The 71,837-nt window shown below is 35.9% G+C and overlaps 5 protein-coding genes across 6 annotated transcripts; 3 read left to right on the top strand and 2 right to left on the bottom strand.

Annotated features, from left to right (window-relative positions):
* The first annotated feature begins 26,337 nt into the window (after positions 1 to 26,337).
* On the top strand, positions 26,338 to 33,830 carry LOC137807084 (uncharacterized). 2 transcript variants are annotated; one of them, XM_068607531.1, is made up of 17 exons: positions 26,338 to 26,852; positions 27,333 to 27,433; positions 28,163 to 28,282; positions 28,704 to 28,793; positions 28,890 to 29,005; positions 29,298 to 29,397; positions 29,819 to 29,890; positions 29,978 to 30,025; positions 30,112 to 30,189; positions 30,267 to 30,386; positions 30,560 to 30,665; positions 31,653 to 31,816; positions 32,052 to 32,186; positions 32,661 to 32,791; positions 33,182 to 33,244; positions 33,327 to 33,405; positions 33,488 to 33,830. In XM_068607531.1, exons 1-17 carry the CDS (start codon positions 26,555 to 26,557, stop codon positions 33,548 to 33,550), a joined length of 1,884 nt encoding a protein of 627 aa, XP_068463632.1. In that variant the 5' UTR covers positions 26,338 to 26,554; the 3' UTR covers positions 33,551 to 33,830. The 2 variants fall into 2 exon arrangements, with proteins under 2 accessions (XP_068463632.1, XP_068463633.1); XM_068607532.1 differs by having other exon boundaries at positions 26,349 to 26,852; positions 27,333 to 27,430.
* Positions 33,831 to 34,462: 632 nt separating this feature from the next.
* Positions 34,463 to 36,685, bottom strand: LOC137807085 (uncharacterized). Its single transcript, XM_068607534.1, has 6 exons — positions 36,557 to 36,685; positions 36,359 to 36,461; positions 35,590 to 35,729; positions 35,142 to 35,504; positions 34,956 to 35,018; positions 34,463 to 34,850 (listed from the first exon to the last, which is right to left on the bottom strand). The coding sequence occupies exons 1-6, from the start codon at positions 36,614 to 36,616 to the stop codon at positions 34,611 to 34,613; spliced, it is 969 nt and encodes a 322-aa protein (XP_068463635.1). The 5' UTR covers positions 36,617 to 36,685; the 3' UTR covers positions 34,463 to 34,610.
* A 12,129-nt stretch (positions 36,686 to 48,814) lies between these two features.
* Positions 48,815 to 53,803, top strand: LOC137807083 (uncharacterized). Its single transcript, XM_068607530.1, has 4 exons — positions 48,815 to 48,998; positions 49,488 to 49,840; positions 50,075 to 51,987; positions 53,281 to 53,803. Exons 2-3 carry the CDS (start codon positions 49,491 to 49,493, stop codon positions 51,966 to 51,968), a joined length of 2,244 nt encoding a protein of 747 aa, XP_068463631.1. The 5' UTR covers positions 48,815 to 48,998; positions 49,488 to 49,490; the 3' UTR covers positions 51,969 to 51,987; positions 53,281 to 53,803.
* A 1,321-nt stretch (positions 53,804 to 55,124) lies between these two features.
* LOC137807081 (glycine cleavage system H protein 2, mitochondrial-like) lies at positions 55,125 to 56,684 on the bottom strand. Its single transcript, XM_068607529.1, has 3 exons — positions 56,580 to 56,684; positions 55,648 to 55,928; positions 55,125 to 55,506 (listed from the first exon to the last, which is right to left on the bottom strand). The coding sequence occupies exons 1-3, from the start codon at positions 56,656 to 56,658 to the stop codon at positions 55,381 to 55,383; spliced, it is 486 nt and encodes a 161-aa protein (XP_068463630.1). The 5' UTR covers positions 56,659 to 56,684; the 3' UTR covers positions 55,125 to 55,380.
* A 10,000-nt stretch (positions 56,685 to 66,684) lies between these two features.
* On the top strand, positions 66,685 to 68,549 carry LOC137807080 (late embryogenesis abundant protein D-29-like). Its single transcript, XM_068607528.1, has 2 exons — positions 66,685 to 67,922; positions 68,207 to 68,549. Exons 1-2 carry the CDS (start codon positions 66,926 to 66,928, stop codon positions 68,338 to 68,340), a joined length of 1,131 nt encoding a protein of 376 aa, XP_068463629.1. The 5' UTR covers positions 66,685 to 66,925; the 3' UTR covers positions 68,341 to 68,549.
* Positions 68,550 to 71,837: the final 3,288 nt, after the last annotated feature.

Genomic DNA, 71,837 nt, shown 5'->3' with positions numbered 1-71,837 from the left:
AGAGAAAAAGACAGAAAACGATGAGAAAGAAGAAAGAAGAAATAAAGGAATTTATATAAAAAAAATTAATTTGAAAAAGTTATATTTAAAATAAAAATAAATCATATATTAAATATTCAATAATAGCAGTGATTAGATACCCTTGGGACCAGGTAGGCTTGGACAAAGATTATTCTATACCCACTTTAAAGGATTTTATATAAAAGTAATATAAATAAAGAAATAAATTCCAGATATGCTTTACGTGATATCCAAACAATGACTTTAATTATTGATGAGCTGAGTTTTCAGCGTTACCCAATTCCCTGGCAAATATCTGGAAACATCATACGAATGATAAAGTTCTTTTAACCGTACAACTTTTTTTAAATAAAATATTATTTATGCTAAAATAATATTTTTTTAAAATATTAAGCGAATGAAACTAGTGTGTTAAAATATATTACTTACTTCTTTAATTAATAAATTATATTAGATGTCAGATCTATAATAATATTTTTTAATTTTTTCTTTATATCAATATAAGTAAGCCTATGTATTTAGCAAAAACCGGTTTTTTTTTCTGATTTTCTTCTCTTCCTTTCTTTTATCAACACTATTGAATTCTTTTCTAGATGTCCTAAAAAAAGTCAAACACTAACTATTGTTTGGTATAATTGTCTTTGTGTAAGAAATTAAATTTTTTTTTTTATTCTTCTTCGTTGGGCAGCCATAACCTACCCGACCCGACCCGACCCGAACCAGATGCCAATTACATTTACCCATAATTGAATGAAAAATCACATACTACATTTTTATTAAACGACAATATTTATAAGTTCAATGTAACATTTTTAAGAATTTTCTTCAGTGATACTACTTTTAAAATGTTTCTTAACTTTTTAAATCTACTTTTTATCTTCATTTTTAGATCAGTTTTTTTATATTTCCTAAAAGGTCACTAATAATACAAACTAATATTGTATAAAATATATATTAGTAACCATAACTATGTAAAATATAGCGTATATATGTTTACAAAATTTATATAATTTTATTATTTAATAATAATAATATTAATTATATTTATAATCCTTTAAAGAAAAATATGATTCCTGATCTTCAAATTTAAAATGTTTATTTTAGCCCCTTATATTTTTAGAAAACGTGATTTCTGTTCCAAAATATTAAATTTGAGTGACTGAAATAATTTCTTTCAAAATCGTTTTTAAGCCTTCAATTTTAATATTTTAGGGACTAAACAATAACTTTCTAAATTTAAGAAATTAAACCGAATTTATATTAAATTTCAAGAATTAAAAAAACTAATTAAACCTATTTAATTTTACATTAAACTTAATTCTATAGAATAAACACTTATCCTTTATATTGTATGAACTAAAATATTAGTATATTTTATAGGTACTGGTAACGAGTGATTTATTATTAAATACTGAAAGATAAAAACTGTTGTTAATATATAAATTTCGGTCAGTGATTTGTGATTTTGTTCCTGGTTATCCAATTCATATATGCTCATATGGCTAGGGACATTGATTTCTTAAAATTCATTTTATGCTATTTGATCAAGTTTGTAAAGAGAGTTCTAGTTTGGCAAAGATCTTTTAGATCAAGAGAGAGTGCTAATTTTCCATAACCTTTGGCAGAGACAAAAAAAAAAGACCAAAAAAAAAAACTAGTTAACATATTTACGAAGGAGCTTCAATAAAATTATGATTCCTGATTTGCTCGGTTGGATTGAAAATTGGAGATTTACCATATATTAATCTTCATTTTGATGGTTGGATCTTCCATTGGAAGTTTTAGGTTGGAGAAATCAGTTTTACACTTTTGTTCTATTTTAGATTTATTTTTTTTTTCTTCATTTGAAAACATTTATTACTTTAATATGTGTGACTAGTTATAATCACTTGTTTGTACATTTGATATGATACTCTTATATTTATATTTGATGTTAGTGAAGCTTGATTGACTATTTTGTGTCTTTAGATTTTTACTTCTGATAGAATTCTTTCTTCTACATTCAAAATATTGATGTCTTTTATTTTGTGATTGTTTTATTTTGTGATTGTTCTCATTTTCTAGCTCCTCAAAGATTTTTACAAGTTTAAAAAATTATTTTCATAGTATGTTTTAGTATTTTTAGTTGTTGTTTCATTGTTTTCCTTGTCAAAGGGTCTCCTATCACTCCAAAGATTATCTCATTGTTTAAGTATTTGTCGCTTGACTGTTCTAGCCCAACACTTAAACAACAACCACATATTAAAACATCATCTAAGAAGTTTGTGAGGACTTAACCACGGGATGTTTGAACACCCAATACACATATCACACGTTGGCACATGTTACAACACGTGTTCAAAACAACCAATAAATCTTGGCGCTTTAACATCTGTCTAATGTTTGAAACCATACTTTTTCAAATGAAAGAAAACTGTCCTAGCTTTTTGTCTCCTCAAACTACAAACCATTGCTTAATTTATACTCCACCTTGCTTAAATAACCAATAAATCACCTAATATAAGAAACAATTAATATAATGATTACACACAACTATGAACTCACCTAGACAATAACACGTTGTTTTAAGTGATATATAAATTCTTAGTAAAATGTGAATAATTGAAATTTTGATTTTGAAAAGATATACTTCATAGAATTGTTTTTTAGAATTAGTTTTGAAAAATACACTATGAATACTATTTTATATATACAAATTAATAAACTTAATTACATATTTTATGACTTAATTATTATTATTTTGTGAATTTTATCATTCAAATTTTTTATTTTTCCATATTTTAATTACAGCAAATTTTTTATCATTCCATATTTTTATCGCTTACCTGTCTCAAGTGTGATCAGTGGTCCTAAATCCAAGTAAATTATTCTGCACCAAATATGTATTGTCTGTCATAAGTAGTATCATTTTAAACAAAACAAATAATATTAAAAGCAGAATACTTATTATATATTTTTAAAATTTTCAACGAAATCACGGATATTAATTACTATTTCGAATAATTCCTTTATACACTATAAAAAAAAAAAGTGGGTGAAACAAATATAAACTACAATAAATATTAAGAATGCTACATCTTACTGTTACTTGAATTTCTTCGAGGATATAAAACAGTGATGTATTTTTAGATTTGGCAATACAAATTTAAGTAAGGAAAAATGGTTTCACACAAGTTAAAAAAACTATAACTCCTCACCTTAATGTTTAATAAATGTGTATCTATTCTAGGTCAACTTATTTATAAAAATATATCTAATTCCTAGATATTAATATAATTTTCTCAGTGAATTTTCTGACCTTTACATTTTTTTTTCTTCTAATCATCCTCTTAATTTTTATGTTTAATTAATGTTTACGGGTGATTTGATTGAAGGTTCTTAGTCCTAAATGTTACAAATTTAATTTATTTATTTTTTATAATCATTATATTGTATTAACAATTAGTAGTGGTAGAATCAATGACTAAAAAAGTTTAAAAGAAATTTTAAGTTTATCGTGACCAAAGATATAATCACTACAAGAAAAATTATTTTTAATGATGGTTATTTTTAACGTTTTCGACGGTTTTAATCCATTAAGTGTGTTACTCGGGGTTTGTTTTTCCTCTAGAACATCCAGCGGCGTTAACGAACTACCGACAGTTTTTAGTAACCCCTAAAAAGATAATTATTTTTTAACGGTTTTGTAAACCTCTGCCACTTCCAGGGGTTTTCCAAACTCTGTTACTACCAGGGTTTTCCAAAACCCCGTCACTTCCAAGGGTTTTCCAAACCCCCACTACTTCTAGGGATTTTCAAAATCCCCATCACTTCTAGGTTTTTTCAAACCCTCATTAAAGTCATTTTATGGATAAAAGAGTCATCCCATTCTTTTATGAATGGATCATCTGAAAGTGAGTATAAATCATAAGAGAATGAAAGATGATGATATTTGTATGAAAAAGAATGAAGATACATACATATATATCTATCATCTCACAACTGAGGTAGATCTATACAAGAATACCTCCAGCAACTAGCCGCCACCCATCAACAATATCTTCTTTATTTCAATATGTTCTTCCTCTTGATGTTTCCCCTTTAATACAACTTCACTGGGCATTAAATCAATTACATTAATTCAACATCCAATTTCACAATTATTTAGCATTTCAGTCAAGGTGGATGAATAAAATTCATAATTATCTACATGAGATACATATGAACCATTCATGAGAAGCAACTAAACCATTTCCACATGATTTTCTGCCATAACCATTTGGATTATTGTACGATGAACTTTGGAGTGAACGTTTAATCCTTGTTTTAAAAGATCTTTTATACTGCTAAGTCATTTTTTCGGCTATACATAGGAGATTACCTGTTGTGTTCGAGCAACAATATGGAAGAGAAGTCAAAATATGGAACAACAAACTTCCTTGATAATTGTATCTAAATAAAATGATTTTGATCTAAATAAAATGAATATGCGACAAAAACTTGTTAGGTAGATCAATTTTGCTAATATGTTTGAATTGAGATCAATTCTAACAAAATAATGTTAGAGTTAGTTATGTATCCTCTTAATATGAAAGATTAAATGACATCGTAATCCATTTTGCACACGTATTTAGTTCATAAAATAAAAACTAATTATTACAAATAAAACATCAAAATTCCAAAAACCAAACACTGCCTCAGATGTACAAAAATGTAACCAGCCAATGCATGACCAAAAATGTGTGCCTAAAATTGTGAGAAGATAAAATGCTAGTTATAGTTAAATACAATAAACACTACTTTAATAAAAACAATTATAACATTTTCTCTTCAAGAACAAGGGCATTGAAGATAAAATGCAGATATCCTCCTCAAATGCACACCAACACAACTTATAAAATTCTCCCTTTTGTAAGAACTGGGAAGTAGACGCTTCCTAAATTCAATTACACTTTAATCTTTATTTTGAATTTGTTCCTTGACAAGCTTGATCATATAATCAATTGTATGATAGTAATAACAGTTTCGGTGACAAACTGAAATAAATAGCCAAAAGTTTGATTAGGTAGTTATATAAGATGGAAATTTTTTACAACAACTGTTATATGTAATTAAATACATACTTGAATAATTTTGAATTTGCTCATTATTAGCTCAATGAGTCTAGCCTCCAAGTTGCTTTTGATTGTCTTATCAGCTTTAGTTAGCGCTAAATGGTGGTAGGCCCGTAATTTTGCAACTGATCCTGCCGGCAACTCGAGCGTGGAGGAATCGCTTCGTAGCACTCTCTGCCCTGTCTACGCGACTGCGTCTTCTGCAGAATCACCCTCAGAACCTTCTCTTGGATCTCCAAATGTGCCCTGCAAAACACACAGACGGCGCCTCTGGCGGCCGTTTGCACTCCGACGATCAAGTTAGTCCACAGAACCACCGAATGAGAAAACTAGTAGTGTGTGTGAAACTCTTGCTCTCTATTCTTTTTTTTTTCACTCTCCCCCTGATTCTCTCTTTTATGTCTCTTTCCCTGCTTCTGGGCATAACAAAATTCTGTTATGCTTTTCTGGCATATGTCAGAACCCTGTTATGCTTTTCAGAGAAAGCGTACCTTCAGAATCAGCAGTGGGAGCGTGAGAGTCTGTGCATGTTTGCGCGTCTCTGCGCTTGGCTGCGCCTGTCTGTACCTTTAGCGGTACGGAGTGCACTTTTGTCTGGACCGCACCCCTCTCAGATGATGACACGTGGAGGCCTGCAACTCACATCTAACCACACACGTGTCACTTACTGGAAGGGCTCTAGCGCTTCTCTTTGTGTGCCTAAGTTACACCCTTACGGAGTAACTTAGGATATTTCTCTCATCTGGATAAACCGCGTACTCTTAGGAGAGCGTCAGGTGTGGCTGGTCTAGGCACACTCACCAAACGCTGCTCCTTGCGTAAACGACTTACCCTTCATGCACGTAATGGGTTGGGGGAGTCACCAATCACTGATCGGTTTACTAGCTCCCTCAGGCCACTCTCGTGCGCGATTCCCTAAGACGTGCTCATGCGAGGTCCATGTATAACGCTCTCGCTAGGAACCTTAATCCTAGTTTAACTGCGTGTAACATGGGACCCCGATGACAATGCACCCGATGACTGATCAGTGTTTATTTGCTTCTCGCGTTCTGCCCCCAGGCGTTAGTCTGAGAACTGGTTTGTTGGTGGCCACTTGGCTACTGACCACCGATCATCGTTCTGGATGATCTGTCCCCCGACCTCTCTGCCGCCTGATCTGTCGGTGGTCACTTGGTTACGGACCCCCCGATCACCTCTCCTGGCGATCGTCTCCCTGATCTCTCTGCCACCTAGTCCACGTGTCGCCCTGCGGGTGGTCCACGTGGTCCTCTACTGCTGACGTCATCTACGACCGATGACCGATCGGATCACAAGCCCCCCAGTCTCGAGTCGTGAACTCGTTCTCGGCGAAGAGACTAAGTGGTCGTGCCCTTGGTCCACGTGGCAAGTGGGACCGCATCACGTGCCACCTCACGTGCTACTCTTTTAACGTTTGGGCTTCCTTCCTTAATCTCGCGACACGTGGCCCCATCGACGGCCAGCGTGGTGTGTCGCTAGCGCTTCTCTTATTCAAATTGGCGCGCTCTTTCACTATTCCTTCATCTTCTTCAATCGACTCTCAGACCTTCTGCGAGCTCTTTCTCTGCGCACCCAACTTTCTTCAAGTTTTCTACCTCCAAACCTCTCGCGATCATTCAAAGGTATGGTTTTTCTTCTTCCCGGGCTTATTTGGGTCATCTTTACCGATTGCATTTGTCTTTCTCGTTGTCATGCATTCATCTTCTCTATTTTTCCTCTCTCAACCCGCGCTAGGGTTTCTTCGCGTTCTCGCTCTGACTTCTGCTTCTTCTTCTTCCTCTTTTCACCTGGGCATCCCTTTCTCCTTCGCCCTCTCTGTTTTCACTGAAACATTCATCATTCCCTCTTCTTCCATTCATTCTGACTTTCGTTTTTCCTCCATTTGCAGCTATCTCGCGATGGCTCGCTTGAAACAAACTGCGCGTATAGTTGCCTCATCCTCTGGTGCACAGCCTTCCGCGAGTGCGCCAGCTCCACCACCGCCTGTTGCTACCTCCTTCCATGACAACGTCAGGGTCTACGAATGGGCCTCCCTGGCGCTGCTCGCTGAAACCTCCACTCTATTGCCCCAGGGCCACCTCACGTCCTTGCTGAGCCACAATCCTGATGAGCCTTCCTGCGCCATCGACAGGGAGAATGACTTCAATATCCAAATCCGCATTCCTCCTCGAGGAATGCCCATCTGCGCGGATGACAGGGCCACCAATGGGGTGCCCTTCGTCTTCATCTACTCCGCTATCTTCAAGAGGTTGAAGTTGCGCCTCCCTTTCACCTTCTTCGAAAAGGAGCTGATGATGGAGTTAAACGTCGCGCCTTGCCAACTCCATCCAAATGCCTGGGCCTTCATCCGGGCATTTCAGATCCTCTGCAGTTATTTCGGGCACAACGCCTCCGTGGACGTGTTCCTCTACTTCTTTGAGGCGAAGAACCCTGGGGACAGGTCCTGGGTTAGCCTGAACGGGGTTGCTGGGCGGGTGCTCCTGGGCCTGTACCAGCAATCCTTCAAAGACTGGAAGGGCAGATTTTACATGATATCTGCTACCCCTCAAAGTCCAAATCTGCTCGAGGGGTACCCCCTCTACTGGGTTCCTGGAGTTGAATTCAAGAAATCCAGGGACCTCGAAGCTATGGCCCCCTACGAGCGCGAGCTATGTGGGCTGCTCCTGGGGGCCAAGTACAACTCCGCTCGCCTCATCAAGGATGAATTTGATGTGGTGGCTCTGAAAAAATATATAGGTAGCTCTTCTTGCACCTCTTAGGATACTTGTCTCTTCTCATGCATGTTTTTATGTGTTTTCTGACTTACTTGCATAACTTGGCCAACTAACCCTTCCTTTTCTCGTCTATGCAGACTCAATGACGGGGAAAGACAGGAGGCTGGCCTTGCTAGAGCTTGCCAAGCGTCGGGGAACCAAGGGCACTGGCTCCTCCTCTTCTACAACTGAGCCCATTGCAGCCCCTCCACTCTCGGTCGCGCCAGCTGAAGGCCCCGAGCAAGGAAAGAAAAGGAAGAGGCTGGTGAAGGCTTCCACTTCACTTGCTGCTGCTGCCACTGCTGCCTCAACTGAAGAGGAGAGCTCTGGCTCTCCTCTTATACACCGTCAGAGGAAGAAGCTAGCAGTTGAGGGGGCTTCGTCTCTCCAGCCCGGAGAGATAGAGGTGGTGGAAGTAGAGGAAGGGTCTCCCCCACTTCCCTGTGCTCAACCTGCCGCAGAGCCCACCTGCCTCCCTTCTCCATGCCAGCAATTACCTCCAACTTCTCAACTACCATCTTCCCCCCCAGCAAGCCAATCACCTGGTCCATCTGCTCATCCTGTTGGGGGTGCTTCTGCCCAAACTGGGGGTGCACCACCACCACTGCTGCCAATCCCTACCACCACTGCTGAATGTGGTGGGTCCAGCTCGCGCCCAAGCGCTTCTGTGGCCAGCCACGAGAACTTCAGCAGGGTCATCACCCTGGTTCGACAGCTCATAAGCAACCGGGAGCTCGTCGAATGGAATGGTGATGAAGTGGATATGCACCTGGCCAAGCAGGTAGTGCTCTCTCTGGAATTTTCCACCCAACATCGCAAGCAACTAGCCCTGGAGAAGAGGGTGAAGGATCTGGAGCAAGACAAGGAGTCACTGCGAAGTGACTTCGAAGCTGCCCAAGAATCTGTAGAGTTGATGCGGGGCATGGTGGAGAAAGCTAGGAGGGAGTACCTAGCGTAGGTCCAAGAGACCATCAAGACGGAGATCTTGATGGGGCAAGTTGTTAGCTCTTTGGACTGCACGGTGGTGGAGCTGCGGGCCGAGACCTCCTCCCTATGCCAACTGAATTCTCAATTAGTGGGGGAGCTCGAGTCCACCAAAGAAGCAGCTGCTGCTGGGGAGAAGAGACTTAAGGAGGTGGTGGGCAAACTGTCTGAAGCTGCCTCCTCCCTTGCTGTCGTTACCACTGAGAGAGATGCTGCGGAGGCCTCAAAGCAAAAACTGGAGGCGGAGAATGCTGATTTGATGAACGTGGGTGCTGATGCCCTTACTGATGGATTCGAGCTAGCACTCGAGCAAATCAGATGCGTTCTCCCGGACCTGGACCTCTCACAGTTCAGCATCTATCATGAAGTGGTGGATGGAAAGCTCATCCCTCCTGCCCCTTAAACTTTTCTCCTTCTTGTAAATTTTCACTTCTGTACCACTTTCCTTAGAACTCAAGATTTGTATAAAACTTGGTTATGAAGATAAACTCTCAATTTGTATGAGCCTCTTCTCTTGTATTTTTTCTTGAGTTTCGCCTTTCTTTACGCAAGCGACTAACTGTTAGCTAGCTTAGGTTCAGCGCGATCTGGAGCTTTGTCTTTCACTTTGCGCACGACTAAATGTTAACTAGCTTAGGCTTAGCGCGATCTGGAGCTTTGTCTTCCACTTTGCGCGCGACTAAATGTTAACTAGCTTAGGCTTAACGCGATCTGCTTCTCTTGTTCTTTCGCTTCGCACACGACTAAGTGTTAACTAGCTTAGGCCCAGCGCGATCTGCTTCTCTTGTTCTTGGCCTCTACTTGATCACAACTGGCTATTCCCTTAGCTTGGTGTTTGACAGTCCTCGTGCGCTGCTTTACACCACTAACCAATCACTGACGACTCATCAGTGATCGTTCTTCGATCTTCACCTAGCTTCTCTGTCGCTCTAGCGCTAAGTGCATAGAGAACCTTGACATCGATCGCTCGAGGTGATGCCTTGTTTTGGGGAAATAAAAGTGTTTCTCGCTAACCCCTCTTACTTTCCCTAAGGTCATCACCCTTCGGGGCGTTGAGTCGTTCATTCCCTGCCTCACTCCTGGGGTAAGAAGGGTTTCGGACTAAGAGCTTTACTGGGCCAGTATTGGTGCATGCCAAGCGGGTAAGGACGTTTTGTCAAACCCTTTCCTTTCCCTCCCTTGGTCTTACTAGCACCCTTGGCTTTTCAAACCTTTAACTGCTTGCGCTCACACCTGGGGTGAGGAAGACTTAGATCGGTGCCAGTACTTGCGCCTAGGGCAAGTAGGGCCTAACCAATCACCTGCACTTGCACCTGGGGCAAGGAGGACTTTAACTTTAATACTTGAGCACACTTGATATGCTGGAAATTTTTCTTTAATTGGGTGGCCTCGTTAAAAACCCTCCTTAGGGAAAAGAGTGCCCCCTTGTCTGTTCAACTGTTTCCACCACATACAAAGCATGTATCTTTTAGCGCGAGAATGCCATTACTGTACAACTTTAACTGAAATAAAATTTTAAATGGGTGGCGTTCCACGTTCTGGGGATTGCTCCTCCCTCCAAAGTCTCTAGGCGATAGAATAAATCTAGATGAAATTGTTGTTATAGCACATCTAAAACGTTTTGAATGCTGAAAAACGAATATAAGACTGCCGTTCGTTAATAAGGTTTGAAATTGAAATGAGTTTCATGTAAGTAGGCACACCTCAGCTACAGTTGTTGATGGAAACAAGGGTTTACATTGAGCAAATCGGAATAGCGTGGAATTCCTTCATCATCATTTAGGCTTTTCTTGGTTTGTATTGATGACATTATTTCTTAAATACAAAAAGGTAACTTAACTTCAAGTAACTGCTATGAGAGCCGAATCCCTTTCATTCGATCCTTCTTATACTCTTCGAAGAAGCTGATTGCTTTGTTCACCACATCCACAGGATAGTTCTGTATGTCCTGGAACAGCAGCAAATTTATATCACTCCATAAAGCCCATGCAACTACTAGCATAAGTTCCAGCTGCTCTTCATCAAGACACTTCCCCATCTCCTTCACCCAATCTGAGAAGTTGAGAGCCTGCATCTGTTGAGTATGAAGGGCTAATGGGCAGAGTAGCCAGATGCCAGATGCCCACTAAAAGGGGCAGCCCTTGAAAACATGAATGGTGTTCTCCAATGTCTCCACCACTCTGTACGGGCCTGTCCACTTTGGGGACAACTTGTTCTGCATGTCGTTCTGATGCGCCTTTCTCATCACCAGATCACCTTCCTGGAAGCGCCTGGGCCTCACTTTAGAGTTGTGCCTCCGCTCTACTCTTCTCTTCACAGCTTCAGCACTGACTCTGGCCTCTTCTCGCACTTCGTCTAGCAGGTCCAGATTCACCTTACGCTCTTCATTGGACTCTTCAGCAACAAAGTTCAAGAATCTGGGGGAGCTCTCCTGTATCTCCACAGGAATCATGGCGTCTGTCCCATAGACAAGGCTGAAGGGTGTCTCATGGGTGCTGGACTGTGGGGTGGAGACCATACAATTCTGGGGACCTCCTCTGCCCAGCCTCCTTTGGCCTTGTCTAGTCTTCGCTTCAGCCCCCTGAGCAGTACTCGATTTGCTGACTCCACCTGCCCATTGGTTTGTGGGTGTTCCACTGAAGCGAAAACCTGTTGTATCTTTAACTCTTCACACATCTTCCTCAGCTGATGACTTGTGAACTGGGTGCCATTGTCGGAAACCAGACTCTTGGGTATTCCGAAGCGGCAGACAATGTTCTTCCAGACGAAGTGCTCGACTTTCTGTGCGGTGATGTGTGCGACTGGCTCTGCCTCCACCCACTTGGTGAAATACTCGATGGCCACGATGAGGAACTTCATCTGCCTCACCGCCAGGGGAAAGGGTCCTAGGATGTCAATCCCCCATGTATGGAATGGCCATGGGCTATGGATGGACCTCAACTCCTCAGGGGGTGCCTTGTGCCAGTCTGCATGCAGTTGACACTGTTTGCAACGCTGAGCAAACCTTATGCAGTCTTCCTTCAGCTTTGGCCAGTAGTACCCCGCGCGGAGTACTCTACTTGCCAAAGCGCGACCACCTACGTGGCTTCCGCACACCCCCTCGTGCAGCTCAGTCATGAGTCTGGTGCATTGCTCGCCGTGCACACAGATCTGCACAGGGTGAGAAAATCCAAATCTAAAGAGGTTTCCATCTATAAGAGTGAACTTACTTGAACTCCTCTTTATCCTTTTGGCCTCTGCCGCATCGAGCGGGAGTACACCATCTTCTAAGTATAGCTGGTATGGCGTTATCCAGGTGTCGGGTTCCTTCCCCGCATGGACCTCCATCGACTCATCGGTCTTTGACGGTCCCGATCTCACCCTTGGTGCTCTCAGCGTTTCTTGGGTCAACGACTGATGACCGATCGTTAGACGCTCCATCGACTTGTATACATGAAGTACCTGGTTGTCTGACACGAACGCGCGCGGCACCTTCAGGGTCTCCTGAATGACGGTCCTCTGCTTCCCCCCTTTGCCTGAGCTGGCCAGCTTGGCAAGCAGGTCTGCTCTGGCATTTTGCTCTCTTGGCACGTGCACTAATTCAAACTCGGCGAAGGACGTCTTCAGGAGCCGCACATACTCCAGGTAGGCTGCCATCTGGGGATCTTTTGCTTGGAACTCCCCTGTAACCTGCCCGCTGACTAGCAAAGAGTCGCTTTTGGCCAGCAGATTTCTTGCTCCCATTTCTCTTGCTAGCAACATTCCTGTGATCACGGCTTCATACTCCGCCTGATTGTTGCTAGCCTTGAAGGCAAAGCGGAGGGACTGCTCGATCAGTACCCCGTTTGGTCCCTCCAGGATGACTCCCGCGCCGCTCCCCTACTGATTAGAGGAGCCATCCACCGATAATACCCATCGGAAGTCTAATCCTTCCGCAGGTGTCGCGATCGACGACAACTCGACGACAAAGTCCGCGAACACCTGCCCCTTGATCGGTCCTTGGGGCTCGTACTGGATGTCAAATTCTGACAATTCCACCGCCCATTTGACCATCCTTCCTGCTACATCAGGTTTCTTCAATACGTTCTGGATAGGCAGATCAGTCATCACCACCACTGTGAAGCTGTGGAAGTAATGCCTGAGTCTTATGGCTGAAAACACCACTGCCAGAGCAGCCTTCTCGAGGGCCTGGTACCTTGTTTCAGGGCCTTGCAGCACCTTACTCACGAAGTAAACAGGCCTCTGGGTCTGGTCTTGTTCTTGCACTTGGACTGAGCTGACTGCTCTCTCCGTCACAGCAAAGTATAGACGAAGAGGGATGCCTACCTGAGGTTTTCGCAAGACTGGTGGGCTCGCCAGATACCCCTTTAACTTGATGAAGGCCTCCTCGCACTCCTGTGTCCAGAGAAATCTGCTGTTGCGTTTGAGACACTGGAAGTATGGGTGACCTTTCTCCCCTCCAGCGAACATAAACCGGGACAAAGCCGCCAAGTGACCGGTGAGCTGCTGCACTTCCTTCACCGTCGTTGGGCTCCTCATTGCCACGATCGCCGCACACTTCTTTGGGTTAACTTCGATTCCCCGCTCTGTTAAGAGGAAGCCCAAGAACTTCCCAGCCTCCACACCAAAAATGCATTTCTCAGGGTTGAGCTTCAGCCTGTACTTGGCAATGGTGGTGAATAGCTCTTCCAGATCAGCTGCATGATGCTTCTTCTCTTGGGACGTAACCACCATGTCATCTACATAGGTGTGTACGTTCCTTCCCAGCATGGGCGAGAGCACCCTATCCATGAGCCGCTGGTAGGTAGCCCCCGCATTCTTTAACCCGAATGGCATGACCTTGTAGCAATAGCAAGACCGTTCCGTCATAAACGCAGTCTTGCACTCATCCATGGGGTGCATCCTGATCTGGTTGTACCCCGAGAAAGCGTCCAAGAAGCTGAGTAGCTTTCCCCCCGATGCGCTATCAACTAGAGCATCTATACTGGGTAAGGGGTAAGAATCCTTGGGGCACGCCTTGTTGAGGTCAGTGAAGTCCACGCACATTCTCCACTTGCCGCTTGCCTTCTGAACCAGTACCACATTCGCTAGCCACTCGGGGTACTGGATTTCTCTTATGTGCCCTGCGGCAAGGAGCTTCTGTGCTTCGTCGTGGATCACCTTCCTCTTCTCCTCGTTGAATTTCCTTCGCCTCTGTCGCACAGGTCGAACCATAGGGTCCATCGACAGACGATGGCAGAGGAAATCGGGGTCGATTCCTGGCATGTCGGATGCTGACCATGCAAAGGCATTCATGTGCTTCTCAATCACACCCATGATCAGCCTTCGCTCTTCTTCAACGAGGGATCCCCCTAACTTGAACTTTCTTCCCCCGATGTCCACTTCAACCCATCCTTCAGCTGGGTGGGGCCTTCTCTCATTGGCAATGACCGCCCTCGCGATCCCTGACTCGCGAGGAGCGATCGCGCCTCCCTCTTCTTCTTCAACTTGGGCTACCTGGGAGCCCCCCACCGCAGCATCCTCCATCCTCTGAGCGCCATGTATCTCCCTGACCACCGATCGCTCTTTGCGCACGCCTGGTGGTGGTTTCGTGGTGACGTGGCACACACTTCTCTTTTGCTTCAAGCTGTTCTCATAACAGCGTCTTGCCTCAGCCTGATCCGACTTGATGGTTATCACGGTCCCCTCCATCGACAGCAGCTTCAACTTCATGTGCCTCGTCGATGGTATTGCGCCCAATCTATTGAGTGTTGGCCTCCCCAACAAGACGTTGTACGCAGAAGGGGCGTTCACCACCAGGTACTTTATCTTTTCAGTGCGGGCTGTCGTTCCGTCAGTGAACGTTGTCCTCAGCTCGATGTATCCCCGCACCTCTACCTGATCTCTTGCAAAACCGTAGAGACACCCGGTATACGGTCTTAGCTGATCAGGGGACAACTGTAACTTGTTGAATGTTGGCCAGAACATGACGTCTGCCGAACTTCCTTGATCTACGAGTACTCTATGCACTCGTCTTCCCGCTGTGATGAGAGAAATGACCACTGGGTCGTTGTCGTGCGGGACAACGTCCCGTAGATCAGCTTTCCTGAAGATAATGTCCACTTCAGGGTAATGACTCTCATTTATCGCATCTACCGCCATCACCGATCGAGCGTATCTCCTTCTCTGTGAAGCTGTGCATCCCCCACCAGAGAAGCCTCCTGCGATCGTCTGCACTTCCCTATGCACAGGGACTTCATGCTGTTGTTCTCCAGTCTGGGATCTTGACGCGCGATCACCCTGCGGCTCACGCAGGTAATCTGCTAGAAAACCAGACTTCACCAACTCTGCCAGTTGGTGTCCCAGTGCCAAACAGGAGTGAAGTGTATGGCCAAAGGCCTGGTGAAACTCGCACCATTCATTCTTCTTCTTTCCGAGTACCTTATCTGTCTTCTCTGGTACTCGTAGTCTTGCTGCTACAGCAGGAAGGGTGATGAGATCCGCCAATCCCACCATGAAGTTGTATCTCGGGGGTGCGCTATTCTCCCTTGCACGCCCCCTGCTCTGGTCTTTGCCTGGTGCATAGGGACGAGGTTTTTCCCGCACCTTCTTCCCCTCCTTGGCCTCATGCACCCTTACTTGTTGTGGCTTTCCTTGCCCTCCACGCGGTCTTGGTGGTGCAGCACTTCCCCTCTTCTCAGAAACCTCTTTTTCTGCCACTATGTGCGCCACCGCACGCCGTCGGATCTCTGCAAAGGTGCTGGGATGGTTCCTGATGAGAGACTCGCTGAAAGGGCCAGGCAGCACTCCCTTCTTAAATGCGTGCACCAGCATATCTTCATCTTTGCTGGGCAGTCTAACCACTTGTGCTCCAAAGCGGTTGAGGTAGTCTTTCAGCGACTCACCCTGGTACTGACGCACGTCGAACAAGTCGTATGACACTACTGCAGGTGCTTTGTTGACGATATATTGCTCAGTGAAGAGCTTCGAAAACTGAGAGAAAGACGTGATATGCCCTTCTGGTAAACTCACGAACCACTCCATGGCGATTCCGCTCAATGTGCTCATGAACATTTTGCAGTACACGGCGTCTTAGCCCCCAGACAACATCATCTGGGTGTGGAACGCCGTCAGATGCGCCTCCGGGTCCTCTACCCCTTTGAACGATGCCTTCACCCCCACCAGGTTGGGAGGCACCATGGTTCCCATGATCTCAGGGGAGAATGGCATGGGGAACGCTCTTGGAGGTGAGGGCTGCCTAGACATTCTTTCGTCAACCACGTGTTCCCTCTGCGCCTGCAACGTCCTTCTCAACTCTTCGTTGACGCGATTCAGCTCGTCGTTCCTACTCTGCGACGCGGCCAACTCCGCCTGCATCCTCTCTTGTTCAACTTTCGACGCTGCGGCGTTATCCTGCAGCGTGCGCACCATTTTCAGGACCTGCGCCATTGTCACAGCTCCTTCGTCAGCAGATGGCGCAGGTGAGGGTTGTCTGTTTCTAGGCATCTTTCTCTATCAAAGAAACTGATAAAACTCTGGTAAGCTTCAAAATTGTGGTATATATGGGACAACGATTCACTCGTGCCCCACGGTGGGCGCCAAATGATCCTGCCGGCAACTCGAACGTGGAGGAATCGCTTCGTAGCACTCTCTGCCCTGTCTACGCGACTGCGTCTTCTGCAGAATCACCCTCAGAACCTTCTCTTGGATCTCCAAATGTGCCCTGCAAAACACACAGACGGCGCCTCTGGCGGCCGTTTGCACTCCGACGATCAAGTTAGTCCACAGAACCACCGAATGAGAAAACTAGTAGTGTGTGTGAAACTCTTGCTCTCTATTCTTTTTTTTTTCACTCTCCCCCTGATTCTCTCTTTTATGTCTCTTTCCCTGCTTCTGGGCATAACAAAATTCTGTTATGCTTTTCTGGCATATGTCAGAACCCTGTTATGCTTTTCAGAGAAAGCGTACCTTCAGAATCAGCAGTGGGAGCGTGAGAGTCTGTGCATGTTTGCGCGTCTCTGCGCTTGGCTGCGCCTGTCTGTACCTTTAGCGGTACGGAGTGCACTTTTGTCTGGACCGCACCCCTCTCAGATGATGACACGTGGAGGCCTGCAACTCACATCTAACCACACACGTGTCACTTACTGGAAGGGCTCTAGCGCTTCTCTTTGTGTGCCTAAGTTACACCCTTACGGAGTAACTTAGGATATTTCTCTCATCTGGATAAACCGCGTACTCTTAGGAGAGCGTCAGGTGTGGCTGGTCTAGGCACACTCACCAAACGCTGCTCCTTGCGTAAACGACTTACCCTTCATGCACGTAATGGGTTGGGGTAGTCACCAATCACTGATCGGTTTACTAGCTCCCTCAGGCCACTCTCGTGCGCGATTCCCTAAGACGTGCTCATGCGAGGTCCATGTATAACGCTCTCGCTAGGAACCTTAATCCTAGTTTAACTGCGTGTAACATGGGACCCCGATGACAATGCACCCGATGACTGATCAGTGTTTATTTGCTTCTCGCGTTCTGCCCCCAGGCGTTAGTCTGAGAACTGGTCTGTTGGTGGCCACTTGGCTACTGACCACCGATCATCGTTCTGGATGATCTGTCCCCCGACCTCTCTGCCGCCTGATCTGTCGGTGGTCACTTGGTTACGGACCCCCTGATCACCTCTCCTGGCGATCGTCTCCCTGATCTCTCTGCCACCTGGTCCACGTGTCGCCCTGCGGGTGGTCCACATAGTCCTCTACTGCTGACGTCATCTACGACCGATGACCGATCGGATCAGCAACCAACTCAGTGGCATCCTTAACCGCATTAACCGAAAGCACATGCACTAGTTAAATAACATTAATATATACATTTAAAAAATTACAACAAAATATGCTAAAGTAATTGACTTCAAAGCACTTTAAACTACTACATTGAAAAAACAAATATTTTTCACACAAGATTTACTTGTATTAAAACTCATCCCCAAAAAAAATTACATGCCCAAAAGTATTAAGTATATTTATAATAAAAAAAAATATTATATATATATTTATAATAAAATAAAAAAATATTATATGCATTAATAAAAATAAAATAAAAATAAATAATTATATATTGGATTATATATTACATATAATAATTATGTTATTAGATTAAGGTTTTAAAATATATAAATGATTGTTTTATTTAAATAATACGTTTGATGCATTTATTAAACATAATATAATAACTAAATTTAATAATTAAAATATAAATTTATTAAATGTCTAATTATTCAAACCTTAATAACGTTAAGTAAATGTCAACTTTAAAGTTTAATATATATAATATTTACGTTTTTAAATTTATAAGTTTCAGATAAGCATTAAATTATTATTTAGAAAAAATAAATATTTATAAAATTTAGTATACTTGATATTTTTTTTTTAAATAAATATTATTTAATTAAAATATAATTAATCATCTTAACAACTGCCCACCTCCCCCACTATCATACACTTCCCACTTTCCTCTCTATCAAACACTTCCCACTTTTCTCTCTATCAAAAACTTCTCACTCTTCCCTCTCTCAATTGCCCTTACAGTATTTATTAATGTATGTGAAACCTTACTCTCATCTCACACATCATATTCTTTTAGAGACACACGCATTTTCCCCTCTTCTTGTTTTCTCTTATATGTAAATAAGTACGCACTCTTATCCTCATTTTTTTTCTTCTATTTCTTATGGTTTTATTTCAATTGTTTCATCTTCTTTACATGCATTGCGTTTTTGTATATAAGATTTTGAATATAATTTTTGTATTGGTTTACAATCGGTCCCTTGGCTGAATTAAGATGAGTGACTATTCGTCCAACGCGCTATTTTCTCTAATTCCCCTCGCTCACTCTATTCTCAAATGAGTAAGTTTCTCAATTTCTTTTTTATATGACACTACAACTGTAAACCTAACCATGTTTTGTTTTTTGTGTTTCATATATCACATGGCGTAGAAGTCATTAATACAAAGGAGTAAAGAAGATTCAGTGGAGGAAGCAACACAACGATGAAGATGGAACATAACTATATATACAAAATGTGGATACACATACATTTTCAGTGCTTCTCATAAATTAGATTTAGATTCATTGAAAACTGATTCAAATTTAATATGGTATTAATTTAATTTTAAAAAAAGTTCAAATTTGATTTTTAAATATATATATATATATATATATATTATTTCACAATTTGTGTGGGCTTAACCCATACTAACATTTTAAATTATTACAAATTTGTGTCAGCTAAATTCATTCATGAGTTTAATTTAATTAGTGTCCCAGAAGTGGTTACACCTACACTAACCTCAAACTTTGTGGCGGTCCATACGTATACAGAAGGATGTAACATGTCCACATTATGTGGGTTTAGTCCACGCAAAATGTTTTCACATTGCGTAGGTTTAGCCACTCAAAATGAAATGCGTCCACCTTGTGTAGTTTTAACCTACTCAAAATGCGTCCATTTTTGCATAGGTTTAACCTACTCAAATTGCTTCCATTTTGCGCAGGTTTAGCCCACTCAAATTATGTCAACCATTCAATCCTACGCTAGAGTGGTAGCATCAAAGGTATTAGTTTCCATTTTATGTTTGAGGCTAAACCTACAATAAGAGCGATTTTGCATGGGTTTTTTCCTATTTGTGTCTCTCAACGACCTACACTATTTTTCTTATTTCTTGTAGTGAATGTTTTCATATAGAAAAAAAGAAATGAGCCAATTTAAGAGCAGAGATAGCACCACACACATGTTGAGGTGTGTTTAAGAACAAGGCTTATCGAACTAAGGTCAATAGTTTGTGACATTTTTTTAACTATGTTGCAGAAGGAAGATGAACCTTGTGAAGTCGAAGAACTTTGGGAGCCATGGAAAAAATAACGGGAGAAGACGATGCATCATAACCAATGAATCAAATTGGAGTAGAGAGCCAAATTTATAGTAGTGCAGTGCGATTTTGCAGTAGAGAGGGTTTATTATTAACATCCTTTCTTTTTCACAGTTTATTGTGTGAGTATGATAATATTTTATTTTGTACGATGATCATTTTATTTTGTACGGTGAGAACATGTCACATGATATTTGTTGGTAGTAGTGCTCACATCAGGATCATGTGCAGTAGTAATTAGAGTTTGTGAGCCTAGATGTTTATGACATCTCCAATAGAAATAAGAAAATGTGAAAAGAGGATGATTATTTGTCATGAACTTCAAAGAATCTCAATGGAACAGTGAAGAAGGGACATACCTGAAGGCTGATATGAAAGTCTCTTAATCCCATATTTGTTTCTTTAAAATCAATGTTTTCAAATAGAAAAACAAGAAAGAGAAATGAGCCAATTTAAGAGCACAGATAGCACCACATACATGTTGAGGTGTGTTTGAGAACAAGGCTTATCGAACTAGAGTGAATAGTTTGTGACATAATGTTAGGAATCCAGTAAAAGGTAATTAAGAAACACAAAGACACAAACAAAACTCTGAAAAATTCTTCTGTTTATTGTTGTTCATTGTTACAGAATGAAATGCCTTCTAAAGGAACACATTCCCTTTCTCACAAGACTACTCCTATCACCAAAGTGTAATACTAAAAAACTAACACATTCCGAAAACCTGTTGATCTTTATTTAATGACCAACCATACCCAACCAACAACTAACTGCTCCCTTAATGGTTCCTATTTTTATTTCTTCTATGATATACCTTCCAAGTCTTCCTTATTTTTATTTTTTGTCCTAACATTACTCCCCTCTGTCAAAGCAACCTTGTCCTCAAGGTTGAATTCAGGAAATTGTTCTTGGATTGTCGTCACGTCCTCCCAAGTAGTTGTGTCCCTCTCTCCTTTATTCCACTTTATCAATAGTTGTGGAATATATGCTCCTTGGGCAAACAGTTCTCGTCTATCCAATATTTCTGTTGGATACAATTTCTCTACAGAGCCTTGAAACTCTCTAGGAAGCTCAGGTTGAACTTCTTGTGTCTCTACTGCTAACTTCAGTTGCGATACATGGAAGACCAGATGTATTCGAGCTATTTCTGGCAGTTGTATGCAAAAAGCCATCTTCCCTATGGCAGCCACCACCTGAAACGGGCCATAATACCTAGCTACCAGCTTTAGATGCAATCTGTTCGGCATTGACAGCTGCCGATGGGGCCTGATTTTTAAGTAAACCATATCACCTACTTTAATTGGGGAAGGTCTCCTATGGCAGTTAGCATATTTGGACATCAAATCTTGCACCCTTTCCAGGTGAAATTTGAGTTGTGAGAGGGCATCATCCCGGTTCATTAAATCATGTTCCACTGCTTCTACCATCATCTCTCCTGGAATAAAGCGTGCCAAGGATGGAAGTGGACGACCATACACTACTTCAAACGGTGTACACGTCGTCGCTCCATGAAAACTAGTGTTATACCAGTATTCCGCCCAAGGGAGTAAAGTCGCCCATAAATTAGGTTGTTCTGAACTAAAACAACGTAGGTATGTTTCCAACGATCTATTTCCGTTTGACCGTTTGTTTCGAGGTGATAGGTCGTGCTCATCTTCAACGTAGTTCCTTGCAACTTAAATAATTGTTTCCAAAACAGACTTAGAAAAGTTGAATCCCGATCACTGATTATGGATGTGGGAATGCCATGTAATCTCACTATCTCCTTAACAAAAACCTCCGCAATAGATCTCGCAGAATATGGATGTTTAAGAGCGATAAAATGACCATACTTGCTAAGGCGATCCACTACCACCAAAATTGTGTCCTTCCCACATGATTTAGGAAGTCTAACAATGAAATCCATACTTATCTCCTCCCACACAATTTTCGGAATTGGTAGAGGTTGTAGTAGTCCTTGTGGTGAACACACCTGATATTTGCTCTGCTAGCGAATTGCATAAGCGTGGATGTAGTCCGTGATGCTCTTCTTCATGTTCATCCAGTACAACGACTGACCTATCCTTCTGTAGGTATGGAAAATTCTTGAATGTCCACCTAACGAAGTCGTATGGTATTCGTGTAGTAACTTGGGTATCCAACTGGAAGACGCCGATAACACTATTCTACCCTTGTAATGAAGTCTCCCATTTTCCAGGGTATAATTTTCATGTGACTCTGGTTGCTCTTCAAGTCCTCCATGATCTTCTTTAGGGTAGGATCTTGCAAGTTTTCTTCTTCCACTAATTCAACGTCCCTCCAATAAGGTTTGGACAAGACATTGATCTCCTTAACTTTGTCTTCATCTTCCTCTAATCTTCGACATAACGAGTGTGCTACCCTATTGGCCGCTCCTGGTTTGTACACAATGTCAAAGTCGTACCCCATCAACTTTGCTCATCAATTCTGTTGGTTCTAGGTGGTTATTCGTTGTTCCAGAAGGTATCTCAGACTCTTTTGGTCAGTATTAACCGTGAACCACCGCCATATCATATATGGTCTCCAGTTTTGAATAGCCAACACTAAGGCCATTAACTCATTTTCATAGACAGATTTGGTGAGTGAAGTCTCGGCCAAGGCCTTACTGAAGAAAGTAATAACTTGTTTGTTCTGATATAGCACTACTCTTAGTCCTATCCCAAACGCATCTCATTCAATACAGAAAGCTTGATTGAAATCTGGCATCTTCAACACCAGAGCTGTAGTGACTACTGCTTTTAACTTGTGTAAAGCTTTTGTGCTTTCTGTGGTCCCCACAAAACTTCCCCTTTTCAATAATTGTGTCAAAGGCATGACAATTTTTCCATAGTTATAAACGAATCTCCTATAGTAACCCATGAGACCCAAAAATACTCTTAGGGCCTTCAAGGACTTAGGTATTGGCCATTGCAATATAGCCAAAATCTTTTTGGGATCCATTTGAACCCCTTGACCGGACATGATGTGACCCAAATATTGTACCTCCCGCTTGCCAAAATCGCACTTCTTGTGGTTGGCATAAAACTGGTGGTGTTGCAAGGTTTCTAAAACCTTCTTCAAATGGGTCAGGTGTTCCTCCCAAGTTTTGTTGTAGACCAGAATATCGTCAAAGAAAACCAAAACAAACCTCCTCAAATAAGCTTGTAGAATGTCGTTCATGGTGCACTGGAAGGTGGCAGACGCATTTGTCAACCCAAATGGCATAACAAGTGACTCATAGTGTCCATGGTGGGTGCGAAAAGCGGTCTTTTGTATATCCAATTCGTGCATGCGAATTTGGTGATATTCGGCCCTGAGGTCCACCTTAGAAAAATATTGCACCCCACATAGTTCGTTTAGCAGTTCTTCTATCACCGAAATAGTTGCCTTATTCAGAGCCCTGTAATCCACACAAAACCTCCAACTGTCATCCTTCTTCTTCTCAAGTATCACCAGACTAGAATAAAGGTTGTTACTGGGTATAATTATTCTAATCTTCATCATTTCCTCTACCTATTTTTCTATCTCCGTTTTCAGCAGATGGGGATATCTATACGGTCTTACATTGATAGGATCCATCTCATCTTTGATCGGAATCTTATGGTCAATTTCTCTGTGTTGGGTGGTAGCTATTTGGGTTCTTCAAAAACCCCTTCATACTCCTTTAGGACGTTCTCCAACTATGCTGCTTGTGACCCTGTTAAATTGGCAAAATTCTGGTTAATTATGGACTGGTCTAAGACTGAAAAATTCAGCATTTTCTATTCCCCACACAAGGGACCCTCAACATGCTCTATTCCTCATGCGAGCAACGAAGGTGGATTTGGCAAAACGAAACATTGTTGCGCCTGGTTTCTTGAAGAAAGAAAGAGACGGTAAAAGAGACGAAGAAAAGTGTCAAAAAGACAAAGTGAAGAGTGTAAAAGAGACGAAGTGAAGAATAGTGAACTGTGAAAATAACAGTGCGCTGAAATTTCTAAAAGAAAAAATAAAAGAAAATACTTTGTTTAAAATCGCGACAGAAGTTTGAAAAAACTCTTCTTGAATGCTTAGTAGAAGTTATATTAACCTCCATTAATAAACTTCTGTTAAAATTATAATTTTTTGTTAGTGAATTAGTTAGTATAATGTTTAAAAAGGTAATGTTTTCCCAAAAGTCTATATACTTAGGTTTTCCTAGGACCCTTACGAGTGAGTCGGTGGTAGATAGTCTTTACCCTACATGTTTGAAAATTTTGGTAAAGAAATTTGAAGATGTTTTTCAAGATCCCAAAAGGATTACCTCCTCTAAGGGACATTGAGCACCAAATAGGCTTCATTCCCGGTGCTTATTTACCAAATAGGCCTACATATAGGACCAATCCAACCGAGCCCAGAGAAATTCAACAAAATAAGTAGAGGGATTAATAGCTAAGGGGTGAATGCAAGATAGCATGAGTCCTTGTGCTATGCCTGTGATTCTTGTCCCTACAAAGGATGGGTGTTGGAGGATGTGTACGAATTGTCGCGCCATAAACAACATAACCATTAATTATAGACATCCCATTCCTAGATTAGATGACTTGTTGTATGAGTTACATGGTCTCAAATATTTACCAAATTTGATCTTAAGAGTGGTTATAACCAAATCCGGATTAAACCAAAGCAAGAGTTGAACCATCATTTTTTTTCACTGTTTATTGTGTGAGTAAGATTATATTTTATTTTGTACGATGACCATTTATTTTGTACGGTGAGAACATGTCACATGATATTTGTTGGTAGTAGTAGTAGTCACATCAGGATCATGTGCTAAAGAATTAGAGTTTGTGAGCCTAGATGTTTATGAAATAACAAGAAAATGTGAAAAGAGTGATGATTATTTGAAGAATCTCAATGGAACAAGTGAAGAAGAGACATTTTCATATGTAAAGAAAAAATGAGCAAATAGCACAACATACATGTTGATGATGTGTTTGAGAACGGGAGGCTTATGAAACGAGAGTGAATAGTTTGTGACATAACGCACCAGAATTTGTTGAAAAAACAAACAATTCACTAACACTTAACTATTGAAATGATCTAGGGCATGAAAAATAGGAAAAGTGAAAACCATTTTTGAAAAACTAAATAGAGCAAAAGGAAAACGCAGCAAAAATTTTGGTTGAGATTGAATTTTGAAGGATTTGAAATGATTTACCTTTGAAAAAATTTACAAATTCCATGCGAGCAACGAAGTTGGATTTTACAAAACGAAACACTGTGGTGGTTGGTTTCTTGAAAAAGGAAAGAGACTATAAAAGAGACAAAATAAAAAGTGTAAAACATGAAGTGAAGATTATAAAAGAAAAACAAAATGAAGAATAATAAACGGTAAAAATAAAGTACACTGAAATTTCTAAAAGAAAAAAAATAAAAAAAAATACTTCGTTTAAAAGAAGTTTGAAAAACTCTTCTACTTGAATGTTTAGTAAAAATTATATTAACCTCCATTAATAAACTTCGGTTAAAATTATAATTTTTTTAGTGAATTAATTACTTTTATATATATATAGTATCATTAAATATTATACATTTAATAGATTTATATTTCCATTATCGCATCTAATAAATACATTATAATTGAATAACTTTTTTTTATAAACTGATGTGCATATAGATATCATTTGTAACACATTCAAAATTTCATTAAAAAATCTGAAACAATCTTAAAAACCGAACCGAACTTACTCATAGAGTTATTATACAGTCTATACTAACATGAATAAAACCTTTTCATAATTTTTTTAAATATATTTAAATGATAATATTAAATGCTGCATTAATACAAATAATAAATATTAATAATGTAAACTTTTTTTTTATTAAATTTACTTAAATGCACACACTATCATAAAATTAAAGTTTTAATTAATCACTACTACATGCATGTCGCCTTTTTTTATACATATATTTATATTATTAAAAGTATACACTGAAATTTTTTTATCTATTTTTAATTGAAAAATATTATCTTTAAATAGATAAAAATAATTTATTTATTTATTTAATAAATAAATAATTAAATATTTTCCCATTTTAAAATAACTAATTAACATCTTATTTAAAAATCACCATCACATATTTTTTCAAAGCCATTCTTATAAAAATTTATATATATATATATATATATATACATATATATAGACACACTAGTAAAAAACTGTATTTATATTTTTATTACATTACAATAATATGTTTTTGTAAAAATAATATTAAAAAATATTAAATAATATATTGTAAATTACACATATATATACATATATATTAATTGCATTATAAAAAGAATGTTATATTCTCATCCAAACTTATCTTAAAATGAATGTGATATTTTTTTATACATTTTACTTTCCATCCAAACTAACAATAAAAATATATTTAATCAACATTTTACACACCCAATTTCTCGATCCAAAATGTCTTTGTGGCACAACTTATAATTAAATACAAACAATTAAAGAAATTACCACAAATAAAATTTTGTTTAGATAAATTCAATAAAATTTAACAAAAGTGGTAAGCAAAGATATCCTGGGTATACCATAAATAAATAATATATACCTAATATAAGTCAAGAAAAAAAAAACATTTTTCTTGAGCTTACACATCCCAATAAAATCCAAATCCAAATTTAACGCCACAAACGAAAAAGAAAGAGATTCTGTGTTCAGTGTTGTTTCAGTCTCTGGCAAGAAGCTCTATCCTCAACTCTTTCTTCACTCTTCACTGCCAGTGTTACCCACCAATCATATTCTTCTTTCCTCTCTTCCCTCACTTCAACCACTGCAAATTCATGTACTCCACGGACCTTTTGGGCTTCTTCGCCGTCCACGGCGGCGATGCTACGCCGGCAGTGGCTCCCACCACCCCCAGCAACAACAAGTGCTTCAAGATTGCAGCTTTCACCAGACCAACTTCCCATAACCGCGTGAATTTGAAGTCAGACAAGGCTTTGACGCCTTGTTGCTACAGCGCTGACTCAAACACTGACGTTTTCTCTGTGACGTCGTCGAACAAGTCCGACGTGGACTACCTTGGGGAGAGCACCAAAGGTGATTTGAACGTCAAGTCGGAGCATCTTGAGGCTTTCGGTAATACTTGAAACTTTTCCAAGATTCTCATGTTTGGTCTTCACTTGCATTTGTCTGTCTTGCTTGTGTTTTGGACTGCTGGTTGTTACTTGATAGCACCATTGATCAAGATCAAGATCAAGTGTTGCTTCTGAATGTGAAAGTTTCTTTATATCATAGAATAGGACATTGGATCATATAGTTGTTTCAATGTTCTGAACAACAGATATCAGCTTAGGCCGATTTCATTCGCTTCCAGTACATCTTTTTTTGTTACCACTAAATTTAATTTGTAATATTTTTTCGTATTAGATTCTTTACCTCATACATAAGCTAATTTTAGCTTATAGATAAAATGAATTTATTTTCCCTTCTTATTTTTTCTCTCCTAGAAGTTTCTATGAATAAGTTTTCTTCAAACATATCTTTACTCTTATTTAATTGAGTGTGGTTTTGTAAATTTGTGCTAAACAAGGCAAATGTTGGTCCCCTTGCTTGTAGGAATTGATGGTCATGGTGCTTTAGAAGGTCCAATTGAGGAAGTGGCCAGATCAGAAGCAAGACAAGCAGAGGATTTGCTAAAAGATTTGGGCATTCCGGTGGTGCAGTTGGCCTACTCCTTTTGCTTGCTTGTGTTTGTTTTTTCAATTTTCAGTCTACTTCCCTGTGTCCTATGCAATATCTGGTGGTATCTGTATCCCCTAATGTGCTCTTCTGCTGTGTGCATATTTGTATCATTATCAAATTCTCTTTTCAACTCAGGCATGGATGGATAATGGACATTAAACATGCTACAAATTGTGTTTTTCGTGAGCTGTATGCTTAATATTTAGACGTCTCACATGACAAGTTGCAAAATATCCTCCTTTTAGTTTTACATTGTTATTCAACCATCATGAGCTGACCACTTTTACAAATTGCCTAGGCCTCTCATATTTTAGATATCTATATACGTATACAATGAATATGAGGTGTTTGTGTGGGTTTCATTAAAGTTTTGAAAGGACGATACTTGATATAATTTACTTATATCTTCATTTAATTATTTTTGTTTCTCCATAGATGTTCCCGGAAGATAAATTTCTACTTTTTATTTTGGAGTGTCACCCTAGAATGTGGATGTTTTATATCATTATTATCAACCTTTTCCACAACCACCTATTACTTCTTCAATCACTTGTTATTTTTTTCATTTAATTATTGTTTCTGACTGGCACTCGTATTTTGCCTTTTTTCTATTTTTGCTCTCTCACTCTTTTCCTGCTTGGATTTGACTGAGAAGTGGATTCATGTTCTGTAAAAAAATATCATTTGTTTGTGTTCATGTGTAGAGCCCTTCTTCATCCAGAGAGTCGCCTCGCGGAATATTCTGCAGCCGTACATTGAATCTGCGGTCCATCAGTGCCATTGGATATGACATGGACTATACCTTGATTCATTATAACGTGGTGGTACACTTCTGTTCCATGTTCCAAGTAGTCTGTATGAACAATAATAATCCTAATAACTAAATATGCAGATATAACTTCCTTTGTTCAATTTTTGATTGTGCTGTATGTCAGATTTATAAACAAAAAAATTCTGTTGTACATTCGTAATTTTAGCATAAGGTAATCATCAAATGAGTCAAGACCTCAATACTATTTTATAGTACTAATTCATTCTATTAGTTCTGATGTTTACCACATTGGTAAAGTACAAAGTATTTTGCCCCTACTCTGCTTGATGGTTTTATTTTTGTATGTTAAAAACATTAGCATGGTGTTTCAAAATAAGAGAAGTACAAAATAGTTTATGTATTGTGTGGTGTTTCCTGGAACTGTAGGTTTGTTTCTGTTTAGGTAATGAACTTTTCTACGTATTCTCCTACAGGCTTGGGAAGGCAGGGCTTATGACTACTGTATGGAAAACCTTAGGAACATGGGTTTCCCTGTTGATGGACTTGCCTTTGATCCTGACCTGGTAATATGTTCTCTCTGGCAAGCTAAAGGCATATGGAAATCCATATTCTCTCCTTTTTGTTTAACTGATCTTTGCATTCTGTTATAAATTGTTCAGGTTATTAGAGGCCTTGTCATAGACAAAGAGAAAGGAAATTTGGTTAAAGCTGATCGATTTGGTTACATAAAAAGAGCCATGCATGGCACCAAAATGTTATCTACTCGAGCTGTGAGGTAAGTGTCATTGTATTTTCATTCCTGATAATGGAAACTTATCAAAACATACACCATTTTAGGATGACAGAAATCCCTCTTCCAACAATACCGATTTGATCATTTTAGGTTTGCACATGAATCATCATCAACTATTCATTGGTTGGCTGTGTTGCTACACAGCCTTCAAATTAATATATGTTATGTATACATTATTAACAATCATGCATGCATGTTCATACACATTAATAGTTTAGTAGATGTCATTTATCAAAAATTGGAGAGTGCTACTTAACTTTATATGCAATGGAAGTGAGATGTATGGGAGAGAACTGGTGGACCTGCGAAAGGAGAGTCGATGGGAGTTTCTCAATACACTGTTTTCTGTGTCTGAAGCTGTGGCCTACATGCAGGTATGTTGTTATTGCTGGTGTAAACCTCAAAACTTTCGGTGGTGGAGATATATTCTGATATAATGTTATCTTGGCTTATGTGTCTTCTTTTTATCTCTCAAATGGGTCATGGGTTTTGTTGCTCTCTTAAAGTTGAACAATGTTAGCGATGTCTTTTGAACCCTTGTCCATTCCCCCTTGTTAACTCTTTTAGAGGCCAACTAGGTAGTCCAAACTTCAAGAAGGTATCAGGGTCCAAATGGGATTGCTGAAATATGAAGATGTGAAATTAAAATATAAGGCAGCTCCTGTAAGCCGTAATTCTTGACAATAATATGACTAATCATAGTACCTACCTAATTTATAAGGGTGTTAGTTTTTTATTTAATGTACTACTTTTTTTTAAGGTAAGGCTTCATTAATGATGTACTATTTCTTTCAGATGGTTGACAGATTGGATGATGGGACTATACCATCAGATCTTGGCCCTCTCGATTATAAAGGACTATATAAGGTAATATGGTTAGGGCAAATGTTTCGGAACCATAAATGATATATTGATTATTTAAGTTCTTTTCTTTACCATTGCCACAACTTTCAGGCTGTTGGAAAAGCTCTTTTCTGGGCACATGTAGAAGGTCGCCTTAAGGTAAACACAGTCAAGCTGTTGTATTGGCCACTCTGAAGTTATAGTGTTGTGCTTCATTCACAACAAATGACATGAAATTTATGCAGAGCGAGATCATGTCTAAGCCTGAACTTTTTGTAGAGCCTGATCCAGAATTACCTTTGGCGCTTTTGGATCAGAAGGAGGTATTACTTCTAATGTGTTATATTTTGCATAACATATGTTGCCCTTCTACTTCTTACCAGTTGGCTACTTGAAACAGGCTGGTAAAAAACTTCTGCTAATTACCAACTCAGATTATCATTACACAGACAAAATGATGCGTCATTCTTTTAATAGATTCCTTCCCAATGATCTGGGTTGGCGAGATCTATTTGACATTGTAAGTTCGTGTACATTATTTCTTACTTTATTCTTGAATGAAATTTACAAAAAGTTCTTGACACTGGAGGAATGAAATATCTATCTCCTCATCATTACTTTGCCCTAAACTAACAGCCTTATCTTATTATGAAATAAATTTGCATAAATGGGTATGATTTTGTTCATGGATAGGTAATTGTCTCAGCAAGAAAACCAGAGTTCTTCCAAACATCACACCCCATGTATGAAGTGGTCACAGGCGACGGTCTTATGAGGCCATGCCTCAAGGCTCAAACTGGTAATTAGTAGTTTATATGATCCTTATTTTGTGGCTCATTTGCTTTGTCACTGTGTATGAAGTTTGAGATTCATATTTTCTAAGAGAATGTCATCGTTCTAATTTTTTTATTTCATAGGTCAATATATAAATGAAGACTGTCGTTTTGAATACTGCTCCCGAATTTATTGAACTAAAATGACAGTATAAGGACAATGCTGTTCCCAGATTTCGCAATTAGAAATATGTTATTTTGAATACACTTCAGACTTCCAAACATGGAATGCGAGCCATACAAATTTATTGAACTAAAAAGACAATACTGTTCCCAGATTTATTGACCCAAAAAGACAATAGGGTTTCAAAATGAGAAATACATTATTTCCAAAATTGGAATTCGAGTAATACAAGTCGAGACAAGTGAACTTTTTAACAAAACCAAAAGGGTTATATATTTTTATTTATTTCCGCATTCCTTTCTCGACGAATAAATCTGTTACTGATAGTTTTTGGATCTGCTGTATAAAAGTGCAAAAGGCTTCAAATGAGAAATACATTATTTTGAAGTACATTTTTGAACCTCTAAAAATGGAATGCATCTGTTCCTGAAATACGTTTTTATTCATTTAACAGAACCAAAAATATTAGATGTTTGGAGGCATTCCTTTCTCGAATATATCTGTTACTGTTAGCTTTTGGATTTGCTACTACCTCCTTTACAGAAATGGGAATGGAGAATAAGTCGTAGATTGTAGACAATACAAAGAAATAAACACTGACATTTTTTTGATGCATTAATATTTATCGACCATTTAGTTCTGGATATTTTAGATTTGATGACATTCGGAAAGAGTGATTGTATAATATATAACTAGAATTCAAAATTGCTGGCATTTTTTTCCAAAATTTATTTTAATACTACTCATCGAATCATCATGTTGTTTTTCACTGAGGATAATTGAGCTGCTCATGCTACTACTGATGATCATGGTACTCCATCTTCTGCAGGTGGTTTGTATTCAGGGGGGAGTGCGCAAATGGTTGAAAATTCTCTAGGTGTTCATGGAGATGAGATATTGTATGTTGGCGACCATATTTACACTGATGTCAGTCAATCCAAAGTCCATTTGCGGTGGCGAACAGCATTGATTTGTCGAGAACTGGAAGAAGAGGTTAGTAAGACCAGCTTATGCTTGTTTAATTTCTGACTAAAAAACTCCCGAATTTCAATTTTTTTCTCGAAATAAGCAAATAGTATGATTGCTTGTTGACTCAAAGCTAAAATGCATTTAATGGCTTTCAGTAATACATTGTATTGAACTGTATGTGTTTATAAAGCAAATATAATGCCATGACTAGATACAACTAAGAAATATCCTTGTGCTTTGTAAATGTTGAAACTTGCAGTACAATGCCTTGATTGGTAGCCGGAGTTATAGAGAATCATTGGTGGAGCTTATAAATCAAAAGGAGGTTGTAGGGGATCTCTTTAACCAACTTCGGCTGGCTCTGCAGAGGCGAAATAGAGACCGTCCTGCTCAGGTAAGTTTTGATCATATAATCCTGATATTTTCTATGCTTTGTTTGCTGTAATGGAAATACCTCTTGCCATTGTTGGTGATACGAAAAGCATCAGGCACTTAGGATTTTTCTTTTGCATTCGTGTGATAATACACCCCTGGTCAATCTTTGGCTGCTATTAGTTTGTTGCCTATAGTCTTATTCTAAAGATAATCATTCAACGCTGTTCCCACATATCTCAGTTATTAATGCTAGTTATTTTGTTATAAACTTTGACATTATTAGCCTAATTATTAACCTTCCTTTCATATATTGAAGCTTTTTGTTAATGCTTCAACTGTGACTCTTGTGCCTAAAAATCTCAAAAAAATCTCAGAAAACTTACATTGAGCATACCTTTTTATTATTATTTTATGAAGTTACCCAGATCAGGCTACATATACTGTTGGCCTGTTGCTTCAGTACTGATTGTAATATTTTCTATCTTCTTAAAAGACCCTTGCAGCAACTAACATGAATGATGAAGACCTCACCGATAGCATGCAAAAGCTACTTATTGTTATGCAAAGACTGGATAAGAAAATTGCTCCAATGCTGGAGGCTGACGGGGAGCTCTTCAATTCAAGGTAAGCTTAGAGGATAGAACTTTTTATTCAGAAGGTCTCTAATTGTATTCGGTCTGTACTTGATATTATTAGAAAGACCAAAGATCCTCTGTTACGATAGCAAACTTTCAACCCCCTTCCCCTCTGGTTACTTCTCTTTCTGTGGCATCCACGGTGAATAAGAAACTGCTCTTGTTACAGTGAACATGAACATACTATTGACCATTACAATATCCTGGTTTTTGCGCTTTTTAAAAGTTGCAAGGAAGTTGGGATATCTTTTTTTTCTCCTTTGCTATATGGGTTAGGGGAGAGTATTCTTTACATAACAATTTGGATGCTGCTTGTCTTGCTTTTTGGTTTTTTTACCATTTGCATTTGTTATTAACTTGGTGTATATATCTGCATTAGGTGGGGTTTTCTATCTCGTGCTGGACTGTGGGATAAAAGCCACTTGATGAGACAAATTGAGAAGTATGTGCTTGCTTTTTGATGCCCCGGATCTCTATTTCATCTTATTTCTCTTTTGATGTTGAACTTTTTAAATTTATGACAGATATGCCGACATATACACATCTAGGGTGTCAAACTTTCTGCATTATACGCCCTTCATGTATTTCCGCTCTCAGGAACAGGTATTGTGATTACTATTTTTTCATCATTTATTGAATTCTTTGGACTTAAACTGACCTAGTTATGTTTGTCTGTGTTCCACAGAACCTTGCGCATGACTCGTACACATACTATTGTTCACAACTTAATAATGAGCATTCTTCCTAGGGAAAGCGGAGGGTAATTAGAAGGAATAAGAGACTGCTGTTGACACTATGAGCAGATGTTCATTGTGATGGTATTTGTTGCTGTGATGATGTTCACGAAGGACATCACTACAAGTAGTGTTATAGGACAACAGTGTCTCAATCAAAAAATCCTAGATTCTGTTTCCAGCTGTGGCTTGTTTTACAGTTTAAACACATTCTGACATGTTGTACAATCCATTGCTCTTGTACAATCGGTAGTTGTTAGTTATGAATAACTAACCATTTATAGTTATCCGTTACTTATTTGTGTTATTCGAATATAGGTAGATATATTTTTAACTATATTTAATTGTGAACATAGTCTTAGTCTAGGCTCACTCACACTCAATTCATTCATAGTAGACAATTAATTAAAAAAATTAAACAGTTTATTTTTATATATTATTTATTTTCAAATATAACTTTTTATATTTATAATAAATTTTATTTTAGTTTATTTTTTTAATTGCAATTTAATTTTTAAAAAGTTATTTTTTATGTGATTTGATTTTAATTTTAGAGAATCACTTGTCTTGCTATCATCGTTGCCGCAAATCTAATATTGTCGCTACCTCCACTGGCAACACGTATCTTTGTTAACGTCATTAGATTGTCATAACCATTAAATTAATTTTAATAAGATGACAAAAATGTTAAATAAAATTGGGAAAAAAACTAATTTCCAAAATTTGTTTTCAATTTTAAAAGATTTTAAACTTACAATTGCAAAATTAATTGATTTAATGAGATAAATGAAAATGAGCTGTGGTTGCAATGCCAAGAGATCAAATTGATTTATTATGGACTATGTTCTTTGTTTTTGTAATATATGTAGTAATGGACTAAGGATTTAATCTTTAACTCTAAAATATATGGAGTAAATACCGGTGGCTGCACTGAACTACATGTTTGAATTAAACAAAGACTGTACTTCAATCAAATTACATCTTTTAAATATCCTTAAAATCTGAATGTAAAAAACTCAGTCCTAAGGTCATTATTATTACCAAAAAACCTTAGACTGTTAGCTTTATTGCCTATCACAAAAAGAATGGAACCTTGCATTTCCTTATGGTATGATACCTGCCAAAACTGTTTGCAGGACACCCTGGTGGAGGCAATAGGTGACTTTCATTGTAGTTGATAGAAACAAGACAGAGGCCATGAGGAGGGGCAGACAATGAGTATTTTGCAAGCTCTTCGCGATCTCGACTTTCCAAAATATGTGCAACAATGTTAGGAGGGATAGCTTCCCTACCAATTTGAAGCAACAAAGCCACCTGGAAAAGCAAACAGAAATATTCATTGCAAAAGTGGAACAACTACTAAGTGATTTTGAAATTGCTGACTAATCTTCTACATTAATCAGGAACAAGACTATTTACCATGTTTCGGACTTGTCTATACAAGAAACCTGTGCCTTCAACCTCAAGTTGCAAAAGAGCTCCCTAATCAAGGATATTGAAGTAATCAGTCTCTTCAAGCTTTAAAGTCTTCACAGAAAATAAAGAAAAAGGTACAGAGAGGGTAATAGACTGCAAAATACTTCAGTGGTAGAACTAGTAACGTACCATTTCTTTCAAATCAAATCGGAATATATGCTTCACTGGATCCGGCACCCGATCATTGTGGGATGAATTGGCAAAGGCCGAGAAATCATGCTTCCCAACAAAATATTTTGTAGCTTCTTTCATAACAGCGCTATTGAGTTTATATATACTATGGTAAGCAAAATGCCGCTGGAAGGGATCCATGATGCTATCATTGTATATCTTGTAATGGTAAATCTTACTTTTGACAGAAAATCGAGCATGGAATTCAGCTGATGCAGGGCTGATCTCTCTAACTCGGATGTCAGAAGGAAGAAGGCCATTCAGAGCTGCATGAATGTCTTCTAAATTGTCATAGTTAAAAGGTGTAAAAAAATGAGCAACCTGCAGTAGAAAGTTCTTCCAAGTCATAAATTTACGATGCTTGTTACTTGAAAGTTGAAGCCACACAAAAGAAACAAAACCAGACCTGACCCCAAGCATGGACTCCTGCATCAGTCCTGCTCGCACCAACCAAACTGAGATCCTTCCTTTGAAGCTTTGTTGCTTGAGTTAAAGCTTTCTCCAGAGCGCATTGAACAGTAGGGGGAGACTGTTGATATTGCCAGCCTGAAATATGATCATCATTCAAGGGTTAAAGGAAAGAACTCAATTATTAAACTATATATTTACTTATTAATACTGGAAAAGTGCACCTTTCTATATGGCCTTAAGACAAAAGGTTGTTATCCTCTGGAAGTTCAAGAAACCCCCCCATTTCAGTCCTTAAAATTGTAAATATCTGTCACTTTCATCATTAGCCAAGCATCATTAACTATAGTATTTTCTTTCGGGTGTAAAATGACATTGGAAAAGTAAGATGCTTACTCCTTAAAGTGCATTTATAAATTTCTGACCCCATGACTATAATCATAATGCCAGATACAATGAGATCACCCTAAAACGATAAATACAATGTTTAAAATTCTTCAAAGCAACTGAAAACTGAATGTATGCAACTATGCAAACATCTTAATAAACAAAGCAGTTTCATTGAAACTTTGTGTGTACAAAAACAATAGAATGAGAAGATAAATTAAACAAGCACTCATGGAATTCAGAAACAAATATAAGTGCCAAGTGAAGCAACAAGACCCGGATAATAAAGATAACGACCCAAGTGAAAATGTTTGAGAAAGTTGAAGGCTTTATAGATGAAATGGAATGGGCAGAGTGCGAAAATGAAAAGAGAAGGAAACCTGAGTATCGGGTTCCTTCGTAAGCCAAAACCAGGCGCCACTTATACCCATCTTCAATGGGCTTCACCCCTTGTTCCAGTTCCACAGAAGCAGTGGAATTCACCTAAAATCCACAAAAAGAATAGAAAAAGAATGTTATGATGACACAAAAGGGAAGAAGATGTGGAAAGGGAAAGAGGGAAGAGAAAATAGTGTTACCAAAGGGAGGAAAGTTGGAGATGAAGATGGAGCAAGCAGTGCTCCTATTGCATAACTCATTTCACAAAATCAACTCCCTTTTCTTCTTTATCCATTTTAATTTTTGTGAATACCAACTTTTAAAACAATCAATGTCTTTGAAAGTTAAAGGAACATACACCCAATCTGCTCAACTTTTAAGTAATTTATTTAAATAATAAAATTGATAATAAAATGTTTACATGCTTAGAAAATAATCATAAAAAAGAATCGTCCTTATTAATAGTTATTTAAATAATAAAATTAATAAATAAATTATATTAACAAAAATAAAATTTGTAACAAATTATGTATACTAAAATTCCTTACAAAATACTCATTAACACAGAAGGAATCATTTTTATTAATAGTTATTTAAATAAGAAAATAAGTTATATAGATAAAAGTAAAATTTGTAATAAACTGTGTAGATAACAAGCGTTACATAATAATCTTTGCTAATAATTATAGTTATTTAAATAATAAAATTAATCAAATACAATATATTTATAAGAGTCAAATTAATAATAAAATATATACCCAGGCGTCTTAAAACAGTTATAAAGACTTCATTAATAAATAAAAATTAGAAAGGTATATTTTTTAGAAAGATAGATATTTTGACAAATACTTGTAGTTGAATACTAATTAAAAAATTAAGAAATAACTCTTTTATTGTGAGAAAATATGTTTCTTTGTGGTTTTTAATACATTCTCGTATAATTTTCAATATACTTTTTAATTCCTTAATTAGATTAATAAAACCTAAACAACTAATATTGCACTAAGGTTATTCATCGATAATTTAATAGGCAATTGCGCAATATGAAAAATGGTAAGTTAAGAAACTTTTATCAAATGTATTCTATTTATTATTTATTGGCCAATATCAACATTATATAAGCAAACTCTATCTAGTAATAGGTTAAAATAAAAAAAATAAATAAATAAATAAAACGCATAATTAGCATACATTAGTCAAGTTAAGTATGTCTCTTTAGACTAATTGAATTAATACATTAGCAAATACCTTTAGGTTTTTTCATCTCAATCATTTTCAACCACCTGTTCAAATTATTTTCAGACAAGTTTTCCGAGCTCTTTAAGAATAATTTTGTCAATTATATAAATAAATAACAATAGTAATAAAAATTATATAAAAGATATAGTATAAGTATTAAATTTGTATTTAGTAAAAATAATACATTTAACAAACTGATGGCCTTATTTATATTTTTATAGATTATATGTCATTTACACTAAGAGGATAAAAAGCGATTGTGAAATAAATGCATATTTATATACTCCTAAAATATAAATAAATAATTTTAGATTCTAAATTTATTCAATGTCGGTGATATTAATAATAATTGACAGCTGAGTCCAAAACTTCCATCTTTCTTACTATTTTGAAAGTGTCAATGAGTTATGAGATAATCTTAAATAAAAATACATTGTTTCATTATGTCAAAAGTATTTACATCAGTTAAGATAAGATATCAGTGTAATTGTCACCAACATACAAATATTATACATTAGTTCAACAATAACGTAATATGTACAAATATTACAAAAGTTGTGAATACTCACAAATATTACATCTCTTTGACTATAGAAAAAGGTTAAAAAAAAAGTTAATGTAATATATCCTATTTGAGTAAAAAGTTAAACATTTTTGTAATTGAGATAAATTTTTTTAGATAACTCATGTAATAGGATTGTTATTTAATTAGAAATTGGGAGTATAATTTTCTGTAATAATATTTTCTCAAACATAATCATAATATAATTTTTTAGATATAAATTCATGATATATTACAAAAATATCTAAGTTTTGCAAAATATAAAAATTTTACATCATAATAGAGAATTGTTTAAATATTTTACATCATATATCCTAAAGGTATTAAAAATAGGTTTTTTATGAGTCAATGTTATAGAGAATTTCTCCTAAAATTTTCTTGAATAACTCTTACTAAATAGATTTTGTTTCTATTTGTACAACATGTACATATGAACGAAAACATGAAAAAAAGTGAGATTTTTGTAAATCTTACATATCAATTTTAATAAATTTAACATACAATATAAACATTGAGGTTTATGACTTTACCTATAACCATAAGACTCAATCTCTATGGATCCATATTTCTTTTCTGATGATCAACTATGAACATCAAACATTACTTGGAAAATGATTGGGTAGTTAATTATTTCTCATTAAAAACTTTAGTGTAATCATAATTATTTTTCTTGAAAATATTGACAATTTATCAACCAATAAAAGATATATAAACTCGTTACCTAACATTGGCGATGTTGAGCAGGTATTGAACAGTCCTAAGCTTGGCCTATGAATATCCTAATCCAGGATGTTATTTTGGACTATTCATATATTCATCTACTTGATAAATACCTAATTATAATCATCATGGTCCCTGTCTTTCATCCCGCAATGTATCAAGTTGTGACTTCCCAAGTACACTTATACATTAGCTTATGAATATCTTAGTCCAAAAACAAAGTGAAGTTTATTTTAGGAACAAATCCTTGCCCAACAAAAGACCATTCAAATTTCTTGACCTGAATAGATGCAATAATATGGTGGTTTCATGGTTAGTGTACTTTGTCTCTCTCCCTATTAAGCAAATCAACATTTGGATGGATGTTGCCCTAGATATCTAGAATGATTTGAAAACCAAATACTCTCAAGGTGACTTATCTAGAATTTATGATTTTCCACTTGAGGTAGCTTCTTTAAATCAAGGGGATTTATTTGTGATTGAGTATTTTACAAAATTAAGGATCATTTGGGACGAGTTAGATAATTTTAGGCCTATCCCTATATGCACATACTCTGATACCATAATACGATTAACTGACACAAGCAGATAAACCCTAAGAGGGCGTCGCAAGAGTGCAAAGGAAAAGTAATCGGCAAAGTTAAGAATCAAGAGTTAAGGCAAGAAATCTTAATCGAGGATAAGAGAGAGAACAATGAAAGGTAAAAAGAGAAAGAAAAAGGCAAAAAGTGAGAAAACTGAATTCATAAAATGAATTTTTTTTTAAAAAAAAAGCAAAACAAATGTGTAGTTAAAAGGAACAAAGTAAAACAAAATTACAAAATTCAATATAAGGCCAAATAAGAAATTAAAGAAGGATTTTATCATGACCATGCATGAATAATTTCTTTAATTAAGTTTATGCTCAATGACTCATACTTGGTAAAAAAAACTAAAATACAAAATATTTTTTTTTCGCAATAGCATATATAAAACCTCTAATATGATCATTGAAGTGTATATCAAGATGTTGAGATTAAGATAAAGTTTGAAGCTTTCCAAATATGAACTGAAGATGAATAAAAATACAATCAACCAAAATTTCATGAAATATACATAATATTATTAAAATATACATACTAATCAACTAGAAAAAAATTATTTAATTTTCTAAACCGTCTAAATAAACAATTCAAGATTTAATATAATTAATTTCATTATTGTTTCATTTTATTTTTAAATAAAAGAAAATAAAACCAAATGAAATTAAGTTAATAATCAATCTTCACATCAAATTTTAAAAGAACAACTAATATCTACTAAATACAATATGTCACAAAACAACTAAAATATTTATTTATCCATTTGCATTAAAAAGAAAATTGAGCTCTAATTTTGTTTACAAGTTTTATAATATAATCATGGAAGAAAATATTTATACTATGAAGTAATAATTAAATAACCAACTATCCTTCAAAGTTATAGTTTTCCAAAAACTATTAATCTAAAATTAGAATTAGCCATTCAAATAGAGTTTGGCCCAAAAGCCCCATTATAAAAGTCAAAAAATACTATTAACAAATGAATGAATTCGAAATATATTTCTCATATTTTATAAAGAATATAAAATTGTTTTGCGAATATTTAAATTAAAAACAAACAAATGTAAAATACTAGTATTGATATTTTGTGGAATTATTTACCTTTTTCACGCTTGTTATTATTTGTAATGCTATATGAAAGGTGATTATTGGAGTTTTTATAATTAATAAGAGTTCAAAAGGATTTTTCTCACCTCTTGCAAATTAGATGATAAAAAACATTTAAAATTAACAAAAAAATGTCTTACTCTAATTCGTCCTGAGTCGTATTCTTTTGGGAAAAAATGGAGAATGACATTGTTGGTTGCAAGATGGAAAACTCTATATTGCTCGTATAGAAAAAAAAAAAAAAAACCCTTGAATCTAATGACATTGTTATTTAATCTTATTGTATTACATTATTTTTAAAACTTTTTGGACTTTTTATTTTAATATAAGAATTTTATAAGACTAATGATTTAATAACAAAATTATTTATACTTTAATTTTTCAAAATTATTATTTTTAGATTCATAATTCTTTAAATATCTTTATAGTTTCTTGCATGAGTGTAAGATTAAGATTTTCTAAGAACACTTAGAATATCATTAGATGATAAATACACTATACCTCAGTATCACTCCAGATCATATTGTGATAGAACTTGTTGAAGTGGTTTCAACCTTCTTGTTTTTATCATGTAATTAGAGTGTTGAATAAGATATGTTTGAGTTTTTTACCAAATTTATTGATAAAACTATTGATATCAGTTATTGATATCAGTTTCTTTGTTTTTTTTTTTATAACTCGTTTGAGTCTACTAAATCATTTTTTCTATAAAAAATATACATTGACAACCTTATTCCAATATACAATCCTCTTTCTTTATTTAAAATTTTAATTCTTTAAGAAATAATAAAAATACTATTTTTTAATATCATCAATTAAGTGAAATAAGTTATTCATATATTATTCCTCTTTTTAAAAATGATACATTCACAACCTAACTTTTTTTAGAATTAAAATAAATAGTGATAACAATCGCAGGACGATTTTAAATTTTAGTGATGTCATTATTAAAAAAATCATGATGAAAAGAGAATATTTATATTATACAAGTCAGATTTTAAATCCGAAAACAAAGGCAGTATTTAAAACAACTAATGCATAAAGTTTTTTTTTAATATTTTCTTATCAACATTGATAGTTTTAAGATATTTAGTTGACGACAGCAAAAAGTGTTTTTAATTTATTAACAACGGAAACACACTCCCGCTTTCTGAGTATTCTATTTTTAAATTTAAATTAATTTATATATACATAATTTTAAAATAATACTTTAAAAACTAAAAAAATGTTTACAACAATCATTTTAAACAGAGAAAATAGACCGTGGTATTTGAGAGGAGAGATTATGCTATTAAATATTTTTATTAAATAAAAAAGTTTTTTTATTTGTTAAAAGATAAAAATATTTCTTTATTAAAGGAAAATTGTAAAACTTCCTATATAACTCTAGCAGTTTTCATAAATTCACTTATCAATATACAGAGACACTTAACTCTACTCTTGGAATACTAGTACGTTGATTTATATTGTGAAATCCACAATGACGTGCACAATATATTAGTACTAAATCATCTTATATGAGAGGGTTAATTCAAATAACAAGTCAAACTAAATATCTTTCACACCACATACACATTCATATAAACCTTCTTCAACTCTCACCACCTCATAATCTTCATCTATATGATTCTAATATACCAATAGAGTCATGATACAACATTCTAGACGAAACCCTAATCAATGCACATCCTAACACTCTCAACACAATATTTCTTTTCTTGCAAATATCATGTCTTGTTGGAGATCCCACATCGACTAGAGATTAGGACATTTCATTGTATATAAGTGGGTGCAAACCTCACCCCATGAATCGGTTTTATGGAGTTGAGTTAGGTTTAAAGTTCACTTTGTAATATGTCTCAATGACATTTTCATAACTCTCACATCATACATAAGTACACAATTCAATCACAAAAGTTTAGATTTTCACTTGAGTGAGAATCCCCTTACTTGAGTAAAAATAGACTCGAGAGCAAGCCAAATTTTTACTCCATTTTTGCTTGAGCAAGAATGATGTGAGTTGATTTTAAAATTGCACATTTTTAGAGGGTTTTATTTGGATTATATATTTTTATTATCAAGATATGGTGAAACTCAATGAAGATTGCTGCTGGACAAAGGGAAAGAGTAGATTAAATTGAAAAGAAGATAAATGAATAATAACGAAAGAAAGTGGGCAAATTAATGAAAGGAAAAGAGAAGGGATGAAGATGCTTATGGAATGGAAAGAACGTTGAGATAATTGTGAAGAGATCTTAGGTGTATGGGACGGAGGGACGACGGAGGTGGGAGAGGGACGGAGGGTCGACGGAGGTGGGAGAGGGATGATTACCGGAAAAGGGAGAAGGCCATAAGTTTTCACTGGCTAAGAACCTTTCAACTTTCTTCTTCTCTAATTTCCCTGACAGTCACGAGGAATTTGAGATGTTTAGGATTTTCCAAAAGTGGGCTAGAGTAAGAGAAGTCTTTATATCCAGGCGCCTAAATAGATGGGGTAAAAGATTCGATTTTGTGAAATTCTACCAAGTTCCAGATGAGAGGAGGTTGGAGAAGCAGCTGGACCAAATCTTTATTGGTAACTTAAAGTTGTATGTAAACCTCCCAAAGTATAGGAGAGCAGAGGTAATACAAAAGGACGAGAAGCTAACTTCTTCTAGCAAAGACCAAATGCGGGCTAACAATGCTACTGGTAGGAAGAAAGAGAAAGAGGTGTGGCTGGAAAAAACAAGGTTCTTAGGTCGAAGGAGTAATAACTTGAAGCATTCTTATGTTGAGGTGATCCGCAAAACACCACAAGGTCTTTGGAAAGGCCCTATCATAGAAACCATATCAAATGCTCCGGAATGGCTGTCCTATAGTGTTGTTGGGTGGATGTCATTCGGTTTTACTTTTGCTCTGTGTGTGAAGAGTTTATCAAAGGAGGAATGAGCAGGATCAAGCTAAGGTATATGGGAGACAATCTAGTTCTCTTGACGCCTAAAAATGGAGAAAGAATGGAAGACTATCTAGTTTGCAGATGATACTCTGTTTTTGTGTGAAGACTCGTTCAATAATATTTTTGCTATAAAGGCTATCCTACGATGCTATGAGATTGTGTCAGGTCTGAAAGTTAATTTTCATAAGTCGAAGGTGGCTGGTGTTAAAATTAACGAGTATGCCTTAACCACTTATGCGAAGACGCTTAATTGCAATACTATGCGGCTACCATTCCAATACCTGGGGATAGAAGTGGGTGGAAATCCGAGAAAGAAACAGTTCTGGGAACCGGTCGTAAAGAAAATAGAAGCTAGACTAACCGCTTGGAAAGGCAGATTGTTATCTATGGCAGGACGGATATGCCTACTTAAATCGGTCTTCACTTCTATTCCTTTGTTCTACTTATCCATCTTCAGAGCTCCAACAGCAGTGTGCAATAAAATCAATAGTATTCAAAGGAGATTCCTATGGGCATGGGGAAAAGAAAACAAAGTGATTGTTTGGGTAAGTTTGGAGAACGTTTGCAAGCCATGTGAGGAAGGTGGGTTGGGGGTCAAAGAGACTAGGAATTTTAATTCTGCTCTATTGGCCAAGTGGAAATGGCGGTTGTTGAGTGAGGCGGGAGGGAAATGGAAAGAAATTCTTATATCCATCTATGGATCAGAAACGGGTAGAAGTCATGTAGGGTTGAAATACCAGTCGTGGTGGTGGAGGGATCTAGCTAAAGTGTGTGGGGAAGGGGACCAAGAAGAAGGATGGTTCCGTAAAGACATAGGGTGGAAAGTTGGTTATGGGAGCAGAGTTAAGCTATGGGAATATGTGTGGTTACAAAGTAGTAGTCTAAAATCAATGTTCTCTAGACTATACTCCTTGTCACTCGATCAAGGAAAGACGGTGGGAGAGGTAGGAACATGGGAGGAAGGAAGGTGGCGGTTTCAGCCTAATTGGAGAAGGGAGAGGTTTGAATGGGAGTCAAAAATGGAGAAAGAACTGTTTTCAACTCTGGATACAGGCAATATGTGTCAGGAAATCCAGGATCGCCTGGTCTGGAGGGAGGATCCAAAAGGGGCATTCTCGGTTAAGTCTGCCTACCAAATCCTGACAAAACGAATAACCATTGGTTCTTTGGATAGCGCCTATGGTGTTCTATGGCAAGCGAAAGCTATGCCTAAAGCGCTTATCACTGCTTGGAGAGTCCTACTTGATAGACTCTCAACCAATGCTAATCTTATTAGGAGAGGAGTTCTTGTGGACTCACAAGAAACATCTCAACATCTCTTCATAGATTGCGCGGTTGCACAACGAGTATGGTCTGGTTGTTACCACTGGGTCGGCATTGTGGGGGTTCAGAGTATGGAAATCAGGAATCACTTGGAGAACTTCTACCTAATTCATCTATCCAGTAAGCAAAACCAGGTGTGACGAGGAGTATGGGTGGTAATTATTAGGAGTATTTGGGAGCAGCGAAATCAGGTTGTATTCAAGGGAGGGGTTCCAGATCCAAAAGAAATTCTTCAAAATGCTCAGTTGCTATCTTGGTTGTGGTTAAAATACAAGGCAATTGGATTCATATATACGTTTTCATATTGGATCCTGAACCCCAATAAGTGCATCCTCGTAGTTCTTTGACAGTGTACTAGTATATAAATTGAGATGGTGATGGCATATCCACTTAGGCGGAAGTTGTACTTGTACAATGGCACAAGAGTAACTGGCTTTGCATCATTGTTTAAGTTATGCATATCAGAGGCAAATGTAGGATGGCAGATATAGTTGGTGATGAGGCGGGGGCATAAGAACTATGGTGGCAGTTTTGGTGTAGCTGCAGAAGTGGGGTTGGTCTAAGTAGAACTCCGGTTAAATCGTGTGCAGATCTGGCAGGGCGCGTTACTAATCATTTGCTCTTTTTGGTGGTCTATCTTTTGCTAAAAGTGTAATTCAACAAGTCTTTTTTGGGGGTGTTTGGTACATAAGACATGTAGCCCAGCTTTGCCCATAAAGAAACCAAAACGCTGAGAAGAAAGACTCTACATACCAGCAGCCAGAAGCAACAATTGTTAGCTAACCTTATTTGTAGTTTTTTGCAGGTACATCTTTAACCAAATGTGCAAGGAAGTAGAACGCTAAATGATGTTGTAATAGCTCCTTATCTCAATTGCCAAGGTTCCGTTAGCAGCCTGATCTGGGGTTTCTGGTGTTGTTGAGGCAGTGGCTTAGTTTCTGGTTTTTGGCTGACCGTAGCAGGATCTATAATATTGGAAATGGTTCTATGTTGCTAATATTGTGAGCTGCGAAGGCTGCAAAGGTCTAGGAGGTGGGAGGTAATTATACTGAGCATGCAGGAAGATGCTGTGTTAGAACGGATGAAGAAGGGGTCATATGGTTAATTTATGATGTTGGGCACAACCATATAGGGGGTTGCGATTATTTCTCTACCTTTTATACACGGTTTGCTCTATACATGACCTATGCAGGTTTCTCCTAGGACCTTAGCCATGTCAGTATGAGGCCCAACAACAAACTTGGCTCTTGAGGGGAATTATTAGTACAAGAATGGTTCGTTACTGAACTTCTAAGCTGATACAAGCTGGTCGGGGGTATCCAATCTGTTGCAGGTTTAAATATCCAAATATAGAACTAAAAGCAGGGACGAAGGTTGATTTGCTGGTTTTAGTTGGATGTTTATCAGCCAATGAGCCTTGTAAGTGCTGACATGCTGAAATGGAAGGGAATTATTATATGATGTGGTGTCGCTTTATGAGTTAGCATTTGGTTGCTGTTACAAGCATTAAGACCCTTTACATGTGCCTCTAATCTGAGGCCCAGTGTAAGCTAGGACTTGTAACTTAACTTGTATGTGGGTTTAGTTTAAATAAGCAAAGCTGTTAGGATTGGTCTTATTGTGTAAATTTTCTGATCGTTGAACTCTTAAGTTAGAGAATAGTTTGTAAAAGGGTTGGGACACCCCTTAAGTGTCTCTTTTTATTTTATTAATTCATTGCTGATAAAAAAAATGGAATGGAAAGAATGATAGTGAATCACGCCACTTGGGGGAGTGAGCTCCAAGATGAGTGAGAGATGAGTCGCCACTTAAACCAATCTCTACTCAGGATAAAACTTAGAGAAAAAGGAGAACACTCAAGAATTCACTCTAACAGAGTTTCTTTACTCAAAATTCAATGTGTTTTACAAGAGGGGAGACACCCTATTTATAGATATGAGTGCCTTGGGGAGCAAGAAATGAAGGAGAGGGGCGGCAATAGCAAGATGCTTCAAAATCTAGGTCTAGCCAAGGGTTGTCGCACCATGGAGAGGCTTTTAGAAGGTAGGTCAAGAGTGATGCACATGGGGCGACACATGGGAAGACTTTATAAAATCTAGGGTTTCTAGAAGCCTAAGCAAGCTTATTCTTTTTCTAATTGGGCCAATGTGAGCCCATTTGATTAAAAATTAATCTTGTCTTAAAAATACCAGAAGGAAGAACAAATAATATTCTGGCCCATGCCCCATTTTTCTTATTTTAATGATCTTCTTATGGATGGTGGGGCTCTGTGCTATTGACCTAGCCTCGAATAATCCTGAGATGATTGACCTAACCTCGAATAGTCCTTTGTATTATTGGTCATCTTCTTGTAAAGTTGGGTCATATCAAAGAATCTCATTGCTTGAGCAAAAATGAATCCGAGAGAAAAATAATTTTACTATCATATTCTAGCTTGAGCGAAAATCTTTTTCACTTAGATGAAAATATAAGAAGAAATTTCTTAAAACTGATTACTTTTCAAGCTTTCACCCAAAAATCAATATTCATATTTTTATTTTATGAAAACATATAGGACCAAAATGATATATGTCTCATTAAACTCCTATGTCAACATATATGTCTATACATTTATGATTCTAAACCAAATTCATTCAAATTCAAACAATCAACATTCATCCATGTTTACTCTTCAAATAATTCTTACTACAATTCAAACACATTCAAAAACTTCTTCAACGTCACCATCAATATGTACATTTCCAAATTTTCAAAGTCCATTATATTTATACTTTCACAATCAATCTCAATCAACCCATTTTAATTCACTCAACAACAAATCCTACAAAAATATTTGAAGTTTGTGACCATGTTACTTTAACATTCAAATCTTCTAACTAAGGATTCTACTGAAATAGGTGTGCTCACAAAGAACTCAAACTCCTAAAAAAATAGGGACAATTTAACCTGCACCACAATATCTTGATTAATGATCCAAACCTATCACTGGGACTCTAAAATAACAAAGACAAATCACGAAGCTATTACCACCACAAGCAAACACATACAGTAAGACAACTATTAAAACTCAAAAGTGAATCAAATAAAAAAGGAATAAAATTGAACTTAATTCTAATTGGACAATTTTGTTCTATTCACCGTCAATAGTTAGAGTCTACTGATGACCCCAGACCGTAAATCTAATGAAGGATATAGTGGTCAAAATCTTATACAGAAAATATAATTTTTTTTAAAAAATAATGATTATATTAAAATGAGTCTTGAATAACTATTTTTTTTATTTATATACATTTTTCATTCTAATAATAAAATATTAAAATACCATTTTAGTTATAAAATTTATATTTTTAAATTATTTTCTAAATCCTTATAAATAACTAATATAAACTAAACTAATTTATTGATTATTCTTTCGAAATTTATAAAAATTGAATCGCATTTATTTATAAACTATCAGTAAAAATTTAATAGCATTTAATCTTATGAGAAATTATTCAAAAAAGATTGAACTTTTGTTTGTTTGTAATGAGTTTTCGATTATTGAATCGCCAACTAATTTCATTGACGCTAATCCAACAATGATGAATTCAACATAAGAAATTTCCTATTACATGTAAAAGACTTAACTATTTAAAATGTAATAAAAATACAAATAAAATTAAATGTATAGTTTAAAAATTTAAAATAAAATTACAATTTCAACACTTTGTCTTCTAAATTATATCCACTTGTATGGGTCATAATTTATGATTTCAATAAAAAAAATTCAGTTTATGATTATTTTTAAAAGTGGCATGTTTTGAATTATAAAACAATTTTTTTAAAGAAGTTATTGTTTTAGAGAAGAAATATAAGAAACATAATTAATTTAATACAAAATAAAGTGTGAAAAAGGGACAGGTGTTGGGAGGAAAAGAAAATGTTAGTATAAAAAAGGAAAAAAGATTTGTTAGGGTAGAATGGTTGTAATAAAAAGAAGTAGAGTGGTGTTTTGTGGAAATAAAATCAGAAGGGTGAAAGTGAAGTGACATTGTCAATACGTCGTCGTAGAGTGAGACTTTAGACAATTTGGGGGTAAACACACAAAAACACACCCTTCTCTCTCCGATTGCTTCCCTCTCATCATCTCTGCAAACACCAACATCAACAATTGCACCCTCCATTCTGCATTTTAGGTTCTTATCTCTTCTTCTTCTTCTCCGTCAGAGTTTTCTTCCTTTCATCCCTTTTTTTCATTTCAATTGCATCCTTGCCACCTTTGTTCTGCTTTCTTCATATCAAAATAATATATTAGTTCACTGTTTTTTCTATTTTCTACCAATCAACTTTTTTCTCTCTCTAAATCATTGTTTTTCATTTGGGCAGTTCCTGTTATTTGTGTTAAAGAGATTAAATTTTTATCTAAACTTTCTATTGTAGACTATGTTGTGCTTGTTTAATGTGTTTCGCTTCTGAAATTTGATACCAAACGTGACCCTGGATTCTGGGCAGTGAAATTTACTTGTTGGGCCCTTGCTGTATGGAGTTCAGAATGCTAAATGCAAGAACCACTTTCTCTGTTTATTATCATCTACCCAGATATTTTGACTTTATGAGTTATGACATTGACACTTGCATTTTGTCACTGGTATAGAAATAATAATTATATGTTTGCTACTTGGCAGGCCATGACTACGAGGAAAGTTATTGCTATATGTCAATCAGGAGGTGATTTTGTGACAGATAAGGATGGATCGTTGTCATACAGTGGAGGGGATGCGTATGCAATAGACATTGATCAACAGACAAATTTAAGTGATTTTAAGTCAGAGATAGCAGAAATGTTCAACTGCAATGTAAGTACGATGATTATCAAGTACTTCCTTCCTGGGAACAAGAAAACACTTATTACAGTGTCTAAAGACAAGGATTTGCAACGCATGGTCAGTTTCATTGGGGATGTTAACACGGTTGATGTGTTTGTTATGTCAGAGGAAGGAGCTGCTCGAAATAACAATTCCAACATGCCTGGTAGTAGGTATTTTTTCACAAGTTCTGTTTGTTTATCACTCATTCTTATATAGACTTTCCTTGATACTGATAGCCATTTATCATTTATATAGTTTGTTTTGGCCCATAAATGCAGAAGTTAGGATGTTATAGAGTAGTGGATGCTGTGGCTGTGACCAAAAAAGGATGGTCATAGGATATGTTAGAATCTTATGCATTCACATGTGCAATTGAAAATCTTTTAGAACATTTGTTATTTCAGGTCAAGCAGGACAACTGTGTCGGAAGCCGTTGTTCCTGTCGTTGCTCCTATTGATGTCATTGTTGATGCTGTCCAATGCATTGATCAATTAGAGGTTGATGTAGCTAATGATGTCTCTGCACGTTCTATTTATACCGGGGGTAATGATGACAATCATCGTAAAGCTGCACAGCAGTGGGAAAATACCATCACTGGTGTGGGCCAAAGATTCAATAGTTTTAGTGAATTTCGTGAAGCATTGCATAAATACTCTATTGCTCATGGGTTTGCTTACAAATATAAGAAAAATGATAGTCATCGTGTCACTGTCAAATGTAAATGTCAAGGCTGTCCTTGGAGAATATATGCATCGAGGTTGTCTACCACTCAGTTGATTTGCATTAAGAAAATGCACTACAATCATACTTGTGAAGGATCTGCCGTTAAAGCTGGGTATCGAGCAACTAGGGGTTGGGTGGGAAGTATTATAAAAGAGAAATTGAAAGATTCACCCAATTACAAGCCAAAAGATATTGCTGATGACATAAAGCGGGAGTATGGGATTCAGTTAAACTATTCTCAAGCGTGGCGTGCAAAAGAAATTGCTAGAGAACAGCTTCAAGGCTCCTATAAAGAGGCATATACACAGTTGCCATTTTTCTGTGAGAAGATAAAAGAGACCAATCCAGGGAGTTTTGCAACATTCACAACTAAAGAGGACTCAAGTTTCCATCGTCTCTTTGTAGCATTTCATGCCTCAATATCTGGTTTTCAGCTAGGCTGTCGCCCTCTCATTTTTCTTGATAGAACTCCTTTAAACTCGAAGTACCAAGGGGAATTATTGGCTGCAACTGCTGTGGATGGAAATGATGGCATTTTTCCTGTAGCCTTTGCAGTTGTAGACACTGAGACTGAAGACAATTGGTGCTGGTTTCTGCAGGAACTGAAATTAGCAATATCGACATCTGAGCAGATCACATTTGTTGCAGATTTCCAAAATGGCCTAAAAAGTTCATTGTCTGATATATTTGAAAAATGCTACCATAGCTATTGTTTACGACACCTTGCTGAGAAATTGAACAAGGACTTAAAGGGACAATTTTCTCATGAGGCCAGACGTTTCATGATTAATGATTTTTATGCTGCTGCTTATGCCCCCAAATTGGATACTTTTGAACGTAGTATTGAGAATATTAAAGGTATTTCTCCGGAAGCCTATGACTGGGTAATCCAAAGTGAGCCAGAGCACTGGGCAAATGCATTCTTTAATGGAGCAAGGTATAATCTCCTTTCATCAAATTTTGGACAACAGTTCTACAGTTGGGTGTCAGAGGCACATGAGTTGCCGATTACTCAAATGATTGATGCATTACGAGGTAAGATGATGGAAACAATTTATACACGACGTGTAGAATCTAATCAATGGATTACAAAGTTGACACCATCCAAGGAGGAATTGCTCCAAAAGGAAACATTAGTTGCTCGTTCACTTCAAGTATTGTTCTCAGAAGGAAGCAGATTTGAGGTCCGTGGAGAATCTGTTGATACTGTTGATATTGATAATTGGGATTGCAGCTGCAAGGGGTGGCAACTTACTGGTGTCCCGTGCTGTCATGCCATTGCTGTCTTTGAATGTGTTGGTAGGAATCCTTATGATTATTGTTCAAGATACTTCACAGTTGACAATTATCAATTAACATATGCAGAATCTATTCACCCTGTGCCAAATGTTGACAGACCACCTGTCCAGGGTGAATCCACTGCTTTAGTTATGGTAACCCCTCCACCAACTAAGCGCCCTCCAGGTCGGCCAAAAATAAAGCAAGTTGAATCGATAGACATAATTAAACGTCAGCTTCAGTGTAGTAAATGCAAGGGACTTGGCCACAATAGGAAGACGTGCAAAGTTTCATAGTATCACAATTCTTAACATAGTAAGCAGCCCTCTCTCTCTCCTTGTGCAAACACTTGGGTGTCTGTGTACAACGTATGACTTCTATGTATGTATTCTTGTTACCAAGCTAGATTTTTGCATAAAGTTGTTGGGTTGGACTAATGGAGTTTTTAGACCTTTCTAACTTGTTATAATCTGTTGGGTTTGGACTTCTTTTAACACAAGTCCACTTCCACACACCTTCCAAAGCACCCAGACACTTCCAACTCAACATTTATGAGGAGGAAATAATTTCTTTTTCCCTGGAATGCTTGTCAGTGTTGGAAAACTCAAATACCACAATGATTCCTATCTAGGACAATTGTATGAGTTTTGTTGGTATTTACTTGTATGTTCTGTTTATCGTTAATTCTTTGTTATTAGTTTTGTTAATTTTTTCAGAATTTATATATCATATCAGTGTCCTTAAATGACCGTTTTAGCGGTTCTATGGTGCTGTTGCATTGCGGAATTCCTTGAATCCGTGACAGCAACTCTGTCCACTGTTGTGGCCGCAATGGGTGTCATGGTCTGAGCATACTCTTGTCATCTCCAGCAAGACTCTGGCCAATTGAACTTGACTTAATATTATGCAAATTTTAATACACTTATTTTATTTTCATATAACTTAATTTTTTTACACATGTATACTTTATATATATCATTTTTCATCAGCTACATAAGTTCTGCATGTTTTGTGACGCTATCAGCCATGTGACATTGTGCATATTTGGCTTTCCACCATTTTCCGTGATACGCGATTGTATCATATTATATAAGAAGACTATAAAAAAAAATCGATATTGTAGTTATCCCGATATCACGTATCTTGCTATAGCGTTTTTGGGACCGTCACTGCGTGAAAACATGGTTTAGAATTCATTCAAAGCATATTTTAGTTTGAGTTTATAAATCTTTCAACCTTAAATTTTCACAAAGCTGTTTAATATTTTTTTACCACATTTAAAAATCTCATGTTTTAACAAAATGTTGGTTTAATTTGATGCCTCACAAATTATTCTTACTAGCCAATTGCTGTTGAATTTATAACTTTTACACATGTTCCTAATCAGGGATAGAGATTCTATCTGTTGGGTTGACATTATGATAGCCTTTATACCTCAGCAGTTAGAGGTCTTATTCTTTAGTAATGTCATGCATACATTCTAATCTTTACATAATAGCATGTCTGATGTATATTCATACATATATATGTTTAATGCTGCTTATTTGGAATTATATGATTATTTTAACCAGTAACTGATACAAGAAGTCTGAAACATTTGTGCCACAGGGAATCTTCTTTAATCACATTGGATATCTGTGAGCTATTTCCAACAACAGTAGAGAATTGAGATTGAGATAGTAAGATACATTTTAGTGGCTGCATGGTATTTGGTTCGAATCTCCTAAATTCCTTTGCTGAGTATATAGAGATTATCAATTTGCCATATTAGTCAGTTTTTCTCTTGTTTTCTCCTGTCCAGTGTTATTTCGAGAGAACAAATTAGTTGGTCTCGAGGAGTAAATATTTTCTTGTATACTATTTAGATAGAAAACCAAGAGTTCCAGCTTAGGCTTTCTTTCCCTGTTACTATTTTCTGTTTATTTGATTTTATTTATTTAGAGGAATCTAGTTCTGGGTTGAAGGTATGCACTTAGAAGTTAACCTTGGCTTCTGTTTTTCTTATGGAGCCATCTTCATGACGGGTAGAAGACATTGTACCTGTAGAGATATATGTTGCACACAATACAAGTCTGCAAGAGTGCTTATATGAAATGTCTTTTGCAGGCCTGACTGAATGCCTTTCTCTTAATGATTTTTTAAGGTGTATTCATAAAATTTCCTTTCTCCCTTTCTCTGGGCAAATTAATCAAACTGATGTAGATTTAAGGTCAGCCCCAAATATATATCATGAGGCGGCCTTACTCAATCCAGTTCCCAAGGCCCTCGTGGTTGTAACTGATTGAGCAAAATTTGGCAGCAGAATTGGTTTAGATGGGTTGTAAACTTGTATTTCCCGTGCTTAAGTTTGTGTGCTAATGTAATTATTGACAGGAATGGATTACAAGGCAGGTAAGGTACATGTTAAATCAATTTTAATCTACACAATTATTTTATATTAAAAGACTAAAGTCTTTGTTTATATGTTTGTAATTTTTTTAAAATTGCAGAGTTTAAGGCGACAAAATAGTTTTTTGTTTTTCTATCGTCGCATCTTCATCAGCGTTGGTGTTGAAAAAAAAAGGTTTGAACAATGAGCATATTTTATGTTGCGTAGATTATATGAATGTTTGAGTATAAGGAGCTATAGTTAACATAACATGCTTCCTTTTTAATTGCTAGTATGAGCAGCCAGTGTTGCGCACAAGGACAACCACAACTTTAATAAGTAGTGTTAGCGTTCAGTGCTGCAATAGCCGTAAGCGATAGTATATGGCTGCTGTTTCTTTAAGATTTTAAATTAACTATAAGCCTAATGATTATCCTTCAAGCTTACTATCGATTAGATAGTAGGATAGTGAGTACTACAGCTACTAATTGAATTGAGTACCACAAAACCGAATTTTAATTTAAAATATGGTAAACTAGATCCATGATATGATAGGTTGGTTAAGGTATGTTTATCAATAAAAATTACACCACAATACATTTCTATGCTGTCTAATGCCTTTCGAAAGCCCCCTAAAAGGGACAACTAATACACACTGTTTGATATCTTGCTAGTAAGATACTTTATTGTTAGTAATAAACATCTTAAATTTAATATTGAAGTATTTTAACCAAGGCCTGTTACTTCTGCTCCTTTATGAACTAAGATGAGTATTGTGAGTTTATAACCACGATGAAGCTTTTGACCCTAATTCTTAGTATGTCTCCACAACGATACTGTATCTACTTTTAGTACCACATCAGTCTAACGTGATAAGTAAATCTTTTTTCTTTTGGATTTACTTCTTTATGATCTTCTAAAATAGGCATAGTTTTTTTCATTAAATTCTTTCTGGAATATTAAGGAACAAGACACCTACCTAATCATGGAAGAAAAGGTGAAATGGATTTTTATTCTAAACTAGCAATAAGAGTAGTTTTCTTCATGCAATATATGAAAAATGGTGTCTATCATGCGTAAAGAATGTGGTGGACCTTGGAATCACAATCCCATCTTCAATTCTTGATAACTACTGTCCAACAAAATTAGCATAACTTATAAAGAAACTAACCATCTATCAGTTTCAAATTTCCATTGCATAGAGTGAAAAATCATCCCATTTAATCAGAAGCTGGTAAAAATAGAGCAGTGAAGACGTGACACGTGTAGAAAAGGGAACAATCCATTTTTAGCTTTCCCAACCAAAACATGATGTACACCATGCAGAGTGCTGAAATATCTTAATGTGAATCTTCTTCTTCACAGAATTTGGAGTACTTTTCTGAATCCATCAAGTTGTTTAGTTCACCACTGTCACTCAGTTCAACTTTAATTATCCATCCATCATTATAAGGGCTTGAGTTTACCTGTATGAAGAAACGTAGAACAACATGAAAACACTTGGTGTTGAGAAAAAAAGAATTCGCACTACACATGCATAGTGATCCAAGATGTAGCATGTGAAACATAAAAAGTACAGCAGGGAGAAAAAAAAATAGTTAATGCACATAGTTGGCAACAAAACTCAGCAAAGCAGGAGAGGTATTAAGCTCTTGATTCACTTCAATCACTTTTCCAGAAACAGGAGAGTTAACATCACTAGTTGCCTTCACACTTTCAACTGCACCAAAACTATCACCTTGTGTAACGGTGGCTCCCACTTCAGGCAATTCAACATACACAACATCACCCAAATGATCTTGGGCATGATCAGTGATGCCAACGGTTGCAGAATTCCCATCAACTTTCACCCATTCGTGGGAATCGGCATACTTCAAATCTTTAACAACTGTAAGTATAACATGGAAGAAGCCAACAAGGGTAGTTAAGTTAGAGAGATAACTAAAAGTATACAAACATTATATATATTCAATTTGAATGGATCTCATCCTAGTTTCCTTTATACATTTATTTTTGCCCCTTCTACAACGTACACTATGATTACCAGCTCAACCATTCTCATTCTCCAGTTTGATTATTGCAACCATTTGGACCAGCAAGGCCCACCAGGTTTAGAGTGCAACATAATTAGTAGGTGACAGATAATAGTGGCATGAAGAATGTGAAGCAGTAGCAAAAAGGTCAAAAACTAATAATAACAAATTGGATATTGTATTTTGTTGGCGGGTGGGTGGGTGGTGCACTTCCCTTCCCACCACCGCTTAGAAAGCTCCCTGCCATTAAAATATATAGCCAATGTAAAGGAAACAGTGGAAAAAAGCAACGTGAACAGGGCCAACATATTTAAGATCCCTATTATTATACACACAAAAAAAGAAGTTAAGAAATGTGAATTTGTAATCCAGAAAAGAAGAGAGGGGAGATTTAAAATGCGAGATTGAAGTAAAGAGATGGATGAGATGTGTAAGTGATGAATGAAAGAAAGAGAAGAAATGAAAAAGAGATGAGAGAGGAAAGAAGAAGGAGAAGGAGAGATGACCATTAGAAAAGGGTCTGTGAGAGACAGAGATCCTCAGGTAAGAGACAGCTCTTGAAGCCCACAATTGCCTGCAACCCATCTCTCTCTTCTCTTTCTCTTCAACTCTTTCCTCTCATCACTCCAAGACTCCCATTTGTTTATTTATATATTCAGGAGTTGGTGAAAGTTTTTTTTATTCCCTAAAAGAATATCATTTTTAATCAAGAAAAATATTTTTTGAGTAAATTACATTTTAATCCCTTTGCTCATTAAAAAAACGACTTAATAATTTGTTTATTTATTTACTTATTTAATTTAATTTGATCACTAAATAAAAATTAATTAAATATTTATAAAAACAACACAATAAGGGTTGATTTGTGTTTTAGAAGGGTTGAATTCTCTTTTAGAAAACTTTTGACCACTTTCCACAAATATGATCTCATAGAAAATGTTGAATTGAGACGATAATTTTATAAATTAATTAATTAGTTAATGGCAGTTGTGAGCGATGCAGTGTATCAACAAAGCTATTTAATTTAACGAACTTGCTTATTTAGAGAGGCTTTGGTTAATTGTAATACTTAAATGACTTTTCTTCTTTTTAGTACATTTAAATGCAAAGAAAGACATAGAGTGGAAAAAATACACACTTTAAATTTTATACTGATTTGTTACGTTGAATTTCAATATTATTGATGTAAAATATAAGATGAATATTCTTTACATAAATTATTCTTAACTTAATTGAGTATCATTTGAGTTCATAATCACTCGTGACTAGTTCTTTGAATATTCTTGATATAAATTATTATTAACTAAGATGAAAAAGGTACGCAGATAGTGATCAACTTATTATGTTGAAACTTGCAGGGGAGGATAATCATTTCAAGCATACTTTTGTAGACTTTAATTACTCATTCTCTCTTTATTAGTTGATTGAAACACAAACAATGTTCTTCTATGAAGTTTTAGATATAATAGAAGTTAAGCAACATTTCAACCCTATACAATGTGGTCTCTCACCCTTTTCTTCTCATTGGATTGCTTTATATAGGCTCTTAAGAAAGTTATTATTGTGAATTTGTTTCTATCCATGGTATTAGCTTCGAGTTTTTTTATGTCTTACCTTTGATATGATGAACTTGCTTGACTGGAATGCATTAAATTCACTTTGTATAACATTTAACTGGATTCAATTATCTTTACTTAAACAATGTGTTTTGGTTTGATTTTTCCTATTTGTACGTACAAGGCATATATATATATATATATATATATATATATATATATATATATAATTTGGAGAGATGTCAATGTTCAGTGGTAGAATATTGCAAAAAAAAAGTAGCTTTAACTCAAAGTCTAATAGATCTTTTAATGTTGACTTTATAGTTTATGCTTATAATGAATTTTTTGGCATAAGGTTATCTTAAACTTTTTGCATATCATTTTATATTTTATGCGTGTTTCATTTAATTTTATGTGCGTCTTATCGAACTTAAGAAAAAACAACACAATGTTATATCATATGTGTGCTTATATTTTACAGTATCTTTTATTTTCACAAAACTATCGTGTATAATATGACAATGTTTTACATTTAGCAATTTTAAATACTAAATCAAAGTTCTAGGATGTTGAATTTTTACCTTAACAATATTTCGATTTTAAAACCTTAGCAAAAATCTCTCAATTTAAAAATAGGTTACAATATAATGAAATTACGATCTTAATCTTATAAACTATCATTAAGAATTAGTTACTAATTAATTATATTTTAAAGTAAAATGGTTAATATTTTTTAGTAACAATATTAGTGTTATTGGGATAGAATGTGGCTATATTTTTAAATATTAAATTCTTTCATTAAATTCTTTATCAATAATAGGACAAAATAAATAATAAAGCATGTGTCTCATCTTCAAAGTTTTCAATTTCATTATTTTGTACGTTGTATAATGTCTTCCTTCTGAACCAAATTAATATTAAAGTGAATTAAATTGGAAAAAAATATCTAAAAGAAATCTGTACTAAATTATTTTATTAATTTAGTTTTCAAAATTGAATTGCTCTTCAGTATACATTTTTAAACTGAAATGTGATTTATAATCTTAAAAAATATATTTCAAAATAAGATATTTACTCATAATAATTTAAATAAGTTATATATTTTAACAATTTAGAATATTTTCATAATTAACATCCCTATTGTGTTTAAGACCACATTTTTTTAATATCTACCTCAAGTCCATTAAGATAACATCGTTACAATTAATTACGATATCAGGTACACTGAATGTTTTGGAACTCAGAATTCCATCACAATTTTTCTTAAAATGCATCTCGAAGGATTAAGGGATGAAAATGTATTTAAATTATTTTTTTATCTTGACTCATAAGTGATATGAGATTATTAAACCACTACAAAAGAACTTGTATGTGATGGCGGTTATAATACGGCGGTCATTAAAAACCGTCACAATTAGTTGTATAATATGACAGTTTCGTAACTGCCATAATCTTCCTTTGAATTGTGGCATGTAGGACCGTCGTAATTATCCTTTTAAAATAAATACTCTCCCCATTTCCCTCCGTTACATTTCTCTTTCCACACTTACACAAAATTTTAATTTTTCAAAACTCCCATAATATTTCATTTCCCACACTTACTCAAAATTTTAATTTTTCAAAACCCTATTCTCCTTCCATCCTCCAAAATTTTCTAAAAGCCTTTGAAACCCTATTATTCCGCAGAACTCCACCACCGTTGTGTGATGCTGGTTCCAGACGGTGCAGTGCACCCTTCCAAATACTGCACAAAGCTCATATTTGAACCTTATTCCCAAGCCAAAACCTCTAAACTGCGTTCCCAAATCAAAGCTCTGAACCTTGTTCCCAAATCCAAAAGCGAAATCCTATAGCTAATTAGGTTCCAAATCCAATGTATAAACCTCGTTGCGAAATCGAAATCGAAATCCCAAAATCGAAATCTGAGAGCGAAGCTTCCCCATTTGAGAGCACAGGGTTTTCGCATCCAACCCTAACTGCGAAAATCGTAGCAGTGAAGTGGCAGAGAATAGCTTCTACATCCATTGGCGAGTGAAACCCTACCGTTTAGAGGTAAAATCTTTTGATTGGAATGAAAAGTTTTGAGCTTTTCTTTCTCCATTTCAGTTTTACCATCCAATCCCCTTTTAAACATTATGAAAAAACCACAAAATCATTTATGGTATACTTTGTGATATATGACGTCTTGAATGATCTAGTTCCATTGATAATTTCAGTTGGGCTAGTTCGTTGTGTTCATACCAGGTTTGCAAGCTGTAACTTGTTTCTGCAAGTCAAAATTTACATAACTTGTGTTATTGACATCATATTATCATAGACCTTCTTATTTGCTTTTGTTACTCTAGTTTTTCTAGATTGTTTATGTTGTTAATGGTCTTTGAAGGTCTCTAGGAACATTGATCTGGTCTACGGAGGAGGAAACATTGGCTTAATGGGTTTGGTTTCCCAAGCTGTTCATGATGGTGGTCGGCATGTCATTGGGTATCTCTCTCTCTCTCTCTCTCTTTTCCTAACACTTTTTTTTGGTAAAGTTTTCTCTTTCTCTGTTTTCTCCCAACGATTTTGGGTGGAATGGGACGTTCTGTTTGTGTTAGTCTCTTTCTCCATTGACTCTATTTGTCATGTTATTGTCTCTTGCAGAGTTATTCTCAAGACACATGCATTAACTATTTCCCTTTTCAGGAATCATTGAAAGTGTTGCTTAATATAAGAGATGCAAAAGAGAAAGAGCTAGAGGCGTTGCTTGCTGAGGAGCAATATTAAGGTTGTTATCATAGATATTTAAAAGTTTCTATTACGGCTTGAAGTATTTATCATTATGCATGTCCAAGCCATCAATACATTGGGGTCTAAGAACATGATGTTAATTTTTTCCCATGTGCTTCATTAGAAATAAGTGAACTTGTGGTTAGGTATTCGTATATGCCTTTTGATGTTTACTATTATTATATAGTTAATATAGGTTCAAGCTGGGACTAGGATACAAATTTAGAATTATAAAAGAAGAAAGTTGATGTAATTAATATTGAGAAAAATGATCTAAACTTCAGTCCATCGCATTTTGAAAGAAGAGCATGCTTAATGGTTCTTATCAAATTGAAGTAATGTATATATATAAAGAAGAAAACTGAAACAAATTTTTGTATGCGTAAAATTTATTGCAGCCACCATCCACTATATCTTTCTTATAATCTATCTTTTTGGGTTGATAAACCTATTAGCTAGCAGTTATGTTGATTAATTGAGTTGTGCCTCATTTTTAATTACTACTTTGACACAAAAAAGCAAAGTTTTTTATTCATTTATCATTTTCTAACTCGAGCAGTGATACTTTTGAATTTTGTAGATTAGGATCGCATGGCTTAAATCCTGGTACAAAGAGTTGGTTCTCTGGATGAATTTACTAGGATGACAACTATCATATGGGTAAGTGGTATTACTATTCTTTGAATTTAGTTGCTCATGTAATACTTTATGATTGGGGTTGAAATCTCAAAACTTATAATTCTTATATCAAAAGAAACATTATTAATTACTTGTGTTGGTTTGTATTTTATTATATTTAAATTTACATAACGTATGTATCCTCAATTTAACATATAAATGAGTTTGTCAAGCTTGCATCCAAATAAAAAAAAAGTTAAGAATTTAAAATTATTCAAAGATATACTAACATTGTTTGTTAATTCAAAAACTATATATTGATCTATTTTTTTCTATAAAATATTAAGATATTTTTTCTCTTATTTTAGTTTTATTAACCTAGTTTTATTTTATTATCCCAATGATTCAATTTGTCAATTTGATATCAGTTCATACGCATTATAACAATGATTGTTTTGGACTATTTTGGATATTGTCAATTAACTTTAAACATATTTTAACTTATTCCAGGCACCGGATGTTGCTAGTGGTTCTCCATCGCCAAACAAGAATATAAGATCAAGTGGAGGGAGTAAGACAAATTAGGATTGAGATTTTACTTGTAATATGTTTAGAAAGTGAAACAATTTACATTTTGACAATTTAATTTACTTGTTGTTTGGGTTAGTTTCACATTATCAACTTTCTTCTTTCAATGAATGAATGAACTCATCTTTTGATTATTATATTTCTCAATTTTAATTATATTATGAAATTAGTTTATGTTATAACTTAATTATATATATTATGAAACATAATACAAATTAATTAATATTATAAAATAGAATTAAATAAATTATTATAAATGTTAAAAATAAAATTAAAGTTTAATTATAATATGAAATTAAATAATATTATGAAATCAAATTATAAAATAGAATTAAATAAATTATTATAAATATTAAAAATAAAAATAAATATTTAATATTCGAATTACGACAGTTATAAAGTGTATTATAAATGTCATATTATACTGTATTAAGTGGGGGTTAAAACTGCCACTATTTACGTTAGAATTGGTTTACCCAGTTCTAAAATTACGACATTTATAACTGACGCCAATTGCACGCTTAAAACCGCCACTTTATACAATGCATACTATGACGTCTGCTACAACGGTTCTCATTTGACCACCACATTAAACTTTGTGGCGGCAAGAATTCTGGCGGTACGCGATACCGCCACAGACGTATAATGCGGCGGTTAGAAATGTCAGTTTTTGCGAAAATAACAGCCGCATAATACACGTTTTTTTGTAGTGAACGTACTATAACAAGCCCACTAGTCGAGATTTAAAGGGACGATAATTTGTATTTGGAAACATTTTTCAATTCCCCACAGATGGTAGATAATGTTTCTCCCCAAGTTCGTTGAGATTGCCTTAACCCATTAAGGCACATTTTATGGATAAAACTATGATGAAACTTTGATCTTCAAAACGGATAATACCTTGAATGTGGTGATTGACCATAACGATGTTATCTCAATGGACTTGAGGTCGAAACATTGACACCGTTTACAAAAATGGAAAAGTGGTTTCAAATACGAACCTTCATTCCCTTATCCCTTGACTAAGAGAATGGAAAATTGGTTCAAAAAACGAACCCTCATTCCTTAGAGTTCTACTGGAAGCTTATTCTAGTATGCTTAATAGTCTCACATCACTTAGGATTCAAGGTCAAGAGCAATTTAAATACATTTTCTCCCTTAATCCTTTGAGGCACCTTTTAAGGGCAAAACATGACAAATTCTCCCTACACCTTCATACTTTTTTTTATTACAACAATACTCTTCTAAGTATTGTGAAAAGTGTGATGTATTCTTTTTCATTTTCAATTGGTGATGGTAGTTTGTGGTGGCTGGTGGTGAACGGTTGATATGACCCAACTTTACAAGAAGTTGACAATGAACCCAAAGGACTATTCAAGGCTAGGTCAAACATCTCAGGCGGAGACACATGGCCCCACCATCCATCAAAAGATCCTCAGGAGAAAAACAATCGGGCATGGGCCAGAGTATCAATTATTTTTCCGTATAATTTTTTTAAGACAAGTTTAATTTGTAATTAATTGGGCACACATTGGCATAATTAGAAGAAGAATAAGCTAGCTTAGGGTTCTATTAACCCTAGTTTCTAGAAGATAACCCATGTGCTCACATTTGACCTAGATTCTATAAGACTCCCCCATGTACTCACATTAAACCTAGTTTTTAGAAGCTTGTAGTCATTTACGCCTTTACCCTTCCTCTCTTCCTCCCCAAGGCACTCATCTATAAATAGGGTGTCTCCCTTCTTGTAAATCACATTGAATTTTGAAGTAAAGAAACTCTATCATAGTGAATTCTCGAGTGTTCCCAAATTTCTTATGAGTCTTATCTTGAGCAGAGTGTGCTTCAAGTGGCGACTCACCCTTACTCATCTTAGAGCTCTCTCCCTAAATGGCGTTATTCAATCACCATTTTTTTCACTCCATAAGCTTCTTATATCTTTCCTTCTTTTCTTTCTTCTTTCGCCATTATTTTGCTTCCTTTGTTGTCTCATTTTATCTTCCTTTTACATTCGACCATTTTTAACTTTGCCTTATTTTGATTTCGTGTTCATCATCATCTTAATTGTGTTTTTCTTTTTTCTCTTTTGAAGAGATCTTTCACACTTACGTAACCACTTAGTTAAGTTCGTGTCCAGTAACAATCTTCATTGAGTCTGACCATAGCTTGCTAAATCAAAACTCATAAACCAAGTAAAAAACCTCTAAAAATGTTCAATCCTAAAATCAACTCACATCAACGATGGTGGTTGAGGTAAGTTTTGTAGCATTTTTATTGGTGGTGACTATATTTTCATTCGCTTATTGTACAATCTGAAAACCATAAAACTCAGGAAAAAAAACTAGCAATGTGCAAAAATGGAGTACAAAACTAAAAAAAAAATGTCTTTACTCTGTAGAAGAAACTTTTGGTTCCGAGGGTTCACATTTTGTTTCAAATTGCAATAACAATCTACTTTATGAAACCATTGGTAGTGAAATAATAGTTATTTTCTTGATAGAATTTATAAGATGTTGTTTGAGGAAAAACTTCTAATTACAAGATACACAAGTCCTTAAGTAAGTGTGAATTTATCATATGGAGTAAATTTAACATGTCAAATGATGAAACTGTTCTCTTAAACGTTGCGGCTGAAGAATAATGAAAATGTTGCAGCTAGAAGGAAGGTATGGGAGTATATGATGTAGTTGAAGTTATTTAAAAATGTTAGATTATGATTCATATGATGAGGTTCTAAACTTTAGAATGAAAATAGTACATTGGACAGTCTTGATTTAATTTTATCAAATAACTTATGAATATATTTGAAAAAACCTTGATTAACTATTAAAAAATAACCTAATCTATATTAGTGAAAAAAATAATATTAACATTATTAATCGAAAAAAAAAATCTATCAATGTCGACTAAAAAAATTTATTTAAAATCTTTGACTAATATTAATTAAAAAAATACCACTAATATTAAGTGAGAAATAACTCCAATTTACATCTTCCTTAAAATCAAATTAAATAACAGCAACTTTAAATAACCCCAATTAACAATTAAAATATTCATTAAAAATATTATTAATGTTGCCCAATAAAACTTTCATCAATGTCAATTCATAAATGATGTTTGTTAGATTGATGTAAATTGAAAAATAACATTGACAAAAAAAAAAAACTGTCATGTTAGTAAAAAAATAATTTCAGAATATACAATTAAGTTATTGATTGGATTTGAAAACACCCAAAAATATCAATATGTCATACTCTATAATATCAATAAAAATATCAATATGTCATACTCTATAATATCAATATGTCAAAATCAATAGAGTAGACAATCTTAATAAAATTAATGGCATCCTAATGAATCACAATTTAGTCACTATGTCTATTATAGATAAGTAAAAGAAACGTTAAATAAGATATTATATTCTTTTTACTCCAATATTGCTTCTTTCATCACCTTACTACCATAATTTGGGTCACATTGTTACTTAGTTCGACAACAATTAGTGTTTATCACGACTTTATATATCCTAAATAATTGTATTATCTATTAGATGCAAGTTTCAAAGTCATGTGTATTTTTGGTTAAAGGTTGCAAGAACATATTGTGAAGAGAAATTAATTTTATTACTTTTCACTTTCACAATGAACTAATTATTAGATGCATTTTGAATAAAGGTCTTAATTTAAAATATTTCAAATTATGAGAATTAAATATTAATAGTTATAACTTAAACTAGAATTGCACATCAAAAATTAAAACAAAATAAGTTTTTTTGAGGTATGAACTCGTAAAAAAAAAACTAAGAATTATATAAATCAACTACCATCAATCATATAAAAAATATATGCAAATACTGTTGAAAACAAGATTAGTTGTTGAAATACTTTATTAAAGTTTTAAAATAAACCTTTGGAAGTTAATAAATGTTAAAAAAAACCTTTGTTATTTTATTAAGGTTTTAAAATAAATCTTTAAAATTTAACAAAAATTTAAAAAAATTCTATTATTTTACTGAATTTTTAAAATAAACTTTTGAAATTTAAATAAAGTTAAAAAAAATTAATTATTTTTTCAAGATTTTATTAACGAAAGTTAAAAAAAAATCTATTATTTTGATAAAGTTTTAAAATAAACTTTAAAATTTATCGAAAATTAAAAAAACTTCCATTAAGTTATATTAATCCCACTAAATAATCTTCATTAATTTTTTTTTATTGAAATCTTAAATTTTCACAAATGTTTTTTTTTTATATTTAAAAACTGGTTCACAAATTCATTCTGACTAGCCAACTGTGGAAAAGCTACATGAAACTTTCATCTTGTTCGGCACTTTCACAATATTGTAAATAAATTTCTGAAACAAAATTGTTTTAGATAATGTGAAACTTCTTTCAAAATACAATAATTATTTGCCCTATATCCAATATTGTTGAAAGAAGTTGAAGAATACATGCTTTATTCATTCTATATTTTAATATTGACACTCTTTTGTTCGAAATATATTTTTGAATTTCAATTTTTTTTTCGAAATATATTTTTAGATATTTAATTTTGAATTTTTCTTTTAAAATATATTTTTTTACATTTCAAATTTATTTTTACAGAATAAAATTTTGATTTAGATTTAGAATTTAAGATTTTGTGTTTTCTACATCTTTGAAATATATTTTTTAAATTTCAGATTTTTAAATTTAAATAAAGAATAATTTTGAAAATTTTAAAAGGTATAAGTAGCATTCAAATTGGAATGGTAGGTGTGGTAAAGTAAGAATTTGCGTGATAAGTTTAGAAACAAAAGATATATTGAACAAAAGTTGAAACAAAAAATAGATAAAGTGGTGGTTATATTTTATAGAAAACTTTGATTGATTGGAGAAGAAGAAGAAAGTAAATAAAAGGCAACAGATGAGGGTGAGTTCTTTGGCGGTGTGAAGGATAGAAATAAAAGAAGCAAAGGCAAAAATAGAGAGAGTAGAAGAAGCAACCAGAAAATTATAACTACTTCCAATCTACCATTCTTTCACTTTCACTGACACGTGTCTACTTCAAAAACTATATCTTAAGAAGCAAATGATGGCATGGCATGCAGTTTGAGACATTATTTGTTCCTCTAACTGACACGTTCAATTTTGACATGTTTGTAAAGATGCCACGTTGCATGCATCACAGCCCCCATCTTCATCATTTCACTCCACTCCCTTATATAAACCTCCCAATCCCCCAACCAGTCTCCACCACCACTTCTGTTTCATTTGTTCTCGAATCTCACAAACTTGTTCATTTATTTATTCTCAAACTTCCATTTTAACCTTTCAGATACTATCATGGCTTCCAAGGTGATTTCGGTTTTGGTGATGGCGGTGATGTTGCTTGCCATGAACTGTTACTGCACTAGTGTTGGCCACATGCCTTCAACCAAAGAGGAAGGTCGTGATTTTGAGGAGGCTAAAGCCAAGACCACACAAACAGCCAACAAGGCCATGGACACTGCTAAAGAGGGGAAAGAAGCTACAGAGTCATGGACAGAATGGGCTAAAGAGAAACTCACCGAGGGACTTGGCTTCAAACATGATCAAGAACCCAAGGAATCCACCACCAAGAAAGTCTCTGACTATGCAGATGATGCTGCTCAGAAATCCAAGGATTATGCCAGTGGTACTGCTCAGAAAACCAAGGACTATACCGGTGATGCTGCTCAAAAGACCAAGGACTATGTTGGTGATGCTGCTCAGAAGACCAAGGACTATGTTGGTGATGCTGCTCAGAAGACCAAGGACTATGCCAGCGATGCTAGTGATGCTGCTAAGAAGACAAAAGATTATGCTGCTGAAAAAGCCAAGGAATATGCCAGTGACGCTGGTGATGCTGCAAAGAAGACCAAAGATTATAGTGCTCAAAAGACAAGTGATGGTGCCAAGAAGACCAAGGACTATGCCAGTGATGCTGCCAAGAAGACCAAGGACTATGTCAGTGATACTGCTCAAAATGCAGGGCAGAATGTGAAAGATTATGCAAGTGATGCAGCGCAGAAGACCAGAGACTACTCTGGTGATGCTGCTCACAAGAGCAAAGAAGCTTCTGATTATGCCAGTGACGCGGCTGAGAAGACCAAACACTATGTTGACGATGCTGTTCGGAGAAGCAAAGAGGGATCTGAATATGCCAATGATGCGGCTCAGAGGACCAAAGACTATTCCAGTGAGGCTACCAGAAAAAGCAAAGAGGCCTGTGATTATGCCAGTGACACGGCTCAGAAGACCAATGAATACGCCAGTGACACTGCTCAAAAAGCCAAAGAGAAGCTCCATGACTTTGCGTCTGGTTGGTACACTAACTTCAGAAACATTTCTGTTCTGCAAACAGTATACAGCGTACAAAAACCATTTTCACAAACATAATCAATGGCCAGATTGCTTCTTAAAAAATGAAATAGTTTTAAAGTAAATGTTGTGTTTGATTTCTTTCACGTAGCAAAACACACGTGAAGCATATAAAAATGTGTTAAGTGTAGTTTTATCAACTCAAAAGCTAAAGGATTTGAAGTATAATTAAGAGCACACTTGTGGTAAAGCTGGTTTAATTTGTTCTTGTATGATGATGAACAGAGGCAGGTCAATACAGTGCAGAGAAGGCGAGAGAAATAAAGGATGCAGCAGCACAAAAGGCCAGTGACATAGCAAAGGCTGCCAAACAAAAATCACAAGAAGTGAAAGAGAATATAAGGGATGCTGAGCTTTGAAGTGGTTTGATCGCCTTGTACTTTTAGTTACGCCACAAAAAATGTTGTCCAATTCTGCCAGAAATAATGTTGTGTGTGTATGTATATATATATATATATATATATATATATATATATATGGGAGTGTTTGTCTTTGTGTAGTGCATGGACCGGGGTTTGGTCTGATATGAACAAGTACTTTGTACTAAGTATCTAATATTTTCTTCTTAGTTTTTTGTTCAAAAATAGTAGATTTTCTACATGTCATTTCTTTGAATAAGTGCCTAGCTAGTAGGATCTACAGGCTGGAACATGTTTGAATTGGGAAATTTTATTTAGTTCTGATCACTATGTTTATGGTTCTGATTAATTTTTATTCAATACTTGTTGAAAGTGAGATAAAATTAATAATAGTTTACTATCTTTCATTTATAAGGGCAAAGAAATAAGAATATCATTGTAGAGAAAAAATAATATTTCTGATTTCGATTCATTTTTATTCAGTACTCACTGAACTGAGATAAAATTAATAATACTTTACTGTATTTCATTTTACAAGTGAAAAAAATGAGATATGAAATAGAAAAGAATAAATAGATTAGAGAAGTTGTCAAGGTATATTATTCTTTATGTAAGAAATGGTCTTTTTTTTAATAAATGATGTTTATAATAATGAAAATTTAAAACAAAATAGCAAGTAGAAAGCGTAAATAGGAAAATTTTAAATTTAACCCAAGTTGGTGGAGGAGTATATATATACATAATAAAAAGTTTGGTTTGTTTTAAACTTCTAATGAAAACATGTCTTTGTTTTTATTTTTTCAAAATGGGAAAAACAGAGCTGAAAATAGCAGAAATAGGGTATGAGCTAATTGGGTTATGGGTTACTGTCATGAATTAGGCCATGAATTTGTGGGCCTTTTAAATTGGCTTTTACTTACTGCACCCGGGATTCATCTTAACCTTGACCCAGGCCACGATCGGGTAGACTCAGATAGACCCAAATTGACCTGATATTCTATGCTAGCCTTAACCCAATTTTGGTATTTGTACCTGATTGGAGAAATGGGGCCCAGGCACGGTCGGTTGACGTAATGAGATTGCTGACGTGTCGATCTTCTTCTCCTTCTGTCGGTCGTTCCATTTTGGTGTGTTCCTTCTTGGTGTCTCCTTCGGTCGGGCGAGAGAGGGTACCTGCGAAGACACTCCGACACTCAAGTAAGTATGAGATTCTAAGCGCGGTTTCGTAAGTGAATGAAAACGTACCTTTCTCTGACTTGAGAACAGTATTTATAGAATTGCCTAATGGGCTTTCTATCCCTTGGGCTCAGGGTGGTTATGGATATGTCTTGCCAGTCGTGCTCCGGAATACCCGGGGAACATATCTTCTTTAAACGCATATTCCTTATTCTTCGGAGGTGTATCTTAACCACCTTAGCTTGTCACATAATTGCCTTACATTTATTTTGCACTCGGTCGGTCGGTCAAGTGCGTTAATCCGGTGCCTACCGGTACACTTGCCCCCAGGCTCGAGGTGAATAAAAGCCGAAGAGTCGTAATGATTGTTGTGCCTTTCGAGGTGTCAGACATTAAATTTAATGGAATGACGGGACGTTCGCATTAGCGAAAAATATTTTCGGTTAGGCATCGGACAAGCGGTCTGCCTGCATGCAGCACCCCTGGAGGACAACCGGTACGACAAAGAAAAAATAGTAGTTGATGGAAAGCTGGTGCCGGCCAACCCCGATGATAATTTAGATGAGGAGGCCGAGGCGGACACCCTTGGCCCACAGCCGGACACCTCTTTTGAAGAGGTAATGAACAATGTGCTATAGAAAATTGCTGGACCCGACATGTGGGCAATACACTTGCATTTTGAATATTTTATAATTTCAGCTAATATTTGTAGTGCGTAGGCCGAACGATAATTTCTAAAGTAATAAGATAATTCTGATGCCGGACGAGGCATAAATAATTCCGATTACGTTAAAGTAATAAGATAATTCTGATGCCGGACGAGGCATAAATAATTTCGATTACATTAAAGTAATAAGATAATTCGGGTGCCGAACGAGGCATAGATAATTCTGATTACATTAGAGTAATAAGATAATTTTGATGTCGAACGAGGAATAGATAATTCCGATTACGTTAAAGTAATAAGATAATTCTGATGCCGAACGAGGCATAAATAATTCTGATTACGTTAAAGTAATAAGATAATTCGGGTGTCGAAGGAGGCATAGATAATTCTGATTACATTAAAGTAATAAGATAATTCTGATGCCGAACAAGGCATAAATAATTCCGATTACGTTAAAGTAATAAGATAATTCTGATGCCGGACGAGGCATAAATAATTCCGATTACATTAAAGTAATAAGATAATTCGGGTGCCGAACGAGGCATAAATAATTCTGATTACATTAAAGTAATAAGATAATTCTGATGCCGAACGAGGCATAAATAATTCCGATTACGTTAAAATAAGATAATTTTGATGCCGAACGAGGCATAGATAATTATGATTACATTAAAGTAATAAGATAATTCTGATGCCGAACGAGGCATAAATAATTCTGATTACGTTAGTAATAATGCGAATGCCGAACGAGGCATAAATTGAGAGTAATAAAAGGAATAGAGGACTTGGATTTTGATTTATAGTGCCTCGTTAAAACCTTCTCGGTCGTAAACCCTCCTTAGGGAAAAACCGACTGAGTGAGGAAAGAGTACACTTTCATTAAGTTCAACTGTAATAAAATTTGAGATGTGTGACATTCCACGTTCTCGGTATGTCCTTCCCAGACAAATGTTCTAAATAATAGGCTCCACCGACTGCTGTGTCTGCTATGCGGAATGGTCCTTCCCAATTGCTAGAAAATTTGCCTCATTCCTTCCGGGTGCTACTCCGCATTCGCCATACTAAGTCGCCTTTGTGGAACAGTCTTGGTTTGACCTTGGAGTGGTTCGGACAGTTCGTTCGGTCTCGACTTCTCTTTCTTTGCTCGGGGTTTGGTCTTTGAGGACTCCGGATCCGATGGCTTTGAACCGTTGGTGGTAATCAATGTGTTCCTCAATTTGCATGAATTTGGTTGCTCGAGTTCGAAGGTCTTCCATGTCTTGAGGCGGCTTCTTGATGAGACTTTCAGTAAAACGGCTCGGCCGGATTGCCAAGACCAAATGGTGCAATGCAACTTCCTGCTTGAGCCCTCGGATGTTCATACATGCTTTGTTGAACCTATCTAAAAAGGTTCTGAGAGATTCACCTTTTTCTTGTTGTACCGCTAGGAGAGACATGGAGGACATGTGATGCGGTCGGCTGGTGGCATACTGAGTAGAGAATTTTACGGCTAAGACGTCGAAGTCGTCAATGGAATTCGGAGACAGCTCTGTAAACCAAGTAAGAGGTACTCCCTGGAGCGACGTGGGGAATACTTTACACCACACATTGTTATCTGTGGTATACAAAGTCATTTGCATCTTGTAAACATTTAAATGCTCGTCCGGGTCGGTCG

This window comes from Phaseolus vulgaris, chromosome 3 (assembly GCF_000499845.2).
Source record: "Phaseolus vulgaris cultivar G19833 chromosome 3, P. vulgaris v2.0, whole genome shotgun sequence".
In the NCBI taxonomy this organism is placed as follows: domain Eukaryota; kingdom Viridiplantae; phylum Streptophyta; class Magnoliopsida; order Fabales; family Fabaceae; genus Phaseolus; species Phaseolus vulgaris.
This window is presented reverse-complemented; position numbering and strand designations above follow the sequence as displayed.

Bases quoted from the DNA above. Each gene is read 5' to 3' on its own strand.
- LOC137807085 (XM_068607534.1), bottom strand. From the start codon at position 36,616: ATGAGTTATGCAATAGGAGCACTGCTTGCTCCATCTTCATCTCCAACT. The intron at 35,730-36,358 runs GTTTCCTTCTCT...ATCATATTTCAG, and splicing joins CGAAGGAACCCGATACTCAG to GCTGGCAATATCAACAGTCT. The intron at 34,851-34,955 runs GTAAATAGTCTT...TTGCTTTTCCAG, and splicing joins ATAGACAAGTCCGAAACATG to GTGGCTTTGTTGCTTCAAAT.
- LOC137807084 (XM_068607531.1), top strand. From the start codon at position 26,555: ATGTACTCCACGGACCTTTTGGGCTTCTTCGCCGTCCACGGCGGCGAT. The intron at 29,891-29,977 runs GTAATATGGTTA...CACAACTTTCAG, and splicing joins ATTATAAAGGACTATATAAG to GCTGTTGGAAAAGCTCTTTT. The intron at 31,817-32,051 runs GTTAGTAAGACC...TGAAACTTGCAG, and splicing joins GTCGAGAACTGGAAGAAGAG to TACAATGCCTTGATTGGTAG.
- LOC137807083 (XM_068607530.1), top strand. From the start codon at position 49,491: ATGACTACGAGGAAAGTTATTGCTATATGTCAATCAGGAGGTGATTTT. The intron at 49,841-50,074 runs GTATTTTTTCAC...TTGTTATTTCAG, and splicing joins TCCAACATGCCTGGTAGTAG to GTCAAGCAGGACAACTGTGT.
- LOC137807081 (XM_068607529.1), bottom strand. From the start codon at position 56,658: ATGGGTTGCAGGCAATTGTGGGCTTCAAGAGCTGTCTCTTACCTGAGG. The intron at 55,929-56,579 runs GTCATCTCTCCT...TTATACTTACAG, and splicing joins TCACAGACCCTTTTCTAATG to TTGTTAAAGATTTGAAGTAT. The intron at 55,507-55,647 runs GTGCATTAACTA...TTCTTCATACAG, and splicing joins TGAGTTTTGTTGCCAACTAT to GTAAACTCAAGCCCTTATAA.
- LOC137807080 (XM_068607528.1), top strand. From the start codon at position 66,926: ATGGCTTCCAAGGTGATTTCGGTTTTGGTGATGGCGGTGATGTTGCTT. The intron at 67,923-68,206 runs GTTGGTACACTA...GATGATGAACAG, and splicing joins GCTCCATGACTTTGCGTCTG to AGGCAGGTCAATACAGTGCA.